The 72,089-nt window shown below is 31.9% G+C and overlaps 2 protein-coding genes across 5 annotated transcripts; both read left to right on the top strand.

The window, feature by feature from the left end:
• The first annotated feature begins 20,191 nt into the window (after positions 1-20,191).
• LOC134282788 (SCO-spondin-like) lies at positions 20,192-68,636 on the top strand. 4 transcript variants are annotated; one of them, XM_062765186.1, is made up of 13 exons: positions 20,192-20,261; positions 22,479-22,559; positions 22,734-22,788; positions 35,348-35,373; positions 35,537-35,591; positions 35,811-35,836; positions 35,994-36,048; positions 64,540-64,565; positions 64,729-64,783; positions 65,008-65,033; positions 65,193-65,247; positions 68,101-68,148; positions 68,529-68,636. In XM_062765186.1, the coding sequence occupies exons 2-12, from the start codon at positions 22,479-22,481 to the stop codon at positions 68,124-68,126; spliced, it is 486 nt and encodes a 161-aa protein (XP_062621170.1). In that variant the 5' UTR covers positions 20,192-20,261; the 3' UTR covers positions 68,127-68,148; positions 68,529-68,636. The 4 variants fall into 4 exon arrangements, with proteins under 4 accessions (XP_062621170.1, XP_062621172.1, XP_062621171.1 ...); XM_062765188.1 differs by lacking the exons at positions 35,994-36,048; positions 64,540-64,565; XM_062765187.1 differs by lacking the exons at positions 64,729-64,783; positions 65,008-65,033.
• Positions 49,209-50,909, top strand: LOC134282787 (uncharacterized). The gene is made up of 2 exons (XM_062765185.1): positions 49,209-49,238; positions 49,352-50,909. Exon 2 carries the CDS (start codon positions 49,369-49,371, stop codon positions 50,578-50,580), a length of 1,212 nt encoding a protein of 403 aa, XP_062621169.1. The 5' UTR covers positions 49,209-49,238; positions 49,352-49,368; the 3' UTR covers positions 50,581-50,909.
• Positions 68,637-72,089: the final 3,453 nt, after the last annotated feature.

Below are 72,089 nucleotides of genomic sequence, written 5' to 3'. Positions count from 1 at the left end.
AAAAAAAATAATCTAATATTACTTCAACGAAATAAATTTGATTTTAAAAAGTTTCATAACTTTTTAAGCCTTATTTTATGCATAAACTATATAATATTTATTTTATATGCTTCAGATGAAGTGCAACTTTCTAATATGTGACTACGACTGGGAAAATGGGGCCAGATGAGCTAAAATCAGATTTTGAGTTTTTGTCATTTTTTAAATCCTCGTTATGTAAATAATTTTTTTTTCAAAAAACCAGAGTCATATCTGAAGGGGTTTTAAAGATATGACTACATCTGTTCATTGACCCTTTATAGAGTTATTACATAAAAAGACACTTTGAAACAGGGAAAATGCACTTTTTCTATGATATTTAATCTGAACTTCCAAATTTAAAACCAAGGAAAAGTAATGACTTAATTATACACTTTTTTTCTAAAAATTTATGAAATTGAACCTTTTTAGTGTATAGAATTGAAACCATTGTTGTCATGGCAACAAAATAAAATAAGACTTTTTATCATTAAAAAAAATCATCTCTGCAAGAGTTCAAAGACAATCAGTGTTTATAAAACTTCAATATTTCATACACATCCTGTGTTCATAAATTTTCAAGTTTTAAGGAAGCTATAAACACTAATATAAAATATTTTCTGGCTTGAAGAAAATTATGTCATATAAAAGTTTACAGACCAAGTTTATCAAGTTCCTATCATATTTCCCTGAAAAAATGTTCAAAGACAGTTAAGGTACCATATGTCAACTCAGTGAACAGAAATTATGCTTGTTTACTTACATTGGGAAGATATATGCAAAAGATTTATTCAATTACTTTATCTTAATCTGACAAACATGTAATGTTAAGAACACTTTTATCTAGTACACATGGTTTCTTTCACTGTAGATTTTAGTGTAATCTATCTAACATCTAAGGGCAAATCACTCTAAGTTGGCATAAAACTGCCATGAAATTTAGAAGTCTTTAGTGTGCAGTGTTAAGAGCTTCCTTAAACAACTGAGAAAATAAAAACAACTAGATACGATCTCGTTGAGAGCAACGAATAGGTTTTCCGTTGAATTTCTCGATAAGATGAAATGTGATTTTGACTGAGATATTCGATAAAGGAGAATGACAGTAAGTGTACCTTCATTAAATTTAAAGTTTCTGATTTATATCATGATATTCTGAACATCTTTTGTGCAATATGGCTTATTAAATTACTCCCCCTTCTCGAGATGTAAAGCATCTAGGATATAGAATTTTGGCCCCTTGCGACCCCTTATTACGTAACATGTGAGCAAAATTTTCTAATATATTGTTGCAAATCGTTAAGATGAATATCTTTGCTTCTGTAATGTATCACAAAATAGTGATCATTATAGAGTTAAAGATCTTATGATTTTTGAACACTTTTTGTTCAACAACTATTCAGAAATTCTTTTTTGTTTTCGAGTTATTTGCAAAAAAGATGTTTAGGGGCCAACCCTTCAACTCCATAATGGGGACGTTTAGCGAAAAATGAAAGATTGCATATTGTTAAGAACATTATTTTGAACATCTTTTGATCAATATTACTTATCAAAATATTTCTCATTTTCGAGATATAAAGCGTCAAAGATTTAGCATTCTGGTCCCTTGTGGCCCCTAATAATGTACAGTGTACCATACGACATAAAAATCATAATATGTAGTTGTAGGTTGTTGAGATAAACATCTTTGCTTCAGTAATGTATTACAAAATATTAACTGATAAAGAGTTATCGATTGAAGACTCTTGGCCCCTCTTGGCCCCTGATTTGAGTGCCCACCCCCTTTTTCTTGATTTCATCTTAAAGATCTTAGGATTTTGAACACTTTTTGTTCAACAAATATTCAGAAATTCTTTTTTGTTTTTGAGTTACATGTATTTGCAAAAGAAATATTTAGGGGCCAACCCTTCAACTTCCTAATGGGGACGTTTAGCGAAAAATGAAAGGTTGCATATTGTTCAGAACATTATTTTGAACATCTTTTGTTCAATATTGATTATCAAATTATTTCTCCCTTTCGAGATATAAAGCGTCAAAAATTTAGCCTTCTGGCCCCTTGTGGCCCCTAATTATGTACCATACGACATAAAAATCATAATATGTAGTTGTAGATTGTTGAGATAAAAATCTTTGCTTCAGTAATGTATTACAAAATATTAACTGATAAAGAGTTATCGATTGAAGACTTTTGGCCCCTCTTCGTTTTCTCCTTGTTTTCATTTAGGAAACACCAAAGTTTTGTCTATTTCTTTTACTTTTTAGTTTGACATTTGACTCACATCAATTTGTCTCATTCACATTTCAAGTAAATAGATGAATCTAAAGAAAACTTAAATTGTTCGTACTGTATAAATCTCATATCATATGACGCAGCTTTCAGACTTGAACACAGGAGAGAAAAAACATGTCACGTCAACGGTTTATAATTGGTTGCTCAGGTTTCAAACTTCTTAAGATACTTCAAGTATGCTAAAAATATCCCTTGGCATAAAGTTTTATTTCCTTCATTTTTTTAAAAAAAATTTTCTGTACTTTCTTGATATGACGGTGCCTTCTTTTTTTCAAACAAGGTAAAAGTTTAAGTTTTAGAAATTTCGATCATAAGCACTTTTTTTATATCGGATAAAAAGCTAAATAAAAGAAAATAAGTATTTCTAAAAAAAAAAAAAAAAAAAAAAAAAACCCGAAAACAAAACTAGGTGAATGATGATGTATTTATAAGAAAAGAAAAGCATGGGAATAACCATGACTTTTTTTTTATGCTTGGGCGTTCATCACTGTAAGCAGAGCTATTTGTCATTGTTACGGTAATGTTTGTTGTTTGAAAGAAAAAGTATATAAATTTATAAAAATAGTCATTACTTCCATTATCTTACAAGGGCCCAATGAAATTGTAAACAAAGCAAGACGTCATTACGCTACATTTACGAGTAGAAAAATGTTTTTTACACTGCTACTCCAACGCAAAAAAATGACACTATTGTGTTCCATTCATATTTTCTTCCATACAAATGTGGTTTTGTATTAGTTTGATTTTTAGTTGTTAAATTTGTGATTATTGAAAGTGGTGTTTTTTACTCAGTAGGAAGCGTAAAAGTTTTTTACTGTTAAGTAAACATAAGTAAAATTAAGCAACTGTATATAATTATCTACTAAACTTTTGAAAATCTGGATAGAAGAAGGGACATTTAGCACCAAGTTCGTCATTGTCCTTAAATCTCACATGATAAAATAATGTACTTGATTTAATACAAGAATTTACAAATTAATTTGGAAAATCCATAGATCGCCGTGTCAATTATGTAATACGTACAATCTGTAAGTGGAACACATGATGTATCAAATCTAGTTCATAGGTCGTTTTAGTTTTTACTTATTGAAAAAGACATAAAAGACTGCGAATTTCTCATATTGTATTATATTTTGGAATCTTCTACAGAAATTTAAGGTAAGTTTTTATCAGTATACAGTTAAAGTATATTGTTGAGGGAGTCAGTAAGATTCCAGCTCCCCAAGAGCAAGTCTATTTCCCGAGGCGCTTGCGCCGAGGGAAATAGGCTTGCTCGAGGGGAACTGGAATCTTGCTGGCTCCCGAAATGATATACTTTAACTGTTTTATTATAACGATACCTTGCTAAATAAAATTAATTGAAAATACTGATTAAAACTCATCTCTGCACATTTTTCATATAGTAAAATTACATAAAACCATAATAATTAACTTTGAAATAATTTAAACGATATTTATGATATTAACGTAAGTAACGTGCAAGGAGCCGAGCTGGCCCTGGGATCATGAAACTTCCACTGGCGATGTCTTAAGTTTAAGACAAGTTGGCAAGTTTTGCTGAAATAATAGCATTGTAGAAGTAAAACAGTCCAAATAACAATCCAAATAAAATCATTATATAAATAAAATTTACGATTTTGCTTAAAATTTGCAATTTTGCATAACATTTAAATTTGAAAATTTGGTGACTATTTTGTTTCTTCATCAAAATTATTTCAAAAGGTTACTTGAGTAAAGTTTGTGGTTTGGGGGCCTGGCATTGTAGACACTGTTTTCGAGATCCCTCCTCATAAAATGGCTTAAATATTACGGTCTGGTGAATGCAGTGGTCAAACATTTTTATGGGGTGTTTATTATTGAGATTTTTAATGTTGATAACTTCATATCGTCTTTAAACGTCCAATATACATCCAAATATATATCCAAATATCAATCTTGCACCTTAGGATTTGAATAGTCTATTTAAAGTCTCTATTTGAACTGGGGAAATTTCAGTTCTTGAAGTTCTTAGTCTTTCTGGATTATTTGTATCATTTCTCGCATTTTGCCAGTCACACCCGTCCCTGTTTTTTCAAATGTTTGCTAGCCTTCTGATAAGCATTTTAGAACGCTTCCGTTTTTAAAAACTCTTCTCCTTAGAATGATTCTGCGACGATTGATTTCCGATTTCTTAAAGACAAACACACATTAGAATCTAAATTGTTTTTATTAGCAAAATGACGATCAAATTTTTCACATACACAACATATGCACAATATGGAAAAATAATACTAATTACTTATAGATCAAATTGTGTCCCTGAAAATCAAAGGTGAGAAATCAACTTCTGCAAGGAATCTAAAACAAACGATTGACATCTTAAACCATTAAATACAGTATAAATATATAGCAAGTGAATAGATAAAAAGAAAAACATACTGGATTAGATCTCGTTGCGAGCAACGAGTGGGTCTTCCGTCCGATTCCTGATGAGATGAGATGAGATGAGATTTTGATTGAGATTTTCTTTTACAATGATAATATTATTAAGAAAAACGATTTTGCTGTCGTTGTATTTCAAAAAAATATTGAACATTAAATAGTCATAAATTCGAATTTTGATCCCTCTTGGCCCCTTATATTAGGGGCCAGCCCTTTTTTCTTCAAATCATCTCAAAGTTTTCATGCTTTTAAACACTTTTTGTTTAACAACTATTCAGATATTGTTTTTTTGTTTTCAAGATATTAGCAAAAGAAATATTTAGGGGCCAACCCTTCAACTCTTTAATAGGGACGTTTAGCTAAAAATGAAAGGTTGCATATTATTCAGAACATTATTTTAAACATCTTTTGCTCAATATTACTCATCAAAATATTTCTCATTTCGAGATATAAAGCATAATAGATTTGGCATTCTGGCCCCTTGTTGCCCCCTAATTATGTAACATACGACATAAAAATTATTACATATATAGTTGTAGACTGTTGAGATAAACATTTTTGCTTCAGTGATGTATAACAAAATATTGACTGTTTAAGAGTTATCGATTAAAGACTTTTGATCCCTTTCGGCCCCAAATTTCAGTCGCCAGCCCCATTTTCTTGATTTTTTTTTTAAAGCTCTTAAGATTTTGAACACTTTTTGTTCAACAACTATTCAGAGATTCTTTTTCGTTTTCGAGATATTTGCAAAAGAAATATTTAGGAGTCAACCCTTGAACTCGTTAATGGGGACGTTAAGCAAGAATTGAAAGGTTGCATATTGTTCAGAACATTATTTTGAACATTTACTGTGCAATAATACTTAACAAAATATTTCCCACTTTCGAGATATAAAGCGTCAAAGATTTAGCGTTCTGGCCCCTTGTGTCCCCTATTTATGTAACATATGACATAAAAATTATAATATATCGTTGTAGATTGTTGAGATAAACATTTTTGATTCAGTAATGTATAGCAAAATATTGACTGTAAAAGAGTTATTGAACAAAGATTGTTGGCCCCTATTTGTCCTTAATGTGATGAGTCAGCGCTTATTTACTGATATCATATGATAGACCTTTGCGTTCTGCACAAGTGTTGTTCAGTATGTTTTAACAAAATTATCACACTTTAAAAGATATTACGCAAAATGTATCAAAAAATCAGTCATGATTCGTATCCTAAATTTTGACCCCGACCGAGCTTCGGATCCATACTAGGCACTTCCGGAAAATATCCTGACCCAGGTGCACTATTGCAACATGTCCTCTATTATCCCTGAAAATTTCAGCTTTCTAGCTTGAGCTGCTTTTGAGTTACATGACAGACAAGGGGGTCCTCTAAATTTTGATCAAAGGGCGATAACTTCCGACCGGTAGTGATTTTTTCAAAATCGAAGCGCCGATACAAACTTCAGATAGAAACACATAAACTCTGAAAATTTAAATAAAATCGAACGAGCCATCTCTGAGATATCTCCTGCACAAATTTTGTAAAGAAAAAAAAGAATAAATAACTAGATGAGATCTCGTTGCGAGCAACGAGTAGGTCTTCCGTCCGATTTTTCGATAAGATGAGATATGATTTTGACTATGATCTTTGTTACAAAATAATGATATCAAGACTTCTCTCACTTAATTAAATTGTTTTGATTTATTCAACAATCTCAAGTGAAAGTGATTTGGCCCCTCTAGGCCCCTAATTTGAGGGACCAGACCCTTTTTCTTGATTTAAAATGAAATGTCTCGTGATTTTGAAAACTTTTTGTTCAACACCTATTCAAAGATTTCTTTTCGTTAAAGAGATATCTTGAATGAAAATATTTAAGGGCCACCCCTACAAGTCCTTAATGGGGTCATTTTACAAAAATTTAAAGTATGCATATTGTTTGGAACATCATTCTGAGCATCTTTTGTTCAACATTGCTTATCAAAATTTTATAATATGTAGTTGCAAATCGTCAAGATAAACATTTTGCTTCAGAAATGTATTACAAAATATTGATCATTAAAGAGTGAGATGAAAGACTTTTGGTCCCTTTGAGCCCCTAATTTGAAGAGTCAGCCCCTTTTTCTTGATTTCAAATGAATGGTCTTGTGAATTCAAAGACTTTTTCTTCAATACTTATTCAGAGATTTTTTTTTCGTTATGGAGATACGATTAATGGAAATATTTAGGGGCTACCCCTCCAAGTCCTTAATGGGGCCGTTTTACAAAATTTGAGAATTTGTTTTATTCTCTGATTAACATACTCAGTATATTAGTCATGTTTCGCGGTTTTCTAAAAGTAATGATATTACTAAAATGTTCAATAAAAAATAAATATTTTATTACTAAGTCTGTTTTAGTTTAAGATTCTACTTATATCTGAGAAAAAATTTGATTGAATATAAAAAGACATTTTTACATATTTTTACATATGAAAAAGTTTATGAACAAGTTTATGTTGTCATGTTTTAGGTGATTGATTAAAACGAAAAATGGGAATACCACACAATCAGGATGAAATTCAGGATCAGGAAGGAAATAAAAAAATATAGACTTCTACAATAATCCTTCTTAAGTTTCAATAAATAAAATGACTCATTTTATATATGTATTTACGATTCAGGAGAAAAACTTTATTGGTTGTTTATAATATTTTAATTGTACCGAGCACATACCTACTTATCAGAGCTTTCATTGTAACTAATTGTTCTTCCTGAATATACCACGTCACATATATAATAAAAGGGTGTTACGCTGTCCATTAATCAGTCAAATAGTAAATAATTCACAGTAGAGAGACATGGGACCAAAAGGCATGTTAGTTGTGTTCTTTATACTGGCTCTATGCTCCGGAACAGTTTTCACTGAACCAGATCAGTTGCAAGGTTAGTTTTATTGGCAGATGCATTTGTATACTATAAATATATAATTTCGCGACAACTTACTTTCGCGAGATATTCATTGACTCTTTATAAGCGAGAAATTTTTTTTAAACAAAATCTGGTTATAGCTCTGTATAATCATAAGAAATCACTGTCTTCCGTAATAAGACAATATATATATATATATATATATATATATATATATATATATATATATATATATATATATATATATATATATATATATATATAAATTTTAGCAAAAAAAAAAGTGATTTACAGTGAACTTATATTCAACCAAATTAGTCTAAATTTCACAAATGCTATTATCATAAAAACTTCTTTATTAAAGAAGATGTACTTTAAAACCTTATCAATAATTATTCGAATTATTCATGTTATTCATGCAAATATTTTTTTCTACATTTTCAATTTTAATACTTTTAGTCGCCCAGACTATTGAAGAAAAACCCAAAATTGATGAAAGAAGAGGTGGATTTCTTTTCGTAGGAACAAGGCCCCGCCCAAGACCGCGTCGACCAATATCTATGAGGAATGCAGGACTGGTCTGAAAGGAAATAATGGAGATCAGATATCTTTTGGATTTTTTTAATATACAGACACTAACCTCTCTAAAAAGTGTATTATCTATAAATTCTCATATGAGTTTAAGACCTAGATTTTTACTGTACCAAAAATGACTGGTATTTTATAGAAATGCGTTACTTTAGATTATGGTAGATGTAATATACATATATGTTAAAATAAATAAAAAGTTTAGCATTTTTCCTGTTTATTTCTTACTTGTGTATTAAAGCATGTGTATTTTAAATGCAAAGTTGGAAAAATATTAATTTTGAGAAATACACACTGTTGTTGAAAATATGTGTACAAAAATCTGGCATTGTATGATTTAAAGATATATTTCTCCTACTTATCTTGTTAATTTTTTGTTTGAAAACGTCTTTTGCAGCCCAACATTTAATATCTATCTTCACATCCTATGGCTAAAAGTGAGATTTCCTAAATATACCGAAACCTTTCATCAGGCATCATTACAAACGGCATCGTGTTTCAACCAAAGAGGTCGCGCTGTGTAATTACATTATATAAAGCTATTGCTTGTTTAAGAAAATATACGGGTCAAGATTTTTTATGACAATCCATTATATATTAGTTTAAAGTCAGGTTTCATTCTTTGCAAAAATTTGTATTTCGGATCTTATTATCTGGATTTAATTTTTTTTGTTTTGTTTATGGGAAGAAAGAGATCAAAGTAGAAATTAGAGAATGCTATTTAAACTAATGTAATGATATTAACTAACGGTCGGTTTTTAAGATTGTTTTCAATAAAGTACAAGTTTACCAATCACTGTAAAAAATCCAATCTTTTATATTAATAGGAATTGAATCAATTGTAAAGAAAAATCAAACGATTTTGAATTTGTGCATTTAAATATTTTACAACAAAGCCAGTGTTTATTGCACTGTTCTTATCGCACTCTTCACCCTGCCATATTTTTCATGGTTTTGCTTATCTCAAGTCATGTTGACTTATCTCAAGTCATGATGACTTATCTCAAGTCATGATGACAAGTTGACTCACTTGTTCACTTAACAAGTGACTTAAATCTTGTAAATAGTGAGTAACAAGATTATCAACATTGGTGTTTCCTTTCGTCATGCAGGGAATTTCTATATGAATTATGCTGATAAAGGACAATTATCATACTCAAAACAATAGATATTTAAACAATAAAAATCTTGGGATCAGGTACCATGAATGAGTAAGCATCCCCTGTCGATCAGTCAGACCCGACGTGTTGTCCTTGTTATGATCGGGTCAACAAAAAAAATCCGTAAGACAATTCAGAGAATTAATGATGGCCTAACAATCATCATGAAAAACATCATTCAGAATTCTACTGAATGAAAAATTGTGTTTGATGACTTGAAACGTGAATGTTGAAATCGTTGTTTCATTATTTTGTTTGTCAATAGCTTGTCTTTAATCAAATATTTGTACTTTGAGCATGTTCTTGCACATCGAATCAAGGAGGAGACATAAACTCATTTTAAGGTGATTAAGGGTATATTGCTAACATTTTCATTTTTAATTAGCTACAGTATAACTACAATTGAGTAGAAATTTTGTAACTGGGCTTAATTATTCTTAATTTCGTCGATACAATGCGTTGAATGGTTGTTCCTAGAAACATTGAAGAGCTATTAACCTTACACAGCTGCAGAATGTTAAAAAAACTTTAAAAGGAACTGATTGTGCTGTCATAAAAAATGCTGAAGAAATATATGTATGTTTTAAAATTATAAAGAAATTAACATCCAGTTTCAAAGAAAATAAATTCAAAATATGCATCATATGTACTTTCATACAGAGAGAAAAAATAAATAAGATATTCCTGACCTGTTTTTTCTTTTTTCTTAATTTCATCATCCTTAAATTTTCAATACGTATATACATGGATTGTAAATATATTGTTCATGTTTGAGAAGAATTTTCAGAGCCGAGTGCAAAAAAAATTTGGATGAAGTTTTTCAAAATATGATGAAATTAACAACATGAACAATGCATATTTATTATTCATCCTGGACTATCGATGTGTGACGCATCACGTAAAGGATACTATTTATGTCCCTGATTCGATACCTTTCACTAGGTATCTCAAGAATTCACTGAGAGATTAACAGTTAAAAGATATGTTACCAAAAACTGGTATAATTCTGATCTTCTTTTTACTGCTGCTGAGTATCTGCACAGCGCTGCCAGTTACCGATGTGGATGCATGTAAGTTCATCAATTGATTGCATTTTCTGCTTGAATAAATAATTCTCCTTTCATATGATTTTAAATCAAATTTTTAATTTCTTAAAAAATAATAGACTTTCTATTTATTAAATCTTTGATACAATCATTTTTTTTATTTTGAATGGATGTAGTGGAAGATATTGACATTCAAGACTTTGTAAGAGATATAGGAAAAAATTCCCAAGATGTGGACTCCAGAAGAGGCGGTTTCATCGGCGTACCAGGACCGAGACCTAGGCCTAGACCTGGGCCGCGACCGGGACGTTACAGAGAAATGGAAGCTTCAATTCAATATATGTGATTGATATCGTTTGTTATGTTTGGTGTACAGATATATGGTACTTTATGTTACCCTTCCCATAATTGATCTATATTGAAAATTTTAAATTAAAAGAGAGAGAGAGAGAGAGAAAGAGAGAGAGAGAAAAGGATCATTAGCTAGTGCTGTTTGTTTTTACATGGTTGTAAACTGAGAAAAACTTTGGATAAACTTGATGCTGATATGTGCAGTATATCAAAATATACATTATGTATTCTCTTTTGTATGTGTAATTATTTAATGAGCATAATAAATACTGTATTTATGAGATTCTATTTTTGTATGGGTTTTAATTAGCTAAATTAAAACTAATGAAAAGTGAGAAAATATTGTTTTTTGATTAACTTTGCCGGGGAAATATTAGTGAAACTCATTAATATGAATTTCCATCCCTGACAAAGTAAGTTTGAATTACCCTCTAAGCTTCCCAAGTTCAAAGTTCAAGTACTTATATCTGCGAAGCATATACACGTACTCTTTGTAAATAAAAAAAGATTTACATTTCAAATATAAATATTGTATCTATCATTTATAGCTCCTTTTCAGTTTTTTTTTACAAAAAAAAAAAAAATAAATTAATAAATTTGCAAAAATACAAAAAATTCATGTTTCAGCAAACTCAATACGTCAGTAGATATTTCTTATGGTACATCACTGTCACATCATGGAACTAAAGCATTTTTACGTCTTTGGTTAAATTTTTGAAATGATTATATTGACTTTTCAGATAGTTATGTTGAATTTTAATAAAAGAGAATTCAAATAAAGATCTTGTTAGATAATTAGATACTCACAATGTTTCTCAATATTAATCAAATTATCCATGTCATTAACTGAAATGTGAGTCATTTCTCCTTGACAGAAAAAAAAGTCAGCTGGATGACACAAACTTGTTATGATCACGTTTCCATGTTGATTTTTAAATTTGTGAATAACTGATAACTATTCAAAAAGTCAATAGTGGTTACGTGACGGAAATATATGAAAATAGGAAATAAATATATCTGACAAGTCCACATAATTACCGAAATAATAGATTATGGGACTTTGTCATCATAATTTTGGAGATTGGAGTTCATTTTAAATGCTTTATCAAGATGAACTATCCATTGTCATACCTTAAAAATTTGTTCCTATACAAATCTTTACGAAAAAAGTCTAACATTTCAATGTTTTGCTGAGCGGGCATAAAAAATCGATGTTTGACCGCTGAGTGAGATGTTGGACCGGTCGGTGAGATGTTGGATCACTTACGTCACAGAGTGGCCGGAGTTTAATCTCATTTTCATTGGTTGGTGTTCAACAATGACGGACCTGTTATTACATCACAAAAAACAGTAAAAATACATGTATGTCAAAAAAATTATATAAAATGAAAGGTATAACAAAAGATTTATTGACTGGGTTCTCGGGAAATCTATTCAGTCGACCCTCTGAATAAACTGTTGTCTAATCAAATATACGGCCTCTGGCAAACAGTTTATCTTAGGTCTACATAATTACCTAAATAATTAACTCAGTCAATAAATGTACAATGTTTTACGTAATTTGCACTGTATTCAATTTTGAAATGTTCATTCAATTGATGTGGGGATATTTACACAATTAGATAATTAAAACATTTCACATACTTAACGATAAGTAGATAAAATAAAAGCTGATTCACTTAACAATACGTAGATAAACATAAAAAAAACATTGATAACAATCCTTACAATTGATGTGTCCATGTAAATTACATGCAGATCAGAATGCAGAGCGTTGTTGATTACTCATCCGGGGTCAGCAGTATGGTTTTTGTCACGTAATAGACTATATATATAAACAGAACATGTCCTCATTTCAATACGGTAGTTAAGATACATACACTATAAGTAAAGTATATAAGAATAGTAGAAGATCAAAATAAAGATATTTGCAGTGTTTTTCTTCATGCTAGTTATATCTGAGGTCCTTACGAATTCCTGCCGAACATGGAAAGTATGAGTAAGTGAACAACATTCTCTGAAATAAGATCTTGTTGCTCAACAACTACCTTTTTGGATAAGAAAAAAATAATCTAATATTATTTCAACGAAATAAATCTGATTTAAAAATGTTTCATAACTTTTTAAGTCTCATTTTATGCATAAACTATATAATATTTATTTTATATGCTTCAGATGAAGTGCAACTTTCTAATATCCCAGATAGCATGACTATGTTGGGCCAACACTGGTAAAAGGTTGTAAGGTTGGCGTTGGGGGAACAACGTTGGGCCAACGTTAGACCCATGTTACCATGTCAATCTTCTCGACCATGACATAATTCCTTTGTTGGCCCAACGTTGGTCCAACATAAGCAATTTCCATTCACTTTACTTTCCAAGGAAGGAAGGGTGCTGATGTTGGCCCAACGTTGGCCCAATGTATATAATACAACCTTAAAGAAAGTGTCTTTTCAAATTGGTAGTTGTATATTGGACCAACGTTGGCCCGATGTTTGTAGTACACCCGTAAAGAATGTGTCAAATCAAGTTGGTAGTAGTATGTTGGCCCAACGTTGGCCCAATGTTTGTAATACACCCGTAAAGAATGTGTCAAATCAAGTTGGTAGTAGTATGTTGGCCCAACGTTGGCCCAATGTTTGTAAAACACCCGTAAAGAATGTGTCAAATCAAGTTGGTAGTGGTATGTTGGCCCAATGATTGTAATACACCCGTAAAGAATGTATCAAATCAAGTTGGTAGTAGTATGTTGGCCCAACGTTGGCCCAATGTCTGTAATACACCCTTAAAGAAAAGGTCTTATCAAGTTGGCCCAACGTTGGCCCGATGTTAGCAAGAGTGTTATTTTGTTTAGGTGTTTCAAAGATGGGATATTTATATTGGGCCAACGTTGGTCCAATTATTATACTGCCAACTAAGTGATGGTGTCAATTTTATAATTAGCTGCTGAGCTTTACGTTGGGACAGCGTTGATTCCAAATATTAAATTAGATTCACATTCTGAAATAATTAAGAGGATATTTTATGTCCATGCTTTTCATTAGATGACTGCTTTTGTTTAAATATGAAATTTTCAAAATTTTAACTTTGAACTTAGGGTGATCGCAGCACCAAAGAGTGTTTTATTCTATTTTTTGAATTGTGTGCATGGTTATTTATTTTTAATAAAACGCTTAAAATTATGATTTTTTTTTATGAGCGTTGTATCCATGAGAATTTAGAGAAGACTGAATAATTGTTAGTTAAAAGTTCTCAGGAACAGGATGTGAATCCCAGATAGCAGAACATCGTTGGTCCAATTTTACATCATGTTTGTATTATCGCTGTTTGGTTACATTTAATGGACCAACAAAGGTCCAAAATGGAATATTGATATATGTAGTTGATTATGTATAATGGGGCCAATGTTGGGCTAACTGTTGGCGTTATATCATAAAACTATTATCATGAGAGAAAATATTTGTTGGGGGATTGGCATCGGCCCCAAGTTGGCCCAATATACCACGAATCTGGTTGAGTATCATGGGTAGACAACATCCGGGCTACTTGTAATATCCGCGCCATTTTTAATCTGACACGAGCGTTATGAGACTGATGCCTTGCATATCTGCATCCACTTTGTAAGTATTTATAATATGTTTGCTTCGACACAGCTTAATTAATGTTTATAGTTTAAACGATATCTTGTACAAATCTGTGTAAATAAGTGCAGAGGCCAGGTGCTGTTGAGACAACACTGTCCCAGATAGCATGCTAACATTGGGCCAACGTTGGGCCAATGTTACCGGTTACATCGGGCCAATGTTGGCAAATGACATTGGCCCAATGTAAGTTTGCTTATCGGCCCGATGTTGGCCCGATATGTTGTGCCGACGTTTGCCCAATGTAGAATGTTATTTCTACAGATGTTGGCCCAACGTTGCGACAACATTGTCCAATTAAATGAATGCGACACTGGGCCAATTTTGGCCCAACGTCAACAATAACATTGGGCCGATGTTGGCAAATGACGTTGACCCAGTGTCATTTTGCTAATTGGCCCAATGTTGGCCTGATATATTGGACCAACATTGGACCAATGTATATAACTATTTATTTGTTACAAATCTATATATTAACAAATTCGGTAGTCTCTAAAATCAGAAATAAATCTACCACCAATCCTTCTTGAAAATACAAGTTAGCTAAAATAAATTTACAAGGCTCGTTAAAATTCTTAATATTTATCAAAACAAAATAAATTATCAGTGATTAAATTTATTGTTTCTAACTTTCTATACAAGAAAAATATATGAAAGTATAAAATAACAAATGTGTTTTGATACAGTTAAAACAATAAATAATTTGCCCCTTATTTAGATTGAAATTTGTGTCTAGTAGAATAAATTTCTACCACTTATTTTACTTTTATACACTTAAAGTCGAGCACATATGATCAAACATGTTGAAAATGTTGAACATGTTAAAGTTAAAACAAAATTCATTCAGTACTAAAGGATATATTGGGTTCTTTCATTTAAAATGTGTTCAGTGTACTGATAAATTTTCTATACATGTATTTAACTTTGAATAATGAGTTATATGGCGCAACATTGAATCAAAATCGGTGTAATGGTGATCAAGTGTAGAAATTTTATGCATAAATGCCTTCATCACGCAAGCTAATCGCTTAATCACACCATCAAACAAAAAAGACGATTATTCCTCAATTGACAGCTTAAAAATATAGTGATATACTTATAAATTTAATCGTATGTGTACTTTTTACTGAGAAAAGTAATAAATGTATTAAGTACCAAATACTACAATTTTAGTGCTACTGGAGATTCTAAAAAGACATTGAGAACACAATCATAGAATGGCTAAAGTATGCAAAGGACAGGGATGGGGGAGGAAGAAACGGACAAAGAAGAAATTTAAAGAAGGGAAGGAGGAGACTCTGGAGAGAGAAGAGGAGAATTAGGAGAGGGATCAGATTGAACGCGGCAGTGTCTAACTTTTTCCTGTTTGGGCTGTGACATATCTGTAGTTCTCTCCTTTTCTGTGTCTGTTTGTCGGTAAAAAACATGATGCAGATGTCAGATACATTTTTTGTGTAAGTAAACAAAATTGCGGGATTCATTTAAGTATTATTTTAGGAAAAGGAGGTCTTTGTTTATTTTTTAGACGTGTTTATTGATATCTGCAATTCACTGAACTTGTGCATAAATTTTCATCAGAAAGGGAGTATACAATCATTTAACCCTACATGTATCGCTTCAAGTGAGCATCAACTTTTTGTTCTTTATTAATGTATTCTTCATGCTTTGAGCAATAAAATATTAGTATGTTATAATTTAATTTAATAATATGATTTCTTTTTCCTCAGTCTTTTTAATTAATGTAGAGCTACTAACAATGCAATACTTGTTGATGGTAATTCTTTGAGATATTGTGGATATGTATTAAACTATTAATCTAGCATAAATAGTATTAAAGGGCTTTTACCATTAAACTGTACTACAAAACTACGATAACCTTATATAGTTTGTTATTACATTTTGAGGACAAATGGCCAGCCAGTGAAGAGCAAATGAGTTGTCCTGATGGAGAGCCAATAAGATACAAACCAACGTTGGTCCAAAAATGGTGTTTGCCTCATATTGAAAAAATAAGTGGCCCAACAATGGCTCAATAATATCCGTTCGTTGGTCCAACAATAAGCCAACAAGTTGGTCTGATTAAGGGCCGATGAGCAAATTACCGTTGGCCCAACATTAATTGCTTACAATGGCCCAACTGTACAAAAATGACGTTTGCCCAACATTGAAAGAATACATTGGCCCAACAGTGGTCCAATATTAACTGTTACATTGGCCCAACAATAAGCCAGCAAGTTGGTTTGATTAAGGGCCGATGAGCAAATTACCGTTGGCCCAGCATTAATTGCTTACAATGGCCCAACTGAACAAAAATGACGTTTGCCCAATATTGAAAGAATAAATTGGCCCAACAGTGGCCCGATATTAACTGTTACATTGGCCCAACAATAAGCCCACAAGTTGGATTGATTAAGGGCCGATGAGCAAATTACCGATGGCCCAATGTTGAATGCAAACGGTGGCCCAACATAAGGAGCATTGTTGGCCCAACAAAGGTCCAACAGCATCCTGCTATCTGGGATGTGACTACGACTGGGAAAATGGGGCCAGATGAGCTAAAATCAGATTTTGAGTTTTTGTCATTTTTTAAATCCTCGTTATGTAAATAATTTTTTTTTCAAAAAACCAGAGTCATATCTGAAGGGGTTTTAGAGATATGACTACATCTGTTCATTGACCCTTTATAGAGTTATTACATAAAAAGACACTTTGAAACAGGGAAAATGCACTTTTTCTATGATATTTAATCTGAACTTCCAAATTTAAAACCAAGGAAAAGTAATGATTTAATTATAGACTTTTTTTCTAAAAATTTATGAAATTGAACTTTTTTAGTGTATAGAATTGAAACCATTGCTGTCATGGCAACAAAATAAAATAAGACTTTTTATCATTAAAAAAAATCATCTCTGCAGAGTTCAAAGACAATCAGTGTTTATAAAACTTCAATATTTCATACACATCCTTTGTTCATAAATTTTCAAGTTTTAAGGAAGCTATAAACACTAATATAAAATATTTTCTGGCTTGAAGAAAATTATGTCATATAAAAGTTTACAGACCAAGTTTATCAAGTTCCTATCATATTTCCCTGAAAAAATGTTCAAAGACAGTTAAGGTACCATATGTCAACTCAGTGAACAGAAATTATGCTTGTTTACTTACATTGGGAAGATATATGCAAAAGATTTATTTAATTACTTTATCTTAGTCTGACAAACATGTAATGTTAAGAACACTTTTGTCTAGTACACATGGTTTCTTTCACTGTAGATTTTAGTGTAATCTATCTAACATCTAAGGGCAAATCACTCTAAGTTGGCATAAAACTGCCATGAAATTTAGAAGTCTTTAGTGTGCAGTGTTAAGAGCTTCCTTAAACAACTGAGAAAATAAAAACAACTAGATACGATCTCGTTGAGAGCAACGAATAGGTTTTCCGTTGAATTTCTCGATAAGATGAGATGTGATTTTGACTGAGATATTCGTTAAAGGAGAATGACATTAAGTTTACCTTCATTAAATTTAAAGTTTCTGATTTATATCATGATATTCTGAACATCTTTTGTGCAATATGGCTTATTAAATTACTCCCCCTTCTCGAGATGTAAAGCATCTAGGATATAGAATTTTGGCCCCTTGCGACCCCTTATTACGTAACATGTGAGCAAAATTTTCTAATATATTTTTGCAAATCGTTAAGATGAATATCTTTGCTTCTGTAATGTATCACAAAATAGTGATCATTATAGAGTTAAAGATCTTATGATTTTTGAACACTTTTTGTTCAACAACTATTCAGAAATTCTTTTTTGTTTTCGAGTTATTTGCAAAAGAAATGTTTAGGGGCCAACCCTTCAACTCCATAATGGGGACGTTTAGCGAAAAATGAAAGATTGCATATTGTTAAGAACATTATTTTGAACATCTTTTGTTCAATATTACTTATCAAAATATTTCTCATTTTCGAGATATAAAACGTCAAAGATTTAGCATTCTGGTCCCTTGTGGCCCCTAATTATGTACAGTGTACCATATGACATAAAAATCATAATATGTAGTTGTAGGTTGTTGAGATAAACATCTTTGCTTCAGTAATGTATTACAAAATATTAACTGATAAAGAGTTATCGATTGAAGACTTTTGGCCCCTCTTGGCCCCTGATTTGAGTGCCCACCCCCTTTTTCTTGATTTCATCTTAAAGATCTTAGGATTTTGAACACTTTTTGTTCAACAAATATTCAGAAATTCTTTTTTGTTTTTGAATTACACTGTATTTGCAAAAGAAATATTTAGGGGCCAACCTTTCAACTTCCTAATGGGGACGTTTAGCGAAAAATGAATGGTTGCATATTGTTCAGAACATTATTTTGAACATCTTTTGTTCAATATTACATATCAAAATATTTCTCCCTTTCGAGATATAAAGCGTCAAAGATTTAGCATTCTGGCCCCTTGTGGCCCCTATTTATGTACCATACGACATAAAAATCATAATATGTAGTTGTAGATTGTTGAGATAAAAATCTTTGCTTCAGTAATGTATTACAAAATATTAACTGATAAAGAGTTATCGATTGAAGACTTTTGGCCCCTCTTCGTTTTCTTCTTGTTTTCATTTAGGAAACACCAAAGTTTTGTCTATTTCTTTTACTTTTTAGTTTGACATTTGACTCACATCAATTTGTCTCATTCACATTTCAAGTAAATAGATGAATCTAAAGAAAACTTAAATTGTTCGTACTGTATAAATCTCATATCATATGACGCAGCTTTCAGACTTGAACACAGGAGAGAAAAAACATGTCACGTCAACGGTTTATAATTGGTTGCTCAGGTTTCAAACTTCTTAAGATACTTCAAGTATGCTAAAAATATCCCTTGGTATAAAGTTTTATTTCCTTCATTTTTTAAAAAAAAATTTTCTGTACTTTCTTGATATGACGGTGCCTTCTTTTTTTCAAACAAGGTAAAAGTTTAAGTTTTAGAAATTTCGATCATAAGCACTTTTTTTATATCGGATAAAAAGCTAAATAAAAGAAAATAAGTATTTCTAAAAAAAAAAAAAAAAAAAAAAAAACAACAAAAAACCGAAAACAAAACTAGGTGAATGATGATGTATTTATAAGAAAAGAAGAGCATGGGAATAACCATGACTTTTTTATGCTTGGGCGTTCATCACTGTAAGCAGAGCTATTTGTCATTGTTACAGTAATGTTTGTTGTTTGAAAGAAAAAGTATATAAATTTATAAAAATAGTCATTACTTCCATTATCATACAAGGGCCCAATGAAATTGTAAACAAAGCAAGACGTCATTACGCTACATTTACGAGTAGAAAAATGTTTTTTACACTGCTACTCCAAAGCACAAAAATGACACTATTGTGTTCCATTCATATTTTCGTCCATACAAATGTGGTTTTGTATTAGTTTGATTTTTAGTTGTTAAATTTGTGATTATTGAAAGTGGTGTTTTTTACTCAGTAGGAAGCGTAAAAGTTTTTTACTGTTAAGTAAACATAAGTAAAATTAAGCAACTGTATATAATTATCTACTAAACTTTTGAAAATCTGGATAGAAGAAGGGACATTTAGCACCAAGTTCGTCATTGTCCTTAAATCTCACATGATAAAATAATGTACTTGATTTAATACAAGAATTTACAAATTAATTTGGAAAATCCATAGATCGCCGTGTCAATTATGTAATACGTACAATCTGTAAGTGGAACAAATGATGTATCAAATCTAGTTCATAGGTCGTTTTAGTTTTTACTAATTGAAAAATAAATAAAAGACTGCGAATTTATAATATTGTATTATATTTTGGAATCTTCTACAGAAATTTAAGGTAAGTTTTTATCAGTATACAGTTAAAGTATATCGTTGAGGGAGTCAGTAAGATTCCAGCTCCCCAAGAGCAAGTCTATTTCCCGAGGCGCTTGCGCCGAGGGAAATAGGCTTGCTCGAGGGGAACTGGAATCTTGCTGGCTCCCGAAATGATATACTTTAACTGTTTTATTATACCGATACAAACAAGACATTTGAAAAAAATTATATTCAACACTGTATTCAGTAACAATGTTTAAAAAAATGAAAAAATGAAAAAAAAAAAAAAAACGACAAAAACAGAATACAGTCATGAAAGGAATTCCATTTTATCAATAAATCAGTTCATTGTCCGAGTTTTTACCTAGTAAAATCGAAAGTAACATTACGCAAAATTGAGCACGCCATTTCTGTTGTCGTTCGCTTCCAGTAAACTGGTTCTTTTTGATTGATATGGGACCAGTTGACTCGCGATGCATTTCGATTCACTAATGAATATTCAGTTTATTCGGAACATTTTTAAGTTTGTCGTAAGTTGAAAGAAAATGTCAAGCGTTCCGAATAGGTGTGTATCAGTTCATCAAAAAAACGTACTTTTTTGCAGGGAATCAGTCTGTTTTGCAGGGAATCGGTTTATTTACGGTGATTTTCAGGAAATCAGCAAAATATATCGATTTACTTTTATATAGTGAAAAATCAGTAGAGGTATAATAATACTTACTAAAATATACTAATGACTAACATCAACATATTTTTAGGGAAGAGCATATATTAACTATTTTTGCTAATTTTCAGTTGTGTAGTTGACTACTTTTTAGTTGTTAGAAACCTTGCTAAATAAAATTAATTGAAAATACTGATTAAAACTCATCTCTGCACATTTTTCATATAGTAAAATTACATAAAACCATAATAATTAACTTTGAAATAATTTAAACGATATTTATGATATTAACGTAAGTAACGTGCAAGGAGCCGAGCTGGCCCTGGGATCATGAAACTTCCACTGGCGATGTCTTAAGTTTAAGACAAGTTGGCAAGTTTTGCTGAAATAATAGCATTGTAGAAGTAAAACAGTCCAAATAACAATCCAAATAAAATCATTATATAAATAAAATTTACGATTTTGCTTAAAATTTGCAATTTTGCATAACATTTAAATTTGAAAATTTGGTGACTATTTTGTTTCTTCATCAAAATTATTTCAAAAGGTTACTTGAGTAAAGTTTGTGGTTTGGGGGCCTGGCATTGTAGACACTGTTTTCGAGATCCCTCCTCATAAAATGGCTTAAATATTACAGTCTGGTGAATGCAGTGGTCAAACATTTTTATGGGGTGTTTATTATCGAGATTAACTTGATATCGTCTTCAACGTCCAATATACATCCAGATATATATACAAAATATCAATCTTGCACCTTAGGATTTGAATAGTCTATATAAGGTCTCTATTTCAACTGGGGAAATTTCAGTTCTTGAAATTCTTAGTCTTTCTGGATTATTTGTATCATTTCTCGCATATTGCCTGTCACACCCGACCCTGTTTTTCAAATGTTTGCTATCCTTCTGATACGCATTTTAGAAAGCTTCTCTTTTTAAAAACTCTTTGATTCTCCTTAGAAAGATTCTGCAACGATTGATTTTCAATTAATTAAACGTAAACACATATTAGATCAAATTTGTTTTTATTAGCAAAATGACGATCAAATTTTTCACATACACAACATATGTACAATATGGAAAAATAATACTAATTACGTATATAGATCAAATTGTGTCACTGTAAATCAAAGGTGAGGAATCAATTTCTGCACGGAATCTAAAACAAAGGATTGACATCTTAAACCGATTAAATACAGTATAAATACTGTATACAGGGTTATTTTCGCCCTGTGTAATTTTTGCCTTTTCATATTTGGAAACAAGTTTACCCCGTTTTAGATTCTCCCAGAAAGATTTTTGTTTAAAATTGTATACTGTTAAATTTGAATTCGTCCCGTTTTAATTTTGCCCACTTCCAACGAGGGCGAAAGGGGCAAAGATTAAACGGGCGAAAACTTCCCTGTTTACAGTATAGCAAGTGAGTAGATAAAAAGAAAAACATATCATAACAATGTTGATGTGGTTAACGTAATGTATTTATCACTTTATGGACACTTTAATTCTATAATAATTTTAAAATAACTTATCAATAAAATAGGTTTTGTCTGTCCTTTCATCCATATGAATTTCCTTAAAGATGTGGTACTTGGTTGTCACCTTACTTTTGGGATCCACTGTTACCGTCCTTGGACAACGACAACAAACATCATGTTATTTGGTAAGTGTATAGATTTTGAATGATTTCTTGTTATAATCCTGTTGTCAACATGTGCAGAAACTAATGTCTGATGAAATGTCTTATTCACAAACGGATTTTGTCTGCCAGAAATTTTAAATTGTATATTTTTATGATAATGATCGATGTGCGTTCTATCATATCAAGTTTCTGTAGATTTTGTGTTCTCCTGATGAGCGCTGTGTGGATGGTTTATGTCAGCCAATAACTGGTAAGTTAAATAATTAATCGTTAGATTAACTCCTTTCTTCACTACTACTGGCCAACTCATTTTTTTTTTTTATTGTTGATGGTAAGATAGAAAATGATTGCATACATATTGAGTACTTGATGGTTCATCACAGATATCGAAGAAATTCTAAACTAAACTTCAAACTATTCTCGAAAAGCTTTCAGTGAAAGGAACTAGAAAGCGTTATCTTATATAAAGAATTGTAATCGGTTTTTTTTCAAGAATTTAATTATCTATTATCTTGGGTCGACGCAATAAAACAACAATTTTTTTAATGGTTTTTTTTATTTATTTGGCGCTTTTGGACACGGCTGAATAATATAACAACATATTATTTCGGGCCTCCAAAGCAACGGGTAGGCCCAGCAACAACAACATTTCAGTTCAACAACAACAGTATTTCAGTTCAACAACAACATTTCAGTACAACATCAACATATCTGGTGACCTTGACCCTGTAAGATGCAGAGGCCAAGGTCAACAAACATTTCAGTACAACATATTAGGTGACCTTGACCCCTGGAGATGCAGAGGTCAAGGTCAAATAATAAAAACTTGCAATGCAAGAATAATATTCACACATCCATGACTCTTGGAGGTGCAGAAGTCCAGGAAGAAAAAATAAAATAGTTTTATTTACACTGAATGCAAGATTTAGAATAATATTCACACATCCATGACTCTGGGAGATGCAGAAGTCAAGGAAGAAAATAAAAATAAAATAGTTTTGTTTACACTGTCACAATATTTACATGGTATTCAACTTTGACCCTGTGTGGTGCAGCGGTCCAATAATGAACCCATATCACATCATAGTTCAAGTGATGTATGCCGCTCAGTTCGCCACAAGACCCCAGTCGTATATTCTTGAACAAAGCATATACGAATGGGGGCGCCGACACTTTACTAGTGGGGGGTCCTGAGCGGCCTGAAACAGCCGTGACCCTTCCTCTCCAGATATCAGTCATTACTGTGAAGGATAAAACTTACATCCATGCCTAATAATTGGCTTTATATCCCCTGAATTGTTTTTTTTTTCAAGTTTATTTTCTTAACTTGGATAAATGTACCCCATCACTTTCAACTAATCCTGGCATGGTTTTTTGATGTCAGGATAGTGGATTACAGAATCCCCAACTTCACAAACTTTGTTAAAGAAAAATGCATTAAACCTCTTACTAGCATTCTCCATGGCCAGATTATATGAAGAACAATGCTAATTAATACGAGCAGAATATGAGACCATATTAAGTGCACAAGAGGAAATTGAATCTCTTTAATAAATTTCAAGTATTTAAACCTGACATTCTTTAATTTTCTCACTGTTGTTTTCCCTCTATGCATAATCTGAGATGAAATCCCCAATTCCGCACTTTCCCCAATACGAAGAAGTGGGATTTTTAGTCCCAAAACTCGAGATTTAAGACCTAAGGTTTGGCTAAATTTGAAGTAAAATGGTACTTAGTGAAAGGAGATCCGGAAAAATTGACAAAATAGTTGACCCCTTGGGTAGGTCTAATTTCTAAAAACCTTTAAAGATTAGTGCAGAGGCAAGTTAAATCCTCTATGCCATGCATCTCCAAAGTTGTTTCCCTTCCATATTGGTAGGTCTTTGATTTATTTATTTTTTTTTTAAATGTGTCGTCAGATTGAGTTACTTTAATTTTAATCAATATTTTATTATGTAAGTAACATTACATAATTGGATTGGACATCAGGCATGGCCTATATGAGTTTCTGTATTGGCAACAACTCGATCTATCTGAGGATTCGTCGGAGACTGCAGGTTTTTTCCTAAAAAAGGTTTGAGTATACAATAGAAAATGCAGTTGAAAATAATTAATGATATCTCATATGAATTTGTACATACGCAAGGTAAAATTTTAAGAATCTGCTTTAATATAGACCTTTTAATGGGCAACCTACTGTCAATGCAGTGAGCTGTGCTTTTTAACCCCTGTAACAACTTTTAACTATGAATTCTTCTGTTAGGCCTATGTGACCTTGAAGTTTGCAATTATAAGAAACGGAAGCTAAGTTAGGACGAACTGTCGAAAACACCAGGCCTTTAATTGACCAGTGTGCAACAAATCTAAATATCAAACAACAAGGGGGAGTCAAATAGTATTTAATCCTTGCTGCAAGCAGCAGCTGAAGCATGCTCTTACGCCTAATTAATAAGCCTTGCTAGTGTTTTCAGAAAATGCTGCCCCTAACAACTTGTTTAATTTATGCTAGATATGAGGTTCTGAAATTCGATTGGTACAGGTTGTGGTCATGTATGTGGTGCAGCTTGCAAGAAACATTGCCACTGCTGACGAAAAATTGGATCGGCAATACTGTTATAATTAGTACGGAAGTGAACAGCACGAAAACCTAAATTGTTTAAAAGCAATCTAACACAAATGAATGAATTAATTTCATAACTCTACTGGATTTTGAGGACTGTATGTTCAAAACCGTAACCAATGCCTCATTATCAATATAAAACCGTATTCTCCTATTTGCATGTTGAATACCACATAAACTCACAGCCAAAACTACTGGAATAAGATCTAGTGTTGTCATGCGATATATTTGAATTACTGTAGTCACCCATTCACGTGGCGAAGGGAAATAGCACCATTGCCCTCAAAAGTATGCTCCACAACCCAGATGTGCAGAAACGGCACTATCTGTATACATATCTAAAATTTGATTTGACGACCAATCCCTTTCTTGGAAATAAACTTGACCATTAAATTGCCCTAGGAAACTTAAGCATATATCTTGCTTCATTTCATTGTCTAACATAGTATGATGGTAAGGCTTAGATACCCCCGGGTTGAATCAAACAATCTCTTAACAAACTTGTAAGAGAAATTGAGCTTCTGCAACAATGACTATAACTGCCGTAGAACTAATAATTAATGTTCCTACAGTATGGACGTCAATTTGATACATTTTTCAAGAGGTATTCTGATCAGCATTTGCATTGTTTCATTTTCTAAACCTAGTTTAACCTACAAGACAGTGAGTGGGATAAACCGTTTTGCCATCAGTTAAGGGGAACCCCCAGTTGAATACAAACCCCTTGCGATGTTTGCATTAATTTAAGAATGACTCCCTTTCTTTATCTGCAAATATGAAATCATCTAATAGATGTTTTTTTTTTTTTTTTTTTTTTTTTTTTTTATCCATTGCAAGAATATTTGAATTTCTTAAAAGCTTTGTGTGAGAGATGGAGATGCCTTGACGACATTTATCAAAGTAATATATATTACCTCAACTTTGAATACTAAAAGGTCAAAATCACCAGGGAACGTATATAGAAACCTAAAGCTGATTTAATATCCATTTTTACAAAATATGCACCCTCACCAACCTTGGCCAACAAATTATTACTATCAAAGGATGTATAATAACTGTGAACTTACTATGTTTTATATAGTGATTTTCACTGCTGTCTGCAGGATATGAAAGGTGCGTTATCAATCGCCACCCAGAGTTATCCCTCTTTGGTACCACTCCCACTGGAGATACTCTGAGATTACATATGGGTACCCCCCCCCTTAAGTCATTTTGTTTGTTGTTATTATTTAATTATTAATATTTTTCCTGCTTTGCATTGATAAGCTGAAATTAAATTGATATTTTTTATATGTAACATTGGATTAGAGTTATAAAGTCTGAACCCCTGAGAAAAACCCATGCACTCAACAGTTTGTTGCTACAGGTTTGTTTGGATAACGATCAGCGTTATAGCAATATAGGAATTTTAATTGGTATGTTTCCTACTGCCAAATTATTTTCAGCTATTTTACTTGTATTTTTCGGATGTGGGACTGAGGTTTTTGCTAGGAGTTTGGTGGAGCTTGATGTCTTGTATATGGATTTCTATATTGTAAACTTATTGTGGTTGCATGGGCTTGGTTCGAAAGGAGAAGGTGCGTCCGAATGAGCTACTGGTATTCCATTTACCTGGGCTCTTCAAAAATTGCATTGTATGACTGTGTGCATGCCAGGACCACTTGTACAAGTGCGCATGTACTGTCACAGATTTGACTGCAGGACCCCTTAAATTGAAATCAACGCTCGTTTTGTTTGAGAGTGTTGAGTCTGGAGAAATTCCAGTCGATAACTAGGATTCACGTATGACAACAGTTTTAAATCAATTCAGGCCCAAGAAATAGGAGGGTCTATAGATTTTCGAAGACGATACTGCGTGACGTATTCAAACCCCATGCGAACTGTATGGACAAACTTAGGATATCTATTGCTTTATCTGGATGGGCAGATATATAAATAGATGCAAACAAGAGCGTGACGTCCATTTTTCAATTGGAAATACTTTTTGAGACATTTTCCTTTGGTACAATTTCTCCTGTGCCCTGTGGGTTAGTTTTTAATCAGTGCCCCCCCCTCCCCCCCCCCCCCCCCCGGTCCGTTTGAGTGGAAGCAGAGACTGTAATTCTACAAGATGGAAACCTGTAGACTCTAGTTTGAAAGTTGGTGTTAACATCAGTGAAATAAAGTAACATTTTACTGTTTGTAACGAAATAGTTATATATACTTACCTGTATTGTTCTTATTTATTCATGCCGTTTTTTTTTATTATCAATTGATTTATTTTTAGTTAAATAAACAGTCATCAGTTACAAAGTAATGAAGCTGAAAAGAGTCCATTAGCCATAAATTCACAAGAAATAGAGTTATAAAATTATTATCGAATACTTTAAATTTTTTCACTTGAGACAAAGATGGTGGCTAGCACATGGTGATGCAAATAGATAAATTGAAATGAATCTCATCTGATCTAAATTTAAACCTTTGTTATCGAATAGATAAGTAAACAATACGAATTCATAAAAATAGTAATAGCTATTTCTAAAATCTAAACTTAGCCATTGTTTTCTCAAATTTGATTAACACCAACCTTGCAACTAGCGTGTAACCGGCAAAGAGAGAGTTTGCAGCACGAGCACCTTTCTTTATATAATTGAAAGTCAGATAACTCGTGCTGAAACAAGGAGAGATAACTGCGCCAAAAAATATTGCGCTGCCAAGATAAAGGCATCTTATTCGCATATGGGCGAGATAGATGCTATATTATTGCTAAATAAAATGGTTCATTTTTAGCCGGGCTTATTGCTCAAAGAGCAATTGCCGGTTTATGTGATCCTGTTCAAGGCAGGAAGTTGACCCCATAGTCTCCATTTCAAAGTTACGAGTAAAAATATAGTTCCTCTTCTCAACCGCTTTTGAGATAATACAAACGCTAAATAAAGCAACAAAAATAAAACGAAGTTTTATCTTTATAAAACATTAGTAGTAATGACTTTGAAAACTTCAGTTCAAAGTCAAAGAACATTGTTCATTAGCGTAAGAATTTTTGATAATCGGTGTTATCGTAGTTCTCTACACATACGAGGTAAAGCAGGACAGGGAACCAGACAGGCCTGTTTGTTTACATTCAGCTGCGGTACCAGATTAATTCTGATTCCGACAAAATCGGACCGTGGTATTAGGATCGAAAAACTCACTGTCAGTGTCTTATCATTTATATTGATAATTTTAAAATAATTTTTTCCTCAGAATATAAACGTATGATTCATGTAAGAAATTCTTTCTACTCTGTAAGGGAGCCCGGCTCTCTGTACTTCTGAGTACTTTCATAATAAATTGTTACCGTTCTTTTTTCGATACTGAGAGCATATAATGTTAGCATTTTCAATGTGTAATATTTGAACATACTCTTCAGTAATATTAAATAAAACGTTTGCTTAAAATATTGATCTCTTTTAGTCTTGTAATTCTCAAATTTTTTCTGTATTTTGTATTAATACCATGTGATTATTTGTTCTATGATTGCATAAAGGTATTCTCGATCCAGGCTTGTGAATGAACTGTCTTACGATTAAGATATATGACCATGTCCTTTAAAACGCTTTATAATTTAGAAGAAACATGCGGTGTTATAAACAGTGAAAACAAAGTAACGGATTCATTATCCATAAACCAAGAAGGATTGCTTTTAAGCAGAAACAAAAGAAAAACAACAGCCAAATCTTCGCCAAACAAGTAATGTGCAATTTCATTGCGATGCATGCAGTGAGCTCTATCGGTGACATGTTCGTATGGAGGAAATTCGAGTTAAAATCTACAACCTTATTGAAATTTAAAAAAAAGTTATTTACTTGCACTATTTACGATGTTGGTGTTAAGTTATACATTTGCTTTCTTGATTTAAATATATACTGTAGCAATTTAAAGCTTTGTTCTTAATTTTAGATGTAATGTTCAAACGTTCCTTAGTGTTTTGAGACTTGGCTATTTAGGAAAGATAACTCTTGAAAGTGGACTTTTTATACCAAATATTTTATAAATTGGAATGTTCGTTTCGTTTAAACATTCTTCATTCAATTTGTCACATGTAATTCATTGAAATACATTTTTTGTCTCTTCAGAACTAATTTTCTTAATGTTTTATGCATAGATTAAAAAGATAATGACATTAATTGTTTATTAGGAGAAAATTATTTTTTCTAATAAAATTATAATTAGGTATTATGAGGTTTTTTCACTGTGTGTACTTTTCTTAAGAAGATGCCCATCATTTGACACTGAAAGTTCTGAAAATCTGGTAATAATAAACTTGAAATAAATCATTTCACTAAAATTAGACAAAAGCTAAAAAATTCTCCAAAAAATATTTATGATATCAATACTTCGTTCTTGATATTTGACATCTACATTATAAGCGGTGAAGTAATGTAATCTACAATAAACAGTGGATGTATTGAGCCACCTTAAGTCTTTTTCGTTTGTCGCGTTTTTACGTAAATTTTTACCGCAAAGATCGTTGGTTTTACATTCATATATGTTTGTTACGTACGTGGTCGTTGGTTTTGCTTTAATGTATATTTGTTCTGCGAAAAGGTCTGTTGATTTTGCATTGTATATCATTTGTTAAGTTTTTATGGTTATTGAAATTAAAATAATTGTTTGTTTTCTCATTATGGTAATTTTTGCCCTTTCCGCTGCCCATAATACAGTATATTAGCAGGTACTAAAACAAGGTCATTCATATCGATTTTATGTGTCTAATTTTCTTTGTGTTTCATTGGTGATAATTAAGATTTTATTAGATAAAATTAGTTATCTGTGTCAGACTTACAAACTCTTAACTTTGATGGTGCTCATTTTTCCTTAGTTGGAATCAGAGAGATTAATTTTTTTATATCAACACGTACACTATTTAACAACTGTTCGATAATAATACTAATTACTTTAAGCCATACTATAACACAATTCCTCTTTTTAAAGTGTTCATATTATTTGAAACATTTTGCAACTGTAATTCTCTTCTACTTATTAAGATTATTATGTACCTCCATATTAAGAAGAAGTCTGTAAAAAAAAATTCTGTGCTAAAAATAGACCACGTGCTGCTATCCATCAACTACTTTCATGGTTCTTTACACTCATTTTGAAGACAACAATATCTTGTTTTGAACTTGAAATTACCATTTAAAAGTGCAAAATGTAGACATTTTCTCAACAAACGATTGTAGAAAGAACACTAATGCACACTTTGCATATTTTTGGATTTTTAAGGCTCTGCTGAATTCTGTAGCTGCGCAAATCTAAGAAGCATAACAAAAGCATTTTTCTGCAAAAGTATAGATATATATGCACAACATTCATTCAATTATGCATATTTATTGTATCTTAAAACTTAAAATTTGATCAACATATAATGCATTTTAGCCATTTCAAGAAATGTTTACATTTTGTTGTTTGGTCGGACATCCCCCTTAATTTGGAGCCACTGATTTGTGTCACTGTAATTGTATCCAAGTATCTATACAGATAGAATTTTAGATAATCAGTAGATATACATGTAACTAGTTGAAATAAACAAGTATCTGGTCTAAAGAAGGTTATGTTTACCTGTAAGTAATAAATACGGTATTAACCTTTCAATTATTAATTGTTCTTTTTGGAGGAGGAGGATATGGGATGATGTAATTTCCTACAGACTCTAGATTCATCCAGCTTCCATTATACTTTTATGACCCCCCATCTCCAAAACTTAATATGATCTTATATCTTTTACAACAATGGTTATATTATTTCATTTGTAAAATTAAGATTGAGCATCTCTTAATTAATAGCATAGACGCAACTCAACACTAACTCAAGTCATAGCGTAAAACCTGAGTTTCTACATTCTTGTTTGAAGCTTACAAATCAAACATAGAGTAGAACGGAGAACATCCCATCACAAAACATTATTGGATGAAGTTTTATTGTGAAATATAATTATACCCGCACTTTCTAAAGAAAGTTCGGGTATATTGTTGTTACTCATGTCCGTCCGTCCGTCCGTCCGTCCGTCCGTCCGTCCGTCTGTCACACATTTCTTCCCTAAACTCCTCTTACATTTTACACAGTAGGCTAATCATCTTTTGGGAGATGGTTGGTGGTGTCATGTAGATGTGCAGTAAGGTTTCGGAATTTTGATTTTGCCTTGGGGGGTCAAATGGGGGTCGAAAAATGACGTTTTTTATGCAAAAAGCCTCGTCTTCCCTGAACTCCTCTTACATTTTACACATTAGGCTAATCATCTTTTGGGAGATGGTTGGTGGTGTCATGTAGATGTGCAGTAAGGTTTTGGAATTTTGATTTTGCCCCGGGGGGTCAAATGGGGGTCAAAAAATGACGTTTTTTATGCAAAAAGCCCCGTCTTCCCTGAACTCCTCTTACATTTTACACAGTAGGCTAATCATCTTTTGGGAGATGGTTGGTGGTGTCATGTAGATGTGCAGTAAGGTTTTGGAATTTTGATATTGCCCCGGGGGGTCAAATGGGGGTCGAAAAATGACGTTTTTTATGCAAAAAGCCCCGTCTTCCCTGAACTCCTCTAACATTTAACACAGTAGGCTAATCATCTTTTGGGAGATGGTTGGTGGTGTCATGTAGATGAGCAGTACGGTTTTGGAATTTTGATTTTGCCCCGGGGGGTCAAATGGGGGTCGAAAAATGACGTTTTTTATGCAAAAAGCCCCGTCTTCCCTGAACTCCTCTTACATTTTACACAGTAGGCTAATCATCTTTTGGGAGATGGTTGGTGGTGTCATGTAGATGTGCAGTAAGGTTTCGGAATTTTGATTTTGCCCCGGGGGGTCAAATGGGGGTCGAAAAATGACGTTTTTTATGCAAAAAGCCCCGTCTTCCCTGAACTCCTCTTACATTTTACAAATTAGGCTAATCATCTTTTGGGAGATGGTTGGTGGTTTCATGTAGATGTGCAGTAAGGTTTTGGAATTTTGATTTTGCCCCGGGGGGTCAAATAGGGGTAAAAAAATGACGTTTTTATGCAAAAAGCCCCGTCTTCCCTGAAATTCTCTTACATTTTACACAGTAGCCTAATCATCTTTAGGGAGATGGTTGGTAGTGTCATGTAGATGTGCAGCAAGGTTTTGGAATTTTGATATTGCCCTGGGAGGTCAAATGGGGGTGGAAAATTACATTTTTGTGCAAAAAGTCCTGTCTTTCCTGAAGTCCTCCTTACTGTTACTCAGAAGCCTAATCATCTTTTAGGAGAGTTAAATATCTTGAAAAATATGTAAAACATTAACGTTAAAGAGTAAAAAAACATTGCAAGCTGGGAAACATCTTGAATTTTTATGAGTAATTAATGTACAAATGTCAAATGTGAGAGTCATATCTCATCTCAATCAAAAGTTATAAGCAAATGCAACATTTTTGAAAAGTAGGTTAGGCTTCAAGGTCAAGGTCACAGAGTAAAAGTCATGATTCATTTGGAAAGATCTTATCACAGGTAATAATATACATCCATTATAATATGAATGCCCTAACTTTTCTCTTTCAAAATGATAAATTTATAACAATTTAATTTTTTTGCAAGTAGGTCAAACTTCTAGGTCATATGTAAAAAAAAAAAAAAAAAAAAAAAAACATGCCATTCTCACAGGTAAATACTAGTACATAAGTTTAATATGAATGCCTTGTCTCTTCTCATTCAGTAGATATGACCCTGATAACCAAGGTTAATTTTATTCAGACAGAAGAACAGTCTGACATACAAATGTACATATTTCTATATGAATTGCATGGGTAAAATTGGACCAGTGGTTCTAGAAAAGTTAAAAATGTAAAAAGTTTTCAGACAAACAGATGGACAACATGTCACAACAGACGTTATATGACAAGGAAACCAGAAAAGCTCAAATGAGTGTTTTGAAAGGGTTACAATATGGTTGCAGTACTTGAAAAGCTGGGTTTTTTTTCATGCAGAGATATGCATGACCAACATATTCATGTTTTATATTTTCTTTAGTAATTTGTTTGTTTGTTGTGAATACATATCTCATTGGAATTTTTCCGCCATATGGAGACACCACCAAATAATAATGAAGACAAGATGTGTTTGTGAAACACTGATGTCCCTGTCTGGTAGCCTATGGCGAAGGTTGAAGTTTCTCAAATATATGTCAAACTCAAAGGTCAAGGTCAAAAGGTTCAATTGTTGGTATCAGAAAAAAGTCTTGTCATAAGGAATGCACATGTGAAATAAGTAATCCCTAGTACTTCCTCTTCAAAAGTTAATTGCCAAGGTTAATTTTTTAAGTGGTTCAAACTCTACGGTCAAGGTCAAACATATTTATACCTGTTGACAGTTCACAATGAATACACATGTTAAGCATGAAAGCCCTAGCACCTACTGATCAAAATTTAGGCCAAGTTTAAAGTTGGGTATTTTTCTTGTAAAAATGTGTATTCTAGGTCAAGTGATCAGAGGTAAAAATTAATGGTACCCAAATAAAAGGTCTTAATTGTCACAAGAAATAAACCTATAAAATGTGGAAGCCAATTGTATAGCCCATCCCACTTAAAACTTATGGGCAAGGTTATAATTTCTGCAGACAAATATACAGACATAATATAAACACAAGAAACAAAATATGTACATAATTAGTCAAATGGAAAAAAATATACTATTTAATTGGAATCACAAAATAGATTGTTATTTCAGGGATAGGGAGAGGGTAGGGAGATTGGAACCCCCCCCCTGGAATTTCCTTTGTTATTTAAACAAGACTATATACTGAAGCAAATAAAAAATGATTTTGGACATCCTCCCCCTAACTAAGAAAACATTGGGGGTTTTTTTGTTTATTTGTTTTCAGTGTATGATTTTTTTCTCCTGCTTGTCAGGAAATTCTAGGCATGAATATTTTGACTGAGATGTGAACCCCCCTCCCTACTCCCGAAAAAAATTCTGGATCCGCACCAGTATTGGCAGTAACTGAATGTCACATCGACAAGGGGAGATAACTTCACAATATGACATTCGTCTAGTGTGGCATGCGATGATCTTTTACCCTTTTTGAACTTTAACCTAATCGTTTGGGTTTATTTTACCCCCACTATACTTAAACTTGTACTTACCGACCTCCATAGGTCCTGTAAACTTCATGAAATATAAATCCAATTATAACACAAAATGAATTAATCCAAAGCACATCATTCTGCAGCATGTTATAATGATATTCCATTCGGAAAACCTCCGTGCCGTCGATTCCGTCACCTTATCAGTTGAAGTGGGAATCGGCCGAGGTGTACCGAATGGAGTTTAATCTAAAAATATGATAATGGGTGACGCAACGTGATGTGATGTAGAATTTACATGTCAAGAACAAATTTTAAATTAATTCATAACAAACACTGTTTTATCAAAACTGTTCCGTCTAGCCTATTCCCAAAAGTATGTACTGTGTGATTGTGGTGTCGAGAGGGGGGGGGGGGGGGTTGTTAGTAAATTTAAAAAGGTCCTAATATGAGCAAAACATTTATCAAAATCTAATTTACATTATTAATAGAATTCAAACTGGTATATAATGAATTAAGCATGTAAAATAAATATAAGAGGTTCTGAGTTATAGGTCACAGGGATAATTTCATACCCAATTTTATGAATACATATGTAAATTACAGACACGTAGCAACCGGGGGGGGGGGGGGGGGGGCTTGGGGGGGCTGCCCCTTTTTTTCCCAACATTACCTGTACTATAAGAAAATGTCCATTAAAAAGATGGTTGCCCCCTCCCCCCACTTTTAACCACAGTATATACATTGCAAGGAAATATGGAAAAAATTGGAAGTGAAAGTAATTTTGCCTTGAAAAAAAGGGGCCACCACCCCCCCCCCCACCCCCACCCCCACCCCCCATTTCATTTTTTTTCCTTGTTAATTTTTTTAGGTTAGTAAAAAAATTTTTCTCAGGTTGCCCCCCCCCCCCACTTTCAAAAACGATGCTACGTGCCTGAATTATATAGAATTATTTTGACTTTTTCCTTGGTAAGCCGCCCGTAGGATTGTGTATTTAGAGGCAAACACCTTAGTGCGGGTATTACTGTCTCATGACAGCATCTAGTATTTACTTTAGAATTATATTTTTAAACAAATCTTGTCTTTATTACTAATAAGTATCTTTTATTCATAAGCAGTAGCAGTTTTTTTTTCATTTCAGGTCATCGGGAATGTTCCTTCATACCGGTAACTATTAATTAATCTCAACATACATTTGTACTTTCATATTTTAAAAGGAGTAAAGATCTTTGAATCGCAAATGAATATTTAAATGGTGTTTTATTTCTCAAAACGATTTTCCTATTACTTGTATTCCTTTTGAATGAGATTTGTTTTCTTTGTAAAATAGTATAGGCCGTGTCCTAAACCAGGAGATTATTGTCAAAATGGAAAATGTATTCCAGGTATGAGATATATTGTAACTTTAAAACTTTCACTAGTATAAAACTGAGCCAACTTTATCGCAAATTCAGTTAAAACCGATCCTTTAGCTATTTATTGAAACACGTTATATTCATAGATTGTTTTCCCTAGTAGAATTATATTTTTTTAAACAAATCTTGTCTTTATCACTAATTAAGTGTCTTCTATTCATAAGCAGTAACCGTTTTCTTTCATTTCAGGTCATCGGGAATGTTCCTTCATACCGGTAACTAAAAATTAATCTTAACATACATTTGTACTTTCATATTTAAAAAAAAAAATCTTTGAATCACAAATAAAAATTTAAATGGTGTTTTTTGTCAAAACGATTTTCATATTACTTGTATTCCTTTTGAATGAGATTTGTTTTCTTTGTAAAATAGTATAAGCCGTGTCCTAACCTAGGAGATTATTGCCGTTTTGGAAAATGTATTCCAGGTATGAGATACATTGTACCTTTAAAACGTTGAAATTTTGACTAGTCTCAGTAGTATAAAACTGAGCCAAACTATATCACAAATTCAGTTGAAACCGATCCTTTAACTATTTATTGAAACACGTTGTATTTTCATAATTTGTTTTCTCTAGTAGTTAGTTGCTCCACATTTTGCGCCTAGTAATGTTTCACAGAACGTTGTAGCACCTCCCCGATGAAGCATCCTCCACATGCCTCTCTAACCTTTGGCATGTTTTTATCAAATTCCTTTTATTTCACCTAAAATTCACTTGAATTACTTTAAGTTCAATATATATACATGTAGTAAATGAAAAGTGTCTACGGCAATCTCAAATTTAAGAAATAAATTCCTTTAATGATGCTTTATAACTTTATCTATTTTAAAAATATCATTTAGACCTTCAATTGGTGATTGCAAGTCTATCAAAAATGATTTAATTTTCTGCCTAGTCAATGCATTTTGACGTCACAAAATACGTCAATTCCTCCTATACTGAGAAAGTCTACAAAACAGCCATTTTTTTAAAAAAAATATTTCGCAATATTTAAAATAGAGCACAACCCCAGATCTAAAATTATCAGCTTAAAATGATAGAACTTTACAGAGGATTAATTCTTTTAGATCAGAGGGTGTGCTCATATTTTTCTTCTCTGAAAGTACTCAAATAGAACTGTTTGCATTTAAATTCAAGAACATTGAAATTCCTTGAAGCCTATATTTCAAGACCTGGCCCCTGGATCATGAACCACCTTAAGCTTAAGTTTAAAGGAAAAAAATTGAATTGGAAATGAAAGTACCACCCCTGCGAAATGATCAAGGATAATTCTTGAACTTTTAAGAAAAGTTCATGAATTATATTCTTGAATCAGCTCATGAATTGTTCATGAAGATCCCATGAAGTGAAAATTGGACACTCATGATTTCATGGATTTTATTCATGAAAACAAAGTTCAAGAATATTCAAGAATTATTTGTTGTTCATGAACAAACTTGGATTTTTTAAATGCCTGCAAAATGATCAAGAATACTTCTTGAACTTTCAAGAAAAGTTCATGAATTATATTCTTGAACTTTCAAGAAAAGTTCATGAATGATATTAATACTGGTTCAATGCATTTTCATGAACTATTCATGAATAATTTGTAAAAGTTATTTAGGAATGTTCATGAACTATTCATGAATGTTCTTGCTTTTTGTAAACAAAAATGTAATAAGTTATGCAAAATGAAAAACTGTAAAAAGAAAATATTTTAATAGCATCTTGAAAGATAAATTTCACAGAATTTTTGTTTCCCAATCATGGTAACAAAATCTTCGTTTAAGTAAACAACTCTGATAAGTGATAACGATAATTAATAAATAAATTATGTAGTTCATTCCTAGTAAAATTATGAAAAATTTCATTTCAAACGCGACTCTTTGCAGAATGCTTAACCTTACTTGGTCAACAGGAGAGTGGGTTCCTTATTCAGCGTATTTCAAAGTTTTTGCCTAAAATGGAATGATTTTTAATCCAAGTCTCACTGTCTGGCAGAAAAGTGTGTTCAGCAATTAGGGCATCAGCTAAAAGGGCTTTCAAGGATTTTGAGCAGAGGTGGTCAAATAAAAAAATCTTATTGGCTTTCCCTGTGGAATTTTCAAAATTTCATCACTTGGATCCTTTGATCGATTACGATTCATATTTTCATTCCTTTCTTCTGTTTTTCTTCAAGAGCCTGGATTTTTTATATTCTTTTTTTTTGGCAGCCAGAGTTTTTTAATCTTCTGATCTCAACTCATCAACATTATCTGTTCACATGAACTGCTTCTCTTTTCCCTACAAGAACAAAGATTTTCTGAAAATGCTCATAAATGTGAAAACTTAAGACTTAATTGTTTGGTTTTTTTTTGCATATTTGTTTCATTTAATTCTGCATCATAGGCACTGCCATATTTTAAAGCATTCCGAGCGGGAGTTTAGCCTGTTTCCCTTGCCCGCCATGTTCAAGATGTTATAGGTGAACAGGATGAATGTTTCAATCTTTAATTATTGAATGTAACATAATTTGGTTGGATCCTTACTCGTAACAAAGTTTGACAAAATTTTCATTCAAAAGGACATAACTGAACTCTTACAAATAGACAGTAACATCTTGACAAATATCTCAGATTCAGCGATTGCCTCCATTTTTTTGTAACTCACCACTAATATCTGCAGTTATGAAGTAAATTGATCCTCTGGATATTCCTTCTTCGTATTCCGTTATTTTCTTCAAATGTTGACAAAGAATGACTAGATCTACGCTAATAATCCTCCCACTCTACCGATTCACTTTCCAACGTCTCGCGCGTTTCAAAGTTTGCGCCTTTTAAAAAGTGTCATGCAGAGCTAATTAAGAAATAGTTTCGAATTGCCAAGATTTTTGTTAAACAAAAAATAACAAACACTATCTGAATGGTTTTTCATTGAAATTAATTTTTAAAAATTAATTTAAGTTATATCATTTATTGAATTAGATTTTTTTTTACATTATACCTATACAGCCATTAGTTTCGTATTCAAGTATGGCCGCCTCCATATCAGAGGACAACAAATATCTCTTGGAACCACTCGCCCTCAAACTGAGTACCCTGAGCTATGAAAGTGTATAGGAGAATAGACTACAAAATACGAATGTGGTTCATGTCATAGCTTCTTCACAACCATGCAGCCTTTGCTGTATCATTTACACACGATGGACAGAAAGATGTGACTTTATAACTGCATCAAAATATAAAGCGTTTCGACCCAAGAATGGTACGGTACAATACGGACAAGAGATATAGTTTTTTAATTGTCAATAAATTTATGATACGTTTTACAAAGATTATGAAATTTTTCCTATACTGTAAGTCTGTTTCATTTTCTTACAACTTGTTAAAAGTTTGACAGATAGAGAAAATTCGGTCGAATAAAATTGTGTCGTGAAAAATGAGATAATTTAAAGCACAATATTAATATAGCTGGACAATTTAAATGATGAAGAAACATTAGCAATTCAATATGAGAAAAAAAATGCCTTCAATATTGATGCAGTGATCTTTAAATTACGATTATAATTTAATTACAATCTCCCTTCTAGACAGTTCATAACAGAGTTATATTATCCTGAAGAATCTAAGTTATCAATTACATAGAGTAAAAAATAGTGATTTTAACCTCTTATGTTCCCCTACTCGGCTCTGATCCCATATTTTCAAAATCAAAACAAAAGCATGTTATTAATTAAATCAGGGGCTTGTTCAACAATTGCATCTGCATGCAAAAGTTGTATTATGGGAGTAATGAGTATTTTCTGGCGATCGTTTGTGACAATTATTTTTACATTTTTTGTCTTCATGAAAATTCATGAACATTCATTACCTTGAACTATTAAGTTTTTTTCTTTAAACTGAAAATTACCAATATTCATATTTGTTCATCATTTGTTCATGAACTATGAATTATGAATGTTTTCATGAATTTTATTCATGAACTACTTTTATGAACCTGTTAAGAATCCTTTAAGAACCATTCATGAACAATTATGAACAACTCATAAAGGTTCTTAAAATCATGAATATCATTTCGCAGGGGCAAGTCTCTATTTTAATTTGATATTTAAAATGGAACATTATACATTTATTGATTGAGTTTTTGGGCAACATGCGTTTTGTCGGAACCAAACTGTCTGCCTGAGGCCGTTAGGCCGAAGGCAGACAGTTTGGTTCGAGGGTCTACAAAACGCATTTTGCCCGGGAACTCCGTCAATAAATGTTTTGTTATACCTTTCATTTTAATTCTTTCTTCTCAAACCTGTATTTTAAACCGTATTCCGTGATGTAAACTCGGATTCGTCACTATTAAACACTTACAAATGAAAATGAGATTAAGCTCCGCCCATTATATGACATAAGCGGTCTTACATCTCATCAACCGCGGTCCAACATCTTACTCAGCGGTCCAACATCGATTTTTTTTTTGCCCACTCAGCAAACCATTAGATTTGTTGGACTATTTTGTATAGATTTGTATAGGAACAATTTTGTAAAGGTATAACAAAACGTGTTAGTCAATAAATTGATGTATCGACAGGGCCTTATTTTGGATAAAGTGAACCGCGAGCTCTTTCTGAGGACCACCGATAATGCTATACAGTGAGTTGATATTTGTTCTTTGTTCTCAAACCAAGTTAATATAATAGAGAAAGGTTTATATTGTATACATTTATATATTTTTCAATTTATTACACATTCAATTGATGAAAATCTATGCCCATGTTTAATCTAATTTTGGTTTTATTTCAAAATTAAAACCTGTATGATCATAATATGCTTTATGTAACAGGATAAGATGAACATTGTGGTCCTTGTGTTTTTAGCAGATATAAATTACATAAAGCTTCTTTAACGACGTTCGATCCTGATATTTAAAGTCTTAAGCTTTTTTTGCCAAGTATTATTTTAGTTTCTACATACATAGCTTAATTAAAATTCAAATCAAAAAATAGGGGTCAAAACGCTTCTTTTGGCGCTACAGTACATTTAATATGACCTTTTTGCACTGAAATTTGTGTCTTAATTAAAATTCAAATATTTGACATTTTCCCCTCCAATATTTTTATCCATTGGAAGCATGAAACAAAATGAACACTAAGTTTGTTTAAAAAAAGACACTTAAAAATTGTGACTAAGAAAAAGTTTCAAATTGCTTCGCATAATCAATTATTTGACCTTTCTGCACTAATACAAGGTGATTTTTCTGGCATTGAAAATTTAATGAGCAAGAAAATTATTTTAAAGTCTTAAACTTTTTCTGATTTTAAGCAAATAGGTCAAATATATCTTGAATATTTAGAAAAGAACATCAAAAATGTGGGTATATTACCGGTATGTAAATTTTCAGATATTACTAAAAAAGTGTCAATTTTACGTTAAAATTGGCTAAATATTTTCAAGGATTTTCAGAATATATTTACTATATTAGTCAAAAACCAGATTTGTGTGCAACCAGGATTGAAAAATAGGAATCCAAAATTAACAGTACTGTTATAGTTCAAAATGGAAAAACTGATCATTTTCGTCTAAAAAACCTTCCGCCACAAAATATAGTCCCTAGTTTAATTCTACTTGCATTAAATTTAATCGCGTTTTTTTCATTGAATATAGCTAAATTTGCACTGTAGAATTTAGATTAAATGTTAGAACTTAAAAATGATGCCGAATTTTATAAATAAAGGACCTGACCAAAATAAGCTCAAATCTCAGGATCCAACGTCCTTAAATTATTTTTAGAGCTGAATTGCATTTTGTAAGATACCTGTATTCTGTATTTCAGAAATGCATTGTAAAATGGTCTTATTATTAATTTTTAAACTATACATTTTTCAGATTGGTGGACAAGACGGATTCTTACACTCATCACAGTCGGAACGACAAAAATGAGAGACAGAACAAAATCTATGTCTTAAAGAAATAATCAAAATCTTACTCGTTTTGTAGATTATTTGTAATTATCTCGAAAAAAAAACTGTTGCAAATGCAAAGCAAATCAAGACACAGACCCTTCTACACAAAATATCACAAATAACATACTTCAGTAAAATTTTCATTCGAGTCGGATGTTATTAATTTCTGAATTTGTGAAACAAATGAAGCAGATCTAGAACTTTTCCTCGAAGGAATAATTTTGTTTCCTGTGTAAGAGTACATGTGTATATGTATTACGTGCATGTACTTGGGTTGATCGAAAAATATGTACATTTTAATTTTTTTTTGTCCGAGATAAAACTATAAATGTTAAAAAACAAAACTGTGATTTTTGTTTGAATCTATTGTTTCATCGATGGGCGTGGTTCAAAAAATCATAAACTGGGTGCAAGTGAAAGAGAGGAAAGAAGTTGTCTGATCGAGCTCGCGAATTTTTCGAATCATGTTAATGAAATATTGTTATACCGCACAGTAATCAAACTTAAAATTCTGTTTGAACACTACATGGAAGGAGAGCCGAAATAATATCACAGGTCGGGTCAGATGCAATGGAGGAGTAAGCTTGCATCCTTGTTAACCGTTCATACCCGCTATTTAATCTTGATCTCGGGCAAACACTAAAATCTGTAGACAATAAATAATGGCTTTACAATTTGTATGAAAAATGGCAATCGACCTTTGACTTAACTGTAGATTGTATTTACTAACAAGGTCATTGTATCAGCCAAAGAATTTGCAAATTTTGAATTTTTATATCCTTGAATCTGAACATGCCCTTGTCTATTGAATGAACTAGGAAGCATAACCTTTGTAGTGATAATGATATAACGTAAATCTGGAAATTTTTACGTCGATTTCTTTTTGCTAATTTAAGTCAAACACAATTTTAATTAAAAAATCACGCACTTGGGAATTTTTTTTTAAAGTACATTAAGTTTTGGACAAGTTAACGCACTTTGAAAATTTTTTTTTCATTTTCAAAGTGCGTTAAAATCAACCATATCAATCAACTATATAACATGTATACAATTTACATGTAGTCAATATTCTGGCAAAATTTAGATATTAGAAATAATTTTGAACCAGGGGCCTGTTTCACAAACGTTTCCTAAGATATGTCATAAGATATAACTTAAGATATGCCTAAGTTATAACTTCGGAAGTTCCTAAAATTTGTCACAGCTGTTACACGAAACAATTTAATCTTATTTTTTCCTAAGTCATTTCTAAAGTTGTGTTTAAAAGGACTAATGAAATAGGGAGGTGGGGGGGGGGTAATTATAATTTTACCGATGTATAGAGTACTATAGAAAACAAAACTGAGTTATGCTTGTGTCCCCTCAATAATAACGTCCTAGAGGAGACATGAGTCTCCCTGTGGGTCCACGATGAAGTCCTGTAGAAGACCCACTGAGCACAGACGGACAATACAGGTGAGATGTTTTTGCTTTCTTGCATTTCTAGTCTTACTTTTCTAGATTATAGGTTTAAAATTTTCATTGAAAGACGACGATGTTTCTTTTTATCTGAAGTATTAAGGATAAAGATTACATAGCAAAAGTGCTAGTTAAATTCAATCAAACGCGTCCCAAGATTCGTTGGTTTAATAATTTCCAGTAAAAGAAGTTCAGGAGACTGAGGGTTCAAACAAAAAATTTAACAGAAATGATTGATTTTTTCATTAGTTACATATATATTAATGTTAAAGACAACATTAATCAACCTTACATTTAGAATTTATTGCATCTTTGTATACTGGTTGGTATGTAAACATGAAATCATTAAAAAATTAATAAGAAACACAAATATAAAGTAGAAAGTCCCTAAAACATGGCAATTAGATCTGATTAGATAATTAAAGACAAAACCAAAAAATCATAAATAAATAATCATAATATAACAATCTGACAATCTGGTTATGACACTCTTCATATTAAAGCGATTATTCAAATTTTTAAAAGAATTTTTTTTCAACGTGTTACAAAATATTGAACAATGTATGTTTAATATTAATCAAACTTAGAAAGAAAATCCAGCCGCTGAATTTTGAGAACTAAATAAAAAAAAACTACCACTTATGTATACATGTGTATCTTCATTACAAATTTTATGCATTTTGAATGCTAAATGTACCACTAGGTTTGCTAAAGATAACGGCATTAAACGCTGCGTTTTGAGCCTTTTTCGATCTCTTCTGTTGCTTTTATATCTTAACCTTATCTCAACTTTGTATGTTTTCTGTAGAATTCCGTTTTTGTGGAACAAAAATCAAAATGTGAAAACGATTTCAGACTGTGACACAATAAAACAATTCTATGTGTTTCGTCGTTACTGCTAACCAAACTGATTGAGAATTAACACTTACCTCCCTTTGATTGAATATTAGATAAGCATGAGAGGTGGAGCTAAAATTATAAGGATGGGTCTATAATTAGACTAGATAAATAATAATGACATGTGCAAAATTAAGAAAACATTTTCCTAACCCTTTATGTTGTATGACACAAGTAAACTATTTATAAACGTTTAAAAACGATCTAAACGATACGAGCACGACCATCTAAGTAAAGAATACATTACTTTATAATGGTTGACCGTTTAACGTGTTTGGAAACAATGTCCCAGTTAGCAAAAAACATGCTAGCTAACAAGTCACATAACGAATTTAGTATCATAGACTTTCCTTAAGTAAGAAACCACGTGGTGAATTATAATATTCAACGTGTTACAGTCCTTGTTTACAACAAAGAGAAAGAATTTTTTCTCTTTTAAATCATGAGCGCATGTTTGTCTATCAATCTCCGTTTGACACACTTTTACGTAAATATACAACAAATGTTAAAAGAAGAACAGTTATAGACAAACATGCGCTTACTTTGTATAAAGTCAGTAAAAAGTGGGCGTTCTCATTTTCGTACGGAGATTTAAAAAATTGTGATGACCCCCGCTTTAAACATAGTTTTTAACTGTTTTTGATATAGGATTCTTCTCACAAATCTTGTATTTAAAAATTATGAAATTTTCACAGAATATCAAGAGGACAATATCACTAGGTGATGGTGAGATTAAATTTGACCGTTTAATATTAGAGGCAAGGTCAGGTCAAGGTCATTACCTTTTCTTGGACATTAAGAATAAAAAAAAATGCTGTTTCCAATCATGCAATCCCTACTTGTAATTCAAAAGATTGAATGTTTTTCTTTTTGCATAAAAAGATACTACTATATAGGGCCTTTAAGATGATATTACCAAATTGACATTGCTAATTTAAATGAAATGGATATTTGCTAATCCGAATTTCCTCTACTTTTCTTAAATTTTTAGGATTTATTACACGTAGTTATGTTTATATGCTTCCTATATTTAATTTTTGTTTAATTTTCACATATAGTAAAGTTGTCACATAAAGGTACAAAATGATACAAAAACTAAAAGTTTTGATCGTTTACTAAGAGAGAAATAACACTTTTTACGGATTTTTGGCTCAAATCTGTACTTAGATTTGAAGCATTTAAAAGACAACATAGTTCTAGTATGTGTGAAAATTCTTGTTTATTTGATATATTTTGAAACTTTAGTAATTTATTATTAATTTAACTTACATTTGAAAATTTCGTCTAGCCTATGCTTGCGTAAACTAAATTCAATGTTCTATAAAAATTTTGAGAGGTAGAAAAGAAGATATTTTCATACCCACCATTCCACCAAAAATATAGTCCCTGCTTGTTTTCAAAGTTTAAAGTTGTATAATTGTGATGAGGAAAGAAAAATTGTGGTCTTTTAAATCTCTAACATCTACATATATATGACATATCAACAAATATACTTTGAATATTCAATCTAGTCGGAAACCAGAAAAGAATCCTACCTTAAATACCTACTTTTATTTAATGTAATTGTGTAAAATTGTAGATTAAGTGTTGACCATTCCTGCAATTAAAAGAAAAAACATTTTATCGCAATTTTCACATGTCTCTCATGATATTATTTATCGATTTGTTTCATAAACATAAAACAGCATGTACCGGTATATATGTACGAAAATTGTTTTCGAACTGTCAGGAATATCTGAAATAAAATTCAATACTTTTGAGATTTTAGTATTCTATCTAACTTATAATTGTATTGTACAGAATGATATACCTACATGTATGCATTTTATCTAATAAACGGAATATTCCCATGACAGAATTTCACGGGCGCATGTATGTAAATGCGGTTTTATATGGAAGAGCGCCCAAAATACAGCATAGAAAAGGACTGTTAGATAACATATTTTCGTGGGGTCAAATGTACCTGGTTTAATTGAGAAAAATTACGGATTCATGGGGATTTGATTTCATGAATGAAGCAAGAATTGTTGACAGATACATGTATCTGACATTTTACATTTTGTGTTGAAAAAATCCAGAAACACTCATATACTCCGGGATTAAAATAGCTTTTATCCATACGGCAGTATTAGAGATCGAAGTTTTTCAATAACATACTTTAAAAAATCAATTTTACACTTATAATAAAAAGTGTTGTCAAATTTAATTCCCCTTGTTGGAAATGGGTCACAGTGAGTGGTGAGCCGTCTCGGGACCATCTGTAATTGTTCCCCTTGCAATTAGCAGTTACTTTAGTTATCATTATAAAAGTCTTTCGTTTTCATGGGGGACTTTAAGTGACTCCACTGTTTCCTCTTTTTAGGTCACTTGAGTCACTCAGGTGACCTATTGCTATCCGTTATCGTTCGTCGTCGTCCGTCGTGTGTAGTGTGTTAACATTTTAACATTTTCAGCTTCTTCTGTGAAACCACTGAACCAATTCAACCATTTTTTTATACAGCATCTATGGGTAAAGGGGAACAAAAATTGTGAATTTCATGGTCCCTGCCCCCCTTGGGCCGATGGGGCGGGGTCAAAACCACTAAAATTCATGAAATCTTTAAAAATAATCTTCTTTACTCCTGGACATCAAGCAGGCAAACTGTTAGCATGAATGTAATGATCATTGAGTCCTCTACCAAAATTGTGAAATTCATGGCCCCATGGTCAAGGGTTCTTGTGCTAGGATGGGGCTAAAAAGATTATATAGTGAAAATGCATTATTTCTTTGAAAATCTTCTTCTCTGCTCCTGGGTATTAAATAAACTGATTAAGTACATAGTTATGATGAGCTAGAGAGTCTCATCCAAAATTGTGAATTTTATGGCCCCAGTGTCAGGAGTTCTTGTGTTAGGTCGGGGCTCTAGAGATTATATAGTGAAAATGCATTAATTCTTTGAAAATCTCCTCTGGTCCTGGGTATTAAATAAACAAACTAAGTATATAGGTATGATGAGCAAGAGTGCCTCTTCCAAAATTGTGAATTTTATGGCCCCTGGATCAGGGGTTCCTGTGATAGGGCTGAGCTCTATTGATTATATAATGAAATTGCATTAATTCTTTTGAAAATCTTCTTCTCTGCTCCTGGGTATTGTGCTAATGATCCAAGTATATATATCTATGATGAAGAAAGGTGCATCTAGCAAAATGATTTATTATTCCATGCCCCCTGTATCAAGGGTATAGGAAGAGGAGGGGGTACATAGTCTGAAAATAAATTAATGCTGTGAAATCTGCTCTTTCGTATTAATCAACCATTTATGATGAAATAAGATATAATATGATAAAATTTCCAAAATTTTGAAATATCTGGCTCCAGGGTCAGTGGTTCCTTTGGGGTGCGGTGCACAACTGGTTATAAAATGCAAGTGCATTTTCTGATCTACCTCTGGGTATTAAGTAGAGTAAGCATGCTAAGTTTATAATTATGATAAGCAATTGTTCCTCTTTCAAAATTGTGAATTTCACTGTGATTTCACTCTGATTTAATGACGAACCAAATTTAATTGTTGAAAAGTTGTTACTTGATACTCAGGTGACCTGTAAGGCCCGTGGGCCTCTTGTTTCTTCTTATTGTTATCAAATTTTGTGCAGACGTTTGCTTGACAACAGTGGTTTTCGATGAAGCTTCCAGCAAAAATAAAAAAAAATAAGTCACTCTTAAATGAGATCGAAAGAGATATCTGTCTTAGTTAGAGATATGTCTTTTAAGATATTTCAAAAAAGATATCTTTCTAAGCAATAGAGATATCTTTTACAGAAAGAAATGTATATTTTCCAGTGATCCTTCAAATAGAATAAATAATTATTCCCCTTTAACACGAAAGCGAGACAGGAAGTAAAGTCTCTGGAATAATTTCGCTGTTATGAGAAAAAAGACTGAGCATACCATACCTAGAATAATATATGTACTATGTAGACAAAAATTCTATAAATCTCTTGTTTGAAACAACGAAAAACAATGGCAACTTCGTTGATAAACATGCTAAAAGTTAATTTAATATATTCAGGAAAAACGAAAGCATGCAGAAAATCTCAAATGCAATGGACCGAATTTTCTGAGCTTATGAAAAAATCAATTATTACTAATTTGAAATCTAGACAACACTAAATTACTTGTCATTTTGATAAAGCTATAATGTAGAATATGTCGAATTTTCAAGATACGTTAATATACTTTCTTGAATAAAAAACTTTTTACCGGTAAAGGGAGAAGTCATTAAACACTATTTGAATAAAAATAATGAAGCGAGATATCTCTTTACAAAAAAGAAATATCTCTTTTTTCCTTGAGATATCTCTTTTGGACACGTTTGAAAGATATCGCTTTCACTTTGAGATATATCTTACGATAAACTAAAAGAGATATATCTTTTACTTTGAGAAATATCTCTTTAACTTGGGAAGATCAAGGTAAAAGAGTGATCTGTCTAGCGAAAGATATATATGTCTTAAAGGTTTAGAGATATCTCTTTACAGGAAAAAGATATCTCTCAAGGAGAAAAAGATATCTGTTTAAGTTGAAGAAATATCTCTCTTGCATAGAGATATCTAAGGATAAGTGATATAGTGTAAAAGATATCTCATTTTTAAGAGAGATATCTCATAAAATTAAGAGGTATCTCCTTCAGCTGGGAGATATTTCTTTTTAAAAGAGACATCTCTCTACAATGAGAGATATCTCTGTAATTTTAAGATAAATTTTATTTTCCATATAAATATCAAAAGGACTTGCAATAACTTTGCCTCCAGTTTAATGAACATTTAAACGCGCCACGTCTAAAGTACGACTAGAGATAGGAAGTGGAGACTCATTAGATATTATAGAACGTCACTTCTATATTTACAGATCATTTTTTGTGTGTTTTCGTTTGTTTTGGTGGCTGCAAGGAAGTAAAATCAAAAAAGTCTTATTTTTCATCTTTATCTCTTATATTTTTGATTTTTGAATGTTATTTGTTGGATTTATAGATTTTTTTTTAAATCGCAAACTATAGGTATATATACACAAATTAATATTATGAAACCAGATCTTTTAACTATGATAAACATTTATAAAGAAAACCAAACACTTTTCTTTGACATAATGTTCCACTTCACAGAGCTTACCTTATCTAGATCAATGCGTTTTATTCCAGTCCCATTTTTTGTCTCTTTCACTTCTGCACCTTTACAAACACTGCATGGAGATTTAAATGTTTTGTTGAAGCAGTTGGTATATTGCGTAAATACACTTTAATAATCGATTGCTGACACCAGTCACGACTGTAGGGCGGTGTGCAAGAGATTTATTTACAAGATCACAGGAAAGGTAAAATAGCTTACAAGAATTTTTTTTAAAATATAGAGGGTAGCATGCATTGTTAGCCATATCCATTTTTAAGCATCTTACCTACAATCTGATAATAAATATTTTTTTTAAAGATATTTGAATAACAATAATGGACCAAGTACCAGATACAGCCCAGCACTACATCGAGTGTGACACGGAATCCTGTAGAAACTTCTCTGAATTTTACTGCAATACCTGTCATCAGCGAATCTGTGACAATTGCAAACAGCCCCATCTAGAGCAGGACAATGGACATGAGATTGCCCTCTATCACAAGAGAAAACGAAAACTTCCTTCAGAGAAATGCAGGATCCACCCCACAGAAGATTTAGATGTCTTCTGTGATGATTGTTATGATCCTATCTGCTCTATATGCTTTGCCCAAAATCACAGTGACCATGAATTCAGTGACCTTGAAACCATCTACAATGACTTTCTACAGCAATGCCAGAGGGAAATAAATGAGATCTGGAGAACAGTAATTCCTGGGACTAGAGACAGTGTCAATTCGATTGGAGAAAAGAGGAATAATGTCGAAAAAGAAATTGCCAAGTTTAGAGTTTCCATGAAGAAGAGAGCAGATGAACTGAAGGAGACTGTTGACAATATACTGACTGATAATAACAAAAAACTGGATGAGATCGAGAACTCTGTCCTAAATGATTTAGTGGCACAACAGATAGAAACAGAGGACTACATGAAGTACCTGGAAAAATTGATTTCAGACTATGAGAGTAAAATTTCATGCATAAAACACACTGAACTCATGGACTTCTATATAGAATTTTCATTAGCTTCTCTGAAGATGCCTAACAAAAATAAACCTAAACTGCCAATTTACACTCCCTGTATATTACAAAAAGGAGAAATAGCCAAATATTTTGGTGAAATTGAAGTAAATTCATTGGAAAGGTTTAAGCTTTCTTCTGTCACAAAAGTAAATGACGTCACTATCCAGGGAAATAACATTTACCATTTGTCTCCCTTGCCCCCTAATAAATTTTGGACCGGTGATGGCCTAGGGAATCTCATTCAGTATGATATGGAAGGAAACATCTTACAGAAAATATCAACCATTACATGGAATACCATAGGTAACCACACTGTCATGTCAAAAGGAGAACTTCTTTACACAGATAACAGCAAAAACACTGTAAACAGGGTAACTAGTGACACGTTCATCAACAAACTTATCCAGACAAGGAGCTGGGAACCTGGAGCCATCTACTCCTCTCCTATCAATGGACACATATTAGTCGGGTCGGAGAAAAATAGAGACAACAAAATAACTAGATACAACAGAGAAGGACGGAAGTTATAGGACATACAGTGGGATGATGAAGGACAATCTCTTTACCAAAGTGTTAACTACATCACTGAGAATATCAATGGTGACATCTGTACATCTGACTCGGAAGCCTGTAAGGTAATGGTGGTGACCGCATCAGAAGAGTTCCGGTTTTCTTACGCTGGTCATCAGTCTCAGTCTCAGACTGGATTCCGGCCCAGTGGTTTATGTACAGATGTTCTGGGACACATTTTAGTGTGTAATAGCTATCCTTTTCTTCATGAGAATTTCACTAGTGTCCACTTGCTTGACATTAATGGTCGGTTCCTGTCCTTCCTCCTCACATCAAAACAATGTCCTCCACGTCCCAACACAATTTCTGGGTCGGAGCTAGGAGGCGGATCAACTACATTCAGTTTTACTGTCTCTGTGTACCGGTATTTGCAAGACACAAAACAATAATATATATTAATTTTATTTCAGATAATCTAACACTCATGCTTGGTAAATTTGTGTTACCGCTCTTGTGTTTATAAGGAAACATATTTGTTGAAAAATCACTGAAAATGTACTTATTTAGTTACATGATCAAATATGGCTTATAAAAAGATATTTGATCAATTCTTTTCTTTACATTGTTGTGGATCTTTTATTTACATTTGAGATAAATATTTAGATAACTATATCGTACTTGATACTAATAACCTTGATATATATGTAAGTTCACCTAGTTCCAACATTTGAATGTGATCAATGTTGTTTGCAATCACATTCCAGAATTTATTATATATGATAGATTGTTAATTGTTTAACATCGAGGTGGAAACCTCGTTGAAAGCACGCTGAACGAACAGTGAACAGTGAGCAAAAGGAAAAATGGGAAAGTAGAACGTTTCACGGACTGTACTTATATAAACTTCAGCATATGCAATCTGTGGCCAAAATATTTACAGCTAGGTGGTAAACAATTAACAACCAATCATATATTGCAAACTCTGGAATTTGATTGCAAATAACATTGATCACATCCACATTTCGGAACTAAAGTAATTTTAATGCCCCGACGTGAATATGACGGGAGCATACATGTACAGTGTTTGTCATGTCCGTCTTCCGTTCTTCTCGCGTTTGGCTTACTTCAAAGCTCAGGTTCAAAGAAACTATCCAAGACTTTCGAACGCCGTAACTGCTTTAATATGTTATTGACATTATATGATGATACCTGAGCACTATATGCTGATGTTTTGCAAAAAAGCGTGTGTACTGCTCAACAATCTTTATAATAACAAAATACCAGCATAAGATGACAAAATACAAGTATATAATGACAAAGAACCCGTATATAATCCGGTCAAATTTCATATGTCCTATGGACATATTTCTAGTTAATTTTTTATCTAAAACAACTAGTTAACTTACGTCAAGTCAACGTCAAATAACCCTCAGTCTCATTCTGTTTTTTGTAAGGAGGTGGGTGACCATCGGGGTTCCAAAATCCTGACAGCAAATCTTCTCCTGCCTGGTGCAGATGTGGAAAAACATTCCATAAACCTAAAGGGAGAAAGCTTGATGATCTCTGAAAATATCTTCTTACAGCAGAATTTTTGGTACAGTTCAGTCGAAATGCCAAAATCAAGAAATTATTAAAACATAGAAAATTACTAAACAAATCTTTACATTTGCGTTTTAGAAAATTTAATTTCAATAAATTAAAAAAATCAGATAAAGAATTTTTGAAAGTTCTAAATTCTTTTCACTGAATAGAACAAAATTTAAAAAAGGAGGGGGTCAATATGCTTCTTTTGGCACTACAGTACATTTAATATGACTTTTTTGCACTGAAATTTGTGTTTGATTAAAAATTAAATCTTCAACGTTTTCCCTACAATATTTTTATCAAATTAAAGCATGAAACAAAATGAATTCTAAGTCTACTAAAAAAAGTCACTTTAAAATTGTGACGAAGAAAAAGTTTCAATTTACTTGGCATAATCAATCATTTGACTTTTCAGCACTAATAAAGTGATTTTTGTTGCATTGAAAATTTAATAAGCAAAAGAAAATTATTTTGAAGTCGTAAACTTTTTGTTGAATTTAAGCAAATAGGTCAAAGCTATCTTTAATATAAAGAAAAGAACCTCATATTTGTAGAGTATGAGATGTAAATTTTTAGATATTAAAATTGGCTAAATTCCCCCCCCCCCCCCCCCCCCCCCCGGATTTTCAGAATATACTTATTTGTCACTCTTCGTTAAAAGAATTAATAAGAAATAATTTAAAGATATTTCCGAACCAGGATAACACTTGTCACTGCAAAAACAGCTTGGTGTGCAACCAGCATGGAAAAACAGGAATCTAAAATATGTACTGCTATAGCCCATAAGGTAAAAAACTGATCATTTTCTTCTAAAAAACCTTCTGGCACAAAATATAGTACCTAGCTTAATTCTGTAGATGCTTGAATGGATTTGATCACGAATTTAGACTTATTGTTAGAACGTAAAAATTATGCAGAATTTTATAAATAAAGGACAGAACCAAAATCCGCTCAGGATCTAACTTCCCCATACTTGAGTTCCTAACCTGTCTTCAGTTACAGGCAGTAGTGTTTCATTGACCCAGGAGTAGCAGAGGATGACCTTGTTAATATCTTGATCCATGAAGTTGACGATAGAAATATTAAAGTCATCCGTTCATCAAAGAGTTCGGTGTTAGATTACCAGTAACGTTCTTTTCAAGTAAAATATCCAAGTATGAAACAGTTGTGTCAGATTCTGTGGTATTTTTATCTCAGGCTCATCAGGATATATCGTATCGACATAGGTATAAAAATCACCATTGTTAATTGATAATACGTCGTCGATATACCTAAAAGTCGAGAAAAAGGCCACAGCAAGTGTTTTCCCATTTTCAAGTACAAGATTTTGGATAAAGTCTGCTTCATATGAATACAAAAATAAGACTGCCAACAACGGGGCGCAATAGGTACACATGGGAATTCCAATAGATTGTTGAAGGACCTGGTTTCCGAAACAACATAGATATTGTCAATCGGAAACTCAAGCATCATTTTGATGTCGACTTCAGAATACTTGTGTGTACAGTCTACTTGTACAATAAGAATGTTTTTGTAAATGACCAATGACAAGTTCCATTTTTAAAGAAAAAGCAGATGCCAGTGACATCACACTGTAATTTTTCTAGCGGAATGGTTATGTATTAAGTTGAAAATCGCAAGTTTTTAAGCTGATAATTTTGGTTAATCTTGTGATTTCAAATAATCAAAAATATCCTTTGTTATTCTTAAAAATCCACATCTGATTTAGAATACTTCTTGAATACAGGTATATTGTTGCATAGTACTCTTGTGGTTTCTCCTTCATGAAGCATAAAGAAAGAGACGTAATTGAACAATTCGGGACAAAACATGACATTGTTTATGTACTAGAATTCATGTATATTGTTACAAACTTAAACATAGTCTAGACCTGTATTATTTTTTTTTTTAGTTCTGTTGACTGCTTGTATAATTTCTAAAGCATATATCTGTCATTTTAAAGAGTAAATGGACAACAGACATGAAGTATTTTTTAAATGATTTGAACATTTTTACACTACATCACAATGTCTAATCTACTGCAATTTTTAGTAGATACAGTGAGTTAATCTCTTCATCAACTATACATGTACATGTATTACATTCGAAATATTGTTATTTTGACAAAACTCAATGCATTTGTACAGTACCTAATGATCTTTACAAGCAGTGCCTACAGGTATACGATTAAGTTTAATATTCACATAACATTATATGATAACATGTATAAAAGTATCTTTTGTTTATCCATCACAATTGTCAGGATCTGCTATAAAATCAAGTCTTGCAGTTTAACTATACGGGAATTGAAATCATAAACCTAATTAACAGTTATATTCAGTTTCCTGTAATAAATCCTTGGAAATATGTTTTGTATTTTCATGGGGTACATACACAGTCCTTCCAAAAATGGCATTTGGAAAATAAACTAGATGAGTCAAGTCAAGTAGTCACTAGTAGGCTTTTGGATAATATGAGTGTCAAGTGTCGCATCATTTTCAAGTTTGGAGTGTGAAACTTGAAATGATGTTTTTAGTTAAAATAAAAATCGTGAAACTAGTCCATCATCGGCCTCCTCCTCATCAAAGTATAAATTTGAGCAATGTATGATTATCACATTTTTTGGTTTGAAAGTTACTTTATTTTGTAAAATTGGCAATAGTAAAAAAAAGTGTTGAAATTGAATATCGCAATTTCAATTTGAGGACCTCAAAATACTAATGTTTCTGTAAACGTGTAAAGCTTGTTAAAACTTATGGGAATAATGCCATCAGTAGCTTATATATTTCTTTCCATTTTAGGAAAAACCCTTTATGTTTTTTCACACAAATTTCGAAATAAAATATTTAACATAAAGTTCTTTTAGGTTTTCCATTAGGGAAATATTTTGAAACAAACGCGAGGGGTTTTCTTCTTGTTTCCATTTTGGAAACACCAAAGTTTTGGCTATTTCTTTTACGTTTTAAGTTTGACATTTGACTCACATCAATTTGTCTCATTCACATTTTATGGAACGCCGTCACTGCCTTATAGCAGAACACTACTATTGCATTGTGTCAATCTTCCATTACATTATGTCAACTCTTTCTGACATTAACCCAAACTACTATTGCATTGTGTCAACCTTCCATTACATTATGTCAACTCTTTATGACATATAAACCCACACTACTATTGCATTGTGTCAACCTTCCATTACATTATGTCAACTCTTTATGAAATTAACCCACACTACTATTGCATCGTGTTAACTTACCTTTACATTATGTCAACTCTTTATGACATTTACATATACTACAATTATATTTCGTCAACTTGCATTTCGTTATGTTTACTTTTCATGAGATCTTAGTTTTTATTAACTGATGTGAAAAGCTCATGCCATACTGTGCGCACTCTTCTACATTATGTCGATTCACTATTACGTTATGCGAACACGGGTATCCTCGGCCTTTATATGAGCATAACGTATTTTCCGCGTTCCGCAAGCACTAAAAATGGCGGGAGAGAAAACTGTCGTAGAAGAGATTCTCAGCAATTTGGGAATGACATCTTTAAATGAAAACTTTAAGCCACAAATGATTGACAATCTTGAAACGTGCAAAGCCTTAACACTGCGACTGTGAATTAAAGTCACGTCGAAATTCAATGGTGTTTATTTTAATCTCATAATTAAATAAATCAAATATTATGAGTTGTGCAGCAATCATTTTTTTCTTTTTATTTTGAATTTTTTTAAAAATAAAATTCTTAAACTTTGAAGGACATTGCATTAGTTTCACAATAAGCTTAGCTGAATTAAGTTGAAAAGTTTTTTCTATAAAACTATAAAGCCTGAGAGCTTCTCCGCTTTCCGCTCTTGGGCTCCAACCATATACCGTACCCCTTCCTTGTTCAAGATTCCCTTATCTGCCACTGATATGTGTCCATGCATGCTTACTAAGGCATATTCAATTGATTTAGATGAGCGACTGGTAAATTTTTGTAATAGAATTCTGGCCCTGGAATAATTAAAAAAAAAATTACCAACTCCAATGACGTAGCATCTTATTTTGAAAGAGGAGGTCAGCCAGAAAAAAAATAATTTACCCGAAAAAACTAGACAAGCCAAGAAAAAAAATATCCAAGCCCGAAAATCCCATTTCGGGGAAAAGATTCCAAATTCGATCCGTCCTATTTTTTTCCAGATATATTACATTACCCTTAGTGGATTATACTTCAACAAAAAGTAGGGGTGGGGGGCTGTACAGTTTCAATGAACATTACATTTTCTATAGTAAAGTTATGTCTGGGAAAAGAGGGGGGTTGATATTATGTGCCTGTAATTCGTCCTAATCAATCAGGACCCCCCCCTTCTTACCAGTCATTAAAACACGGTCGTCAACATTCATTATATACTAGATGTACAGTTTGAGATAATGTAAATGTTTTTTAACATCAGGTAATGAACTTTTGGAATCAACATGATAAAGAGTTAACACAATATAAAGATATTTTTAAATCACATAAGAAAGAGTTGACATAACGTTATTATATATCCACATCACGGAATGGAGTTTTGACATAATGTAATAAAGTATTGATATAATATAACGATATGTTCACATTATGTTATACACTTTTTACACCACGTAATAAAGTACTGACTTAAAGGTAAGATGTGTTCACCTCACATCATGATGCCCTCGCCGAAAAATAAAGATAAATCCATATCACGTTATAATGCTTTGATATAATAGAAATATACACTCTCAAAAAGGAATGGGCTTTTGACTTCATGTAATGATAAGTTTAATTATAAAACACAATTTACTCGACGTAATGCAATTTTGACCTCACATATTAAAGAAATGAAATGATGTAAAGAAAGATTCATTTCATGCAATAAAGTTTTAACACAATGTAAACACATTATCACTTCACATAATGAATTTTTTACTTCAAGTTATGAAGTGCTGACATAATGAAAGGATGTATTTACTTCATGTAATGCAGCATTGACATGATGTTAGGATATATTTACATCATCTCATAAAAAATGGATATAACGTAAAGATATGTTCACATCACGTAATGATAAATTGACACAATAAATGCATAGTTGTATGCTATAAGGCAGTGATGGCGTTCCATACATTTCAAGTAAATAAATTGATGAATCTAAAGAAAACTTAAACAGTATGTACTGTATAAATCTCATTTCATATGACGCAGCTTTCAGACTTGAACACAGGAGGGAAAAAAATGTCAGGTCGGTTTATAATTGGTTGCTCTGGTTTCAAACTTCTTATGACACTTGAAGTATGCTAAAAATTTCCTTCGACATGAAGTTTTATTTTTTCTTTTCTTTTTTTGTTTTTTTTGTTTTTTATTTATTTTTTTTTCTGTACTTTCTTGATATGACAGTGATCAATGATGCCTTCTTTTTTCAGACAAAGTAAAAGTTTATGTTTTAGAAATTCCGATCATAAGCACTTTTTTTATATTGGATAAAAAATAGATAATAAAAAAAGTATTTCTAAAAAAAAACCAAAAAACAAAGCTAGGTGAATGATGATGTATTTATAAGAAAAGAAAAGCATGGGAATGACTATGATTTTTTAATGCTTGGGCGTTCGTAACTGTTAGCAGAGCTACTTGTTACAGTAATGTTTGTTGTTTGAAAGAAAAAATATATGTAAATTTATAAAAATAATTATTACTTCCATTATCTTTCAAGGGCCCAATGAAATAGTCAAATAAAGCAAGACGTTATTACAATACATTTACCAGTATTTTTTACACTGCTACTCTAACGCACAAAAATGATACTATTGTGTTACATTTATATTTTCTTCCATGCAAATGTGGTTTTGTATTAGTTTGATTTTTAGTTGTTAAATTTGTGATTATTGAAAGTGGTGTTTTTTTTACTCAGTAGAAAGCGTTAAAGGATGTTTTCATGTAAAGTAAATATAAATAAATTTAAACAACTGCATATTATTATCTACTAAACCTTTGAAAATCTGGATAGAAGAAGGTACATTTAGCACCAAGATCTTCATTCCTCAAATCCTACATGATAAAATAATGTACTTGATTTGATACATGAAATTACAAATTAATTAGGAAAATCCATAAAACGCCATGTCAATGATGTATTACGTCAAACCTGTAAGTGGAACAAATGATGTATCAAATCTAGTTCATAGGTCGTTTTAGTTTTTACTGATTGAAAAAGATATATAAGACTGCGGATTTCTCATATTGTATGACATTTTGGAATCTTCTACAGAAATTTAAGGTAAGCTTTTCACAGTACTTACTAAAATATATACTAATGAATAACATCACCATATTTTTAGGAAAGAGCATAACGGTATATTAACTAATTTTGCTTATTTTCTGTTGTGTTGACTACTACTTTAGTTGTTAGAAACCTTGCTAAATAAAATTAATTCAAAATACTGATAAATACTAATCTATGCACATTTTTCAAATAGTAAAATTACCTAAATCCATAATGATTAACTTTGAAATAATTTAAACGATTTTTAATAATATTAACGTAAGTAACGTGCAAGGAGCCGAGCTAGCCCTGGGATCATGAAACTTCCACTGGCGATGTCTTAAAGTTAGGACAAGATGGCAAATTTTGCTGAAATAATAGTATTGTAGAAGTAAAACAGTCCAAATAACAATCCAAATAAAATTATTATATAAATAAAACTTACGTTTTTGCTTAAAAATTTGCAATTTTGCATAACATTTAAATTTGAAAATTTGATGACAATTTTGTTTCTTCATCAAAATTATTTCAAAGGGTTACTTGAGTAAAGTTTGTGGTTTGGGGGCCTGGTATTGTAGACACTGTTTTCGAGATCCCTCCTCATAAAATGGCTTAAATATTACGGTCTGGTGAATGCAGTGGTCAAACATTTTTATATGGGGTGTTTATTATCGAGATTTTTAATGTTGATAACTTGATATCGTCTTCAAACGTCCAATATACATCCAAATATATATACAAAATATCAATCTTGCACCTTAGGATTTGAATAGTCTATATAAGGTCTCTATTTCAACTGGGGAAATTTCAGTTCTTGAAATTCTTAGTCTTTCTGGATTATTTGTATCATTTCTTGCATATTGCCTGTCACACCCGACCCTGTTTTTCAAATGTTTGCTATCTTCTGATATGCATTTTAGAAAGCTTCTATTTTTAAAAACTCTTTGATTCTCCTTAGAATGATTCTGCAACGATTGATTTTCAATTAATTAAACGTAAACACATATTAGATCAAAATTGTTTTTATTAGCAAAATGACGATCAAATTTTTCACATACACAACATATGTACAATATAGAAAAATAATACTAATTACGTATATAGATCAAATTGTGTCACTGTAAATCAAAGGTGAGGAATCAATTTCTGCACGGAATCTAAAACAAAGGATTGACATCTTAAACCGATTAAATACAGTATAAATACTGTATACAGGGTTATTTTCACCCCGTGTAATTTTTGCCTTTTCATATTTGGAAACAAGTTTACCCCGTTTTAGATTCTCCCAGAAAGATTTTTGTTTAAGATAGTATACTGTTAAATTTGAATTCGTCCCGTTTTAATTTCGCCCACTTCCAACGAGGGCGAGAGGGGCAAAGATTAAACGGGCGAAAACTTCCCTGTTTACAGTATAGCAAGTGAGTAGATAAAAAAGAAAAACATATCATAATAATGTTGATGTGGTTAACGTAATGTATTTATCACTTTATGGACACTTTAATTCTATAATCATTTTAAAATAACTTATCAATAAAATAGGTTTTGTCTGTCCTTTCATCCATATGAATTTCCTTAAAGATGTGGTACTTGGTTGTCGCCTTACTTTTGGGATCCACTGTTAGCGTCCTTGGACAACGACAACAAACATCATGTTATTTGGTAAGTGTATAGATTTTGAATGATTTCTTGTTATAATCCTGTCGTCAACATGTGCAGAAACTAATGTCTGATGAAATGTCTTATTCACAAACGGATTTTGTCTGCCAGAAATTTTAAATTGTATATTTTTTATGATAATGATCGATGTACGTTCTATCATATCAAGTTTCTGTAGATTTTGTGTTCTCCTGATGAGCGCTGTGTGGATGGTTTATGTCAGCCAATAACTGGTAAGTAAAATAATTAATCGTTAGATTAACTCCTTTCTTCACTACTACTGGCCAACTCATTTTTTTTTATTGTTGATGGTAAGATAGAAAATGATCGCATACATATTGAGTACTTGATGGTTCATCACAGATATCGAAGAAATTCTAAACTAAACTTCAAACTATTCTCGAAAAGCTTTCAGTGAAAGGAACTAGAAAGCGTTATCTTATATAAAGAATTGTAATCGTTTTTTTTTTTTCAAGAATTTAATTATCTATTATCTTGGGCAGACGCAATAAATCAAAAACATTTTTTAATGGGTTTTTTATTTATTTGGCCCTTTTGGACACGGCTGAATAATATAACAACATATTATTTCGGGCCTCCAAAGCAAAGGGTAGGCCCAGCAACAACAACATTTCAGTTCAACAACAACAATATTTCAGTTCAACAACAACATTTCAGTACAACATCAACATATCTGGTGACCTTGACCCTGGAAGATGCAGAGGCCAAGGTCAACAAACATTTCAGTACAACATTAACATACTGGGTGACCTTGACCCCTGGAGATGCAGAAGCCAAGGTCAAATAATAAAAACTTGCAATGCAAGAATAATATTCACACATCCATGACTGTGGGAGGTGCAGAAGTCCAGGAAGAAAAATAAAATAGTTTTGTTTACACTGAATGCAAGATTTAGAATAATATTCACACATCCATGACTCTGGGAGGTGTAGAAGTCAAGGAAGAAAATAAAAATGAAATAGTTTTGTTTATACTGTCACAATATTTACATGGTATTCAACGTTGACCCTGTGTGGTGCAGCGGTCCAATAATGAACCCATATTACATCATAGTTCAAGTGATTATGCCGTTCAGTTCGCAGTCCATCTTCAGAGGTGACAGCCGTGCCTCATATGTAGGTACAGGTGACCATTTGCTATGTAAAATTCAGTTCGCAGTCCATCTTCAGAAGTGAGTGTGGTTCCGAATATGTAGGTACATATGACCACTTGCTTTGTAAAACTCAGTTCGCAGTCCATCTTCAGGAGTTACAGCCATGCCGAATACGTAGGTATAAATGGCCACTCGCTATGTAACACTCAGAAATGTCAGTGCGCATTCCATCTTCAGAAGTGACAGCCATGCTGAATATGTAGGTATAAATGACCATTTGCTTTCTAAAATTTTCCACTGAAAAGAAAAAACAGAAACCAGCAGTATCTATTCAACAATGTACAATTGGGGGATTAGGGTAGAGAGGGATTTCTAAAATCTAAACTTAGCCATTGTTTTCTCAAATTTGATTAACACCACCCTTGCAACTAGCGTGTAACCGGCAAAGAGAGAGTTTTCAGCACGAGCACCTTTCTTTATATAATTGAAAGTTAGATAACTCGTGCTGAAACAAGGAGAGATAACTGCGCCAAAAAATATTGCGCTGCCAAGATAAAAGCATCTTATTCGCATATGGGCGAGATAGATGCTATATTATTGCTAAAGAAAATGGTTCATTTTAATAAATTGTTACCGTTCTTTTTTCGACACTGAGAGCATATAATGTTAGCATTTTCAATGTGTAATATTTGAACATACTCTTCAGTAATATTAAATAAAACGTTTGCTTTAAAATATTGATCTCTTTTAGTCTTGTAATTCTCAAATTTTTTCTGTATTTTGTATTAATATCATGTGATTATTTGTTCTATGATTGCATAAAGGTATTCTCGATCCAGGCTTGTGAATGAACTGTCTTACGATTAAGATATATGACCATGTCCTTTAAAACGCTTTATAATTAGAAGAAACATGCGGTGTTATGAACAGTGAAAACAAAGTAACGGATTCATTATGCATTAAACCAAGAAGGATTGCTTTTAAGCAGAAACAAAAGAAAAACAACAGCCAAATCTTCGCCAAACAAGTAATGTGCAATTTCATAGCGATGCTTGCAGTGAGCTCTATCAGTGACATGTTCGTATGGAGGAAATTCGAGTTAAAATCTACAACCTTATTGAAATTTAAAAAAAAAGTTATTTACTTGCACTATTTACAATGTTGGTGTTAAGTTATACATTTGCTTTCTTGATTTAAATATATACTGTAGAAATTTAAAGCTTTGTTCTTAATTTTAGATGTAATGTTCAAACGTTCCTTAGTGTTTTGAGACTTGGCTATTTAGGAAAGATAACTCTTGAAAGTGGACTTTTTATACCAAATATCTTTTTTAAATTGGAATGTTCGTTTCGTTTAAACATTCTTCATTCAATTTGTCACATGTAATTCATTGAAATACATTCCTTGTCTCTTCAGAACTCATTTTCTTAATGTTTTATGCACAGATTAAAAAGATAATGACATTAATTGTTTTTCTAGGAGAAAATTATTTTTTGTAATAAAATTGATATTAGGTATTATGAGGTATTTCCACTGTGTATACTTTTCTTAAGAAGATGCCCATCATTTGACACTGAAAGTTCTGAAAATCTGGTAATAATAAACTTGAAATAAAACATTTCACTAAAATTAGACAAAAGCCAAAAAATTCTCCAAAAAATATTTATGATATCAATACTTCGTTCTTGATATTTGACATCTACATTATAAGCGGTGAAGTAATGAAATATAAAATAAACCGTGGATGTATTGAGCCACCTTAAGTCTTTTTCATTTGTCGCGCGTTTTTACGTACGTTTTTACTGCAAAGATCGTTGGTTTTACATTCATATATGTTTGTTACGTACGTGGTCGTTGGTTTTGCTTTAATGTATATTTGTTCTGCGAAAAGGTCTGTTGATTTTGCATTGTATATCATTTGTTAAGTTTTTATGGTTATTGAAATTAAAATAATTGTTTGTTTTCTCATTATGGTAATTTTTGCCCTTTCCGCTGCCCATAATACAGTATATTAGCAGGTACTAAAACAAGGTCATTCATATCGATTTTATGTGTCTAATTTTCTTTGTGTTTCATTGGTGATAATTAAGATTTTGGTAGATAAAATTAGTTATCTGTGTCAGACTTACAAACTCTTAACTTTGATGGTGCTCATTTTTCCTTAGTTGGAATCAGAGAGATTATTTTTTTTATATCAACACGTACACTATTTAACAACTGTTCGATAATAATACTAATTACTTTAAGCCATACTATAACACAATTCCTCTTTTTAAAGTGTTCATATTATTTATCTATTATTATAAACATTTTGCAACTGTAATTCTCTTCTACTTATTAAGATAATTATGTACCTCCATATTAAGAAGAAGTCTGTAAAAAAAATTCTGTGCTAAAAATAGACCACGTGCTGCTATCCATCAACTAATTTCATGGTTCTTTACACTCATTTTGAACACAACAATATCTTGTTTTGAACTTGAAATTACCATTTCAAAGTGCAAAATGTAGATATTTACTCAACAAACGATTGTAGAGAGAACATTAATGCACACTTTGCATATTTTTTGGATTTTTAAGGCTCTGCTGAATTCTGTAGCTGCGCAAATCTAAGTAGCATATCAAAAGCATTTTTCTGCAAAAGTATAGATATATATATGCACAAAATGCATTCAATTATGCATATTTATTGTATCTTTATCATAACGACTTAAAATTTGATCAACATGCATTTTAGCCATTCAAGAAATGTTTACATTTTCTTGTTTGGTCGGACATCCCCCTCAAAGTATCTATACAGATAGAATTTTAGTTAATCAGTAGATACACATGTAAGTAACTAGTTGAAATAAACAAGTATCTGGTCTGAAGAAGGTTATGTTTACCTGTAAGTAATAAATACGGTATTAAATTAACCTTTCAATTATTAATTGTTCTTTCTGGTGGAGGAGGATATGGGATGATGTAATTTCCTACAGACTCGAGAACATCCAGCTTCCATTGTACTTTTATGACCCCCCATCTCCAAAACTTAATATGATTTTATATCTTCTACAACAGTAGCTATATTATTTCATTTGTAAAATTAAGATTGAGCATCTCTTAATTAATAGCATAGACTCAACTCAACACTAACTCAAGTCATAGCGTAAAACCTGAGTTTCTACATTCTTGTTTGAAGCTTACAAATCTAACATAGAGTAGAACTGAGAACATCCCTTCACAAAACATTATTGGATAAAGTTTTATTGTGAAATATAATATTTACTTAGAATTATATTTTTAAATAAATCTTGTCTTTATTACTAATAAGTATCTTCTATTCATAAGCAGTAACAGTTTTTTTTTCATTTCAGGTCCTCGGGAATGTTCCTTCATACCGGTAACTATTAATTAATTTCAACATACATTTGTACTTTCATATTTTTAAAAGAGTAAAGATCTTTGAATCGCAAATAAATATTTAAATGGTGTTTTATTTCTCAAAACGATTTTCCTATTACTTGTATTCCTTTTTGAATGAGATTGTTTTCTTTGTACAATAGTATAGGCCGTGTCCTAAACCAGGAGATTATTGTCAATATGGAAAATGTATTCCAGGTATGAGATATATTGTAACTTTAAAACTTTGAAACTTTCACTAGTATAAAACTGAGTCAACTATATCACAAATTCAGTTAAAACCGATCCTTTAGCTATTTATTAAAACACGTTATATTCATAGATTGTTTTCCCTAGTAGAATTATATTTTTAAACAAATCTTGCCTTTATCACTAATAAGTATCTTCTATTCATAAGCAGTAACAGTTTTCTTTCATTTCAGGTCATCGGGAATGTTCCTTCTTACCGGTAACTATTAATTAATCTTAACATACATTTGTACTTTCATATTCAAAAAAAAAATCTTTGAATCACAAATAAAAATTTAAATGGTGTTTTATTTCTCAAAACGATTTTCATATTACTTGTATTCCTTTTGAATGAGATTTGTTTTTTTTTGTAAAATAGTATAAGCCGTGTCCTAACCTAGGAGATTTTTGCCGTTTTGGAAAATGTTATCCAGGTATGAGATACATTGTAACTTTAAAACTTTGAAACTTTGACTAGTATAAACCTGAGCCAAACTATATCACAAATTCAGTTGAAACCGATCCTTTAACTATTTATTGAAACACGTAGTATTTTCATAATTTGTTATATCTAGTAGATAGTTGCTCCCAATTATGCGACTAGTAATGTTTCACAGAACGTTTTAGCACCTCTCCGATGAAGCATCCTCCACATGCCTCTTTAACCGTTAGCATGTTTTCATTAAATTCCTTTTAACTAGAAAATCACTTGAATTACTTCAAGTTCACTATATAGTAAATGAAATGTGTCAAAAGCTTACGTGTAACACTTAAAAATTCAAATTTTAAAAAAGATTTAGAGTTTTAGATTGTTAATGTATTAGTTCAAATATCTAAATTTCAAAAAACTCAAACTGATTTGGTATATTGAAATTTAACATTTTACTTGGAAAACCTAAAATTTCAAATTTATAAACAGTATTTGAAATTTTAATATTTTAGATTTTTACCTTAAATGTTCAAAATTCAAATTTCCAAAAACTATTTTTGTAATTTAAACGTTTGAGTTTTTAGTCTACCGTTTGGTAAGAAAGTTTACACTTAACAATCTATATTTCGGTAATATTTTTTCGTCTTTTGATTATATGAAATTAGATTCAAACTTCTAAAATCCAACTTAGAAACGTTTAAGATTTTAAGAAATTTGGAATTTTGATTCAAATGTTCTTATTTCAAATAACCTAAACACTTTGATTTTTAGAATTTTACTTTAATTCCAAACCCGATTTGAATTTTGAAGATCAGTTCAATATTCTAACTACATTGTATCTTAAAGCTCTTTTGCTGAACGAAAAGTGCTTTTGTGATAGTTTCAATATTCAAACCAGGTTTGGAATTTGATATTTTGGATATTTGAAGTAAATATCTAAAAAAATGTTTTGGTAATTTGAAATTTGAATGTTTGAATCAAAATTCTAAATTTCAAAAAATCTAAATTGTTTTGAAAGTTGAAATATAGAAGTTTGAAGTAAAGTTTGAAATATCAAAAGTCGTAAAACTGTACAGACTTAAGATTGTTAAGCGTAAACTTTCTAAACAAACGGTAGATTAAAAACTCAAAAGTTTAAATACAAAATTTGTTTTTGGAAATTAAAATTTTGAATGTTTAAGTTAAAAATCTAAAAAATTAAAATTCTAAAACCAGTTTGGAAATTTTAAAAATTTAGGTTTTGAACTAAAATATTAAATTCCAATATACAAAATCAGTGTGAGTTTTTAAAATTAAGAAATTTGAACCATTATATCAGCATTCTAAAACTCTAAATCGTTTAAAAAATTTGAATTGTTAAGTGTTACACGGACCCTAGAGCAATATCAAATTTAAGAAATATATTCCTTTAAATTATGCCTTATGCTGTAACTTAAGCTAGGTCAAATATATGTAAGGTGTTTCGGGGCATAATTGGATGAAGAATAAGATGAAAAATCATTTCTTAAACTGTTATTTTAAATGGAAAATTAAAAAGAAAAACCACTCGTGAATATGGGAGTTTTTTTCCATATTAGACGACGAAAATTTATCCAGATTGCCTATAGTCTTTCCGAAGACAGTAATTTGTAAGTTCTTGGCCTCTTCTTCAAAATATTTGTCAAATTTAATATAGGTATCGGGACTACTTTTCATGTAATTTCAAATTGAATTCAATGCAAATTTTCTACATAATACTATTAGAGCCGTAGAGTACGGGAAAAAGAAAGTTTAAAGTGATTGTGACGTTATAATGGGTCTGGCACCAGAAAGTTTGTCTAAAGACATTTACTATATCTTGACCTTCAGTAAAGAAAATACGGAAAGATTTTACAATCAGTGCTTATTTAAACTAGCGTTCCCGACAAAATGGTTTGCCTGTGTTATGGAAGTTCATTTTGTACGTCACATGTAAGTAAGACTCAAAAGAATTTCTTAAACAGAGAAGTCTCTACACCTGTTTTCTTGATACAATCTTGAGTCAACCCCCATCCCCCCAAAAAGCTCTTGGGGTTAAAAAACAGAAGATTTTACCTTACTTAAAACATGCTAACAACTTGCTTTTCGTGCAAAAGGGAGTGTCTTTCTGAAAATAGAATTGATAAATTATTTCTATCTGGTACCATTGTTTAAAAGTAATTGTTCACAAAAGCATGTAAATTAAAAATGTTTTGTGTGCTAGATGTTGAAAGTCGATAAAATGAATATAAAAAATTTAAAAACTCTTTTATTTCGTTTCATGAAGAACAAGGTTCACTTATGGCTTTTTTGGCCCTGAGAATTTCTGAAAAGCTTAAACTGAATACATTTGGTTAATGATGTATATCAAATATCATTTTGACCTTTGGTGACTCCAAGTCTATCAAAAATGAAGTAATGTTCTGCCTAGTCAATGCATTTTGACGTCACAAAATACGTCAATTCCTCGTATTCTGAGAAAGTCCACAAAACAGCCAATTTTGTGAGATATTTTTCAATATTTAATATAGAGCGCAACCTCTGATCTAAAATAATCAGGTAATAAATGATAAAACTGTTACAGTGGATTACAACACATGTTTTATTTTTTATATCATAGGGTGCGCTCATACGATTTTTCGTCTCTGAAAGTACTCAAATATACCTGTTTGCATTTAAATTCAAGAACATTGAAATTCCTTGAAGCCTATGTTCCAAGACCTGGCCCCGGATCATGAAACATCTTAAGCTTAAATTCAAGGGAGAAATTGAATAGGAAATGAAAGTACTAAGTCTCTACTTTAATTTGATATTTAAAATTGAACATAAAGTGTTAGTCAATAAATTTATATATCGACAGGGCCTTATTATGGGAGCTTTTTCTGAAGACTACCGATAATGCTATACAGTGAGTTGATATTTGTTCTTTGTTTTCAAATCAAGTCAATATACGGAGAATTTTCAAGAAATATTCTTATACTTTGGGTTTATATTGTATACATTATTTATTTTTCAATTTATTACACACTGAGTTGATGAAAAATCTATGTCCATGTATAATTAATATTGGTTATATTGAAAAATTATAACATGGGTGATCAGAATATGCTTTAAGTAACAGGATGAACATTGTGGTCCTTGTGTTTTTGGGAAGATATAAATTATATAAAAGCTTCTTTGAAATATTTTTAGAGCCGAATTGCATTTTGCGAGATACCTGCGTTATATCTTTTTGAAATGCATTGAAAAATGGTCTTATTATTAATTTTTAAACCATGTATTTTTCAGATTGGTTGATGAGACGGACTCTTAAACTCATCACCAGAAACAGAACGAAAAAAATGAGGGACGGAACAAAATCTATGTCTTGAAAAAATAAACGAAATCTTACTCGCACTGTAGATTATTTGTATTTATCTCGGAAAAAAAAACTGTTGCAAATGCAAAGCAAAACAAGACACTGACCCTTCTAAACAAAAAATCACAAATAACATACATGAGTATAATTTTCATTCGAGTCGGATGTTCTTAATTTCCGAATTTGTTAAACAAATGAAGCAGATCTAGAACATTTCCTCGATAATTATGTTTCCTATGTAAAAGAACATGTGTATTACGTGCATGAACTTGGGTTGATCGAAAAATATTTACATCTTAATTTTTTTGTCCGAGACGAAACTATAAATGTTTGATTGATTGATTGTATACTGTTTAACGTCCCTCTCCAGAATATTTCCCTGATATGGAGACGTCACCATTGCTGGTGAAGGACTGCAAATTTAGGCCTATGCTCGGCACTTACGGCCTTTGAGCAGGGAGGGATCTTTATCGTGCTACACCTGCTGTGACACGGGGCCTCGGTTTATACGGTCTCATTCGAAGGACCGCCCCATTTAGTCGCCTTTTACGACAAGCAAGGGCGTACTGAGGACCTATTCTAACCCGGATCCCCACGGGATTATGAATGTTCGAAAACAAACCCATGATTTCTGTTTAAAGCTATTATAAATGTTTGAAAACAAACACGTGATTTCTGTTAAAAGCTATTGTTTCATCGATGGGCGTGCTTCAAAAAATCATGCATTAAGTACAAATGAAAGAGAGGAAAGAAGTTATCTGATCGAGCAAGAGAATTTATCGAATCATGTTAATGAAATATTGTGTTACCGCACAGTTATCAAACTTAAAATTCTGTTTGAACACTACATGGAAGGAAAGCCGAAATAACATGACAGGTCGGGTCAGGTGCACTGGAGGAGTAAGCATCCCGTGTTAATCATTCACATCCACTATTTACTCTTGGTCTCGGGCAAACGCTAAAATCTGTAGACAATAAATAATGGGTTTACAATTTGTATGAAAAATGTCAATAAACCTTTGGCTTAACCGTAAATTGTATTTTCTAACAAGGTCATTGTATCAGCCATAGAATTTACAAAATTTGAATCTTTATATCCTTGAATCAGAACATGACCTTGTCTATTGAATGAACTATGAAGCATAACCTTTCAAATTTAGTCGGCACTCAGGGCCATTGAACAGTGAAGGTTCTTTATCGTGCCATCGCCTACCGTGATAAAGGGGCCTCGGTTGTTAAAGGTACTTGGACACAATTTAAAGTTAATATTTTCCGTATATTATCACGGATTATATATTTTTATAGCATTTCACACAAAAATTAATTTAAAAAATCTTATTTCAGTTAAAAGTTATTAAAACTTTAAATTTTATGGCGGGTTTGATTGACACACTCCTTACACTTGCAAAAATCGTAAAATTTGTGAAAGTGCAAGAATGTGTCAATCAAACCCGCCAAACAATTTAAGTTTTAATAACTTTTAAATGAAATAAGATTTTTAATTAATTTTTTGTGCGAAATGCTATTAAAATATATAAGTCGTAATATTATAGAGAAAATATTGACTTCAAATCTGTGTCCAAGTACCTTTAAAGCTGAACACGATTCGTAAAAGGAATGTCCGCCATTTTTGTTCGGAGAATCCTTATACTAATAGGGCACTGTTCAGTGTATTCAGTCGACACGGGTGTAGACGGACGCATGCTACACATCACTCAGTAACGATTTTAATAACGTATTACTTTGTCTAATGCAGGAAAGTAAGATACAAAAGACAAACTAAATAAAATTCGTGGCCGAGAAATAAAAACCATGGCAACGAAACAAAAATCATGGCAACGAAACAAAAAAATCGTGGAAACTAAATAAAATTCGTGGCACGAAATAAAAATCATGGCAACGAAACAAAAATTCGTGGTTTACGAAATAAAGATTCGTAGGAACGTATTAAAATTTGTGGCCACGAAATAAAATTTGTGGGAACAAATTCAAATAAAAATTTGAGGCCACGAAATAAAAATTCGTGGGAACAAAATAAAATTCGTGGCCACGGAATAAAGTTATGCTTTATAAAACCATTTTTAGCTTCTTCTCTTTATGTCATTCAAGATGAATGGACTTATATATTATCATCATTCAATTGGAATGAGTCAATGGGATATCTGTTTAAAATTATTCAAAATTGTTCAATGTCACATCGTTATGGGTAATGAATTCTGTGCCTGAATCGTCATTATTAGTTATTGAAATTTTATTTTTGCCGGTTAATTGCATGACGAGCTGATGAACATTGTGGTGACCATTAATTTAACCTATAAATAGAATCAATACTGATCTCACTAGTTCATCGCATTTTTTCTTAAACAATTACCTTTTACTAATGAACATTAACTTTCATTTGTATTAAACAGTTGAGTTTTATAAGTGAAAACATTCATGACAATATTTAACAAGCTAATTCAGAGAATTCGTGTCCCCCGCTTAAGGAAAAAGTCGGCTCCCCCTGACTGAATTTGTAGAATTATTAAATGTATACTGAAGGAAATAAAATACATGTATGTCAATATGCATATAAAGATTTGATTGCTTATTCTTTATTATGTGTATAGAAGATTTTTTTATATGGAATATTTATCACACTGTAATGATGATTTTATAACCTCATAAATTTTTCATTTCACATGCTGAATACTATCATTTAGTTAAAAAAAAAAGTATTTAAAAAAAAAAAAAAGAAAGGTTCGACCAATATTCGATCCCGGGACCTCTCACATTTGAAGCGAGAGACATAACCACTAGACCAAGGAGTCGCTTTACACGGAATGAAGTATATGCAGAACTGAAGTCACATACATGTATATATTCATGTTTTCACGTTCGGTATTCTCAAAATTTTACACAATCCATGGTGTTTGATTTATTTAGCCTTTATTAAACAGTTATAATAGATGTAATAAGAACATAAAGTCCGCCGAGAACCTGTTTTATACGCAATAACTCTCCTCATGCCCCTGCGCTAAAAATAGCGACATGTAATACTATAAATACTAATAAAACAAACGGGGCGGGGCACTTTGAGAGGAGCGAGAGACGTCCTAGGGAGTTTTGGTATAAAATTACATTGCATAAGCCCAAAATCTTCTTGAAATATCGCCCGGAAATGATAGTGTTACACACAGACAGAATGTATAAATTTACGACCTTGAACTTTGACCAAATCAATAGGGGTCTTCTTTAGGCCACAGGGAGTTGTTATGTAAAATTTCATTGCGATAGCTCAAATGGTTCTCGAGATATCGTGTGGAAACGAAAGTGTTTTAACAGACAGAATTTGCTTATTTATGACCTTGACCTTTGACCTTTTGACCTCAAAATCAATAGGGGTCTTCTTTAGTCCATAGGGAGTTGCTATGCTAAACTTCATTGCAAAAGCTCAAAGGGTTCTCGAGATATCGTGTGGAAACGAAAGCGTTACAGACAGACAGAAAGAC

The sequence above is a fragment of the Saccostrea cucullata genome, unplaced genomic scaffold (genome assembly GCF_032062105.1).
Source record: "Saccostrea cucullata isolate Sc308-1 unplaced genomic scaffold, CSIRO_AGI_Scuc_v1 ctg2563, whole genome shotgun sequence".
Classification (NCBI taxonomy): Eukaryota; Metazoa; Mollusca; class Bivalvia; order Ostreida; family Ostreidae; genus Saccostrea; species Saccostrea cuccullata.
This window is presented reverse-complemented; position numbering and strand designations above follow the sequence as displayed.

Bases quoted from the DNA above. Each gene is read 5' to 3' on its own strand.
- LOC134282787 (XM_062765185.1), top strand. From the start codon at position 49,369: ATGGACCAAGTACCAGATACAGCCCAGCACTACATCGAGTGTGACACG.
- LOC134282788 (XM_062765186.1), top strand. From the start codon at position 22,479: ATGTGGTACTTGGTTGTCACCTTACTTTTGGGATCCACTGTTACCGTC. The intron at 22,560-22,733 runs GTAAGTGTATAG...AAGTTTCTGTAG, and splicing joins AACAAACATCATGTTATTTG to ATTTTGTGTTCTCCTGATGA. The intron at 35,374-35,536 runs GTAACTATTAAT...TTTGTAAAATAG, and splicing joins GGGAATGTTCCTTCATACCG to TATAGGCCGTGTCCTAAACC.